The 71,623-nt window shown below is 42.4% G+C and overlaps 4 protein-coding genes across 5 annotated transcripts in view; 1 reads left to right on the top strand and 3 right to left on the bottom strand.

The window, feature by feature from the left end:
* Lrit3 (leucine rich repeat, Ig-like and transmembrane domains 3) overlaps positions 1 to 8,369 on the bottom strand; it is a 25,787-nt gene extending 17,418 nt beyond the window's left edge. The window contains exons 1-2 of the mRNA XM_021234554.2: positions 7,986 to 8,369; positions 3,193 to 3,665 (exon numbers count right to left, since the gene is read on the bottom strand). Coding sequence (XP_021090213.1) covers positions 3,193 to 3,665; positions 7,986 to 8,101 — 589 coding nt within the window. The 5' untranslated portion in view covers positions 8,102 to 8,369. The remainder of the gene's footprint in view (positions 1 to 3,192; positions 3,666 to 7,985) is intronic.
* Positions 8,370 to 13,072: 4,703 nt separating this feature from the next.
* Rrh (retinal pigment epithelium-derived rhodopsin homolog) lies at positions 13,073 to 24,450 on the bottom strand. Its single transcript, XM_005082830.4, has 7 exons — positions 22,112 to 24,450; positions 19,720 to 19,910; positions 18,199 to 18,298; positions 17,542 to 17,695; positions 16,572 to 16,740; positions 15,457 to 15,635; positions 13,073 to 13,963 (listed from the first exon to the last, which is right to left on the bottom strand). The coding sequence occupies exons 1-7, from the start codon at positions 22,218 to 22,220 to the stop codon at positions 13,858 to 13,860; spliced, it is 1,008 nt and encodes a 335-aa protein (XP_005082887.1). The 5' UTR covers positions 22,221 to 24,450; the 3' UTR covers positions 13,073 to 13,857.
* Positions 24,451 to 24,591: 141 nt separating this feature from the next.
* On the bottom strand, positions 24,592 to 35,822 carry Gar1 (GAR1 ribonucleoprotein). Its single transcript, XM_013122595.3, is given in 9 exon segments — positions 24,592 to 24,899; positions 25,258 to 25,326; positions 26,610 to 26,661; positions 26,663 to 26,761; positions 27,745 to 27,804; positions 28,402 to 28,556; positions 29,901 to 30,135; positions 30,350 to 30,841; positions 35,718 to 35,822. Coding segments are annotated over 7 exon segments (672 nt in total). The 5' UTR covers positions 30,124 to 30,135; positions 30,350 to 30,841; positions 35,718 to 35,822; the 3' UTR covers positions 24,592 to 24,885.
* A 336-nt stretch (positions 35,823 to 36,158) lies between these two features.
* Cfi (complement factor I) lies at positions 36,159 to 71,109 on the top strand. Of its 2 annotated transcripts, none has more exons than XM_013122607.3 (14): positions 36,159 to 36,517; positions 37,245 to 37,361; positions 44,196 to 44,475; positions 48,615 to 48,768; positions 52,003 to 52,184; positions 55,290 to 55,403; positions 55,678 to 55,788; positions 62,128 to 62,154; positions 64,890 to 64,937; positions 65,951 to 66,054; positions 66,222 to 66,325; positions 68,686 to 68,963; positions 70,274 to 70,378; positions 70,705 to 71,109. In XM_013122607.3, exons 2-14 carry the CDS (start codon positions 37,308 to 37,310, stop codon positions 70,920 to 70,922), a joined length of 1,779 nt encoding a protein of 592 aa, XP_012978061.1. In that variant the 5' UTR covers positions 36,159 to 36,517; positions 37,245 to 37,307; the 3' UTR covers positions 70,923 to 71,109. The 2 variants fall into 2 exon arrangements, with proteins under 2 accessions (XP_012978061.1, XP_040607729.1); XM_040751795.1 differs by having other exon boundaries at positions 37,230 to 37,361.
* The last annotated feature ends 514 nt before the right edge of the window (positions 71,110 to 71,623 follow it).

The raw sequence follows: 71,623 nt of genomic DNA, 5'->3' as shown, positions 1-71,623 counted from the left end.
CAAAATTAGCCATAGATGTTTGAGAGGACCCAGAACATATAGAGAGACACAGGAACTAGTAGGGAGGGGCTTAGAGAGAGGCTTGGTCCTTTTGGATCTAGGAAGGAGAGAGAGAGAGGTCACTTCTGCACTGCTTCTCTGATCAGTCAGGTTTTTTACCTCAACATCTGAAGCCTGAGTTTTTACTGATAAAAGAATAACTTAATAAATGCTTTGAGCCGGGCGTTGGTGGCACACGCCTTTTATCCCAGCACTTGGGAGGCAGAGGCTGGTGGATCTCTGTGAGTTCGAGACCATCCTAGTCTACAGAAGAGAGTTCCAGGACAGCCTCCAAAGCAATACAGAGTCTCAAAAAACCAAAAAAATAAAATAAAATAAATTCTCCATCTGGCACTCTTTTATTTTGACTCCTTAACACTTTTCTGAAGGTATAAATATTATCTCTAAACTATAAGATTAACATATATATAGCCGGGTGTTGGTGGCACACGCCTTTTATCCCAGCACACAGGAGGCAGAGGCAGGTGGATCTCTGTGAGTTCGAGGCCAGCCTGGTCTACAGAGCGAGTTCCAGGACAGCATCCAAAACAATACAGAGAAACTCTGTCTCAGAAAAAAAGATTAATATATGTATATATTAATAATTATATATACTAATAATAAACATATATGTATATATGTTAAACTTTCTGTCATGATATTAATGGTCATATAGAATATCAATTCCAGAAATAGGCTTCTTTTAGCTTCCTATATGTGATTTCCAGCTTGAGTCTGAAGCAGGTAATTAGGAAGCTTGTGTACCCCAGGTGTATTTAATAGATTGTGGTCCTTTAAACTCCCTGAGATCTGCTACATATGACACCTGAAATGTTTGTTTTCTACAGTGACCTGTGACCATTCCAGGCAGTGACCTTTGAGGACTCTAAGAAGATGATGGAGCCTACAACAATGAATGCACCTGGATTGTGGTAACACCACTAATCTGGCAAACCAAAGATCTAGTTTGGACTACAAACTGCTCAGGACAATTTCAAGGTCATTAGCTAAGATGGCCCAGCCTCATAGACTACTAGGTCAGGACTTCAGATAAGCCTTGCATTTTCCCATCAGACTGAGACTGGGTAACAGCTAGTTCTCCCAGGACTTAATCTTTACCTCAGTTTTCTCAGGGTCCCCTACAGATGCCGTCACTCTCAGACAACAGGAAGTAATTTTAAGAACACAATTCCCACATTCTCAAGGGGTGGGATGGGTGATTTTTGGTCATTCAATGGATTATGGATGCTTACCGTTGTTTTAGGGGGTTGGTTACAAGTTGTTGTTGGTTATGGTCAGGGAAAAAGCTGATAAAAAAGAGATTAGATTCAGGGGTCTCATTCGGAAAAGAATAAAAGGGGATATAGAAATGTTAGGATAAAAGAGTAGATTATAGAATCTACTTTCAAACTAAAAATCAACTACATGTCTTAAATATTTTACATTGGTATATTTTATATACTGATACAAATTTAAGGTTATTTTTGTTATACTGTATATATGTTTCTACTCTTGTTTAAGTTATTGTATCTACACAGCTCATTTAACAATATAATGTATTTTTATAGTCCTTGAAAGCTATTATTATAAACTATTTAAGATAATTAAGAAATGCATGTTAGTAGTTAGTATAAACTATTTAAGATAATTAAGAAATGCATGTTAGTAGTTAGTCACCTAACAAACAAATTTGTGGCATGTTATATATTTTCAAGGTCAGACAGATACATTTCAGATAGATAGGTGGTCTTCAAACACTTCAGAGAGCTACAGAATATGGCATTTAAGATGTTTTAATAGCATAAGGCTTTTCCTGACAGTGAGATACATTTGCTCCTGGCAGCACCCATCTGTTTCAAAAAAGATGATGGGAATTGAAGATCTTCCATATGGAGTTTGCTTTCGTGTGGCTAAGCTATCCATTTGAACAAGAAACATTCTTTTCCTCAACTGCTGACAGTATGCTGCCCAAATTGGACAGGCAGGACACAAATGAAGGAAACTGCTGACTTTGCTAAGACAAAATAGAACAGTTCTCCAAAATTCCTGCTTAAAAAAAGTCTGTCAAATATTCTAGGCCTGCAGGCCAAAGACAGATGCCCCAACATTGCAGAGGAATCTTGGGTGACTGTCCACATAGTCAGTTGTTTCTGTCATCTCTATAGTTTTGGAAGCTGCTTGCTCTGCACTTCCTGCTTACTCAGGTAATATTATATCCTTCCTAGGTCTCTGGTGAGGGCTGAAGACTAGATAGTTATACCGTTTTCTTTGTTACCAAATTAAAAAAAGAAACTTATAAAAGAGATATGGAGTTTATAAGGCTGAGAGACATAAAAGCTTATTTTGTTTATCTCAGAAGATATTTTAAGGCCTAAAACATATTTTTAGGATGGTAATACAAGTTATGGTGGAAAACAGTTTAGGTATAAAACTTTAGACTCACTAAGATAGGACAGATAATACAGTGCTTTCTCCGAAATTGCCAAATACATATGGATGGGGCATTGTGAATGTAATTCTTACCTGATAATAGTTTTTATTGTACATAGTTTTACTATCTTAAAGTTAAAGCCTTTCCTTTTTGTTTAGACAATACTTGATAACTGTTCTTATAATATATTGTTTTACTGTGTTAGAGTTAAATCCTTCCCTTTTTATTTAGACAAAAAGAGGGAAATGTGGAATGTTTGTGTGCACTGTAAAGATGTGTCTCTGTCAACGGCACCTTCTGGTTAGTAAGATAACTGAATGGCCAATACCTAGGTAGGAGAGGACAGGCAGGATTTCTGGGGAGAGAGAGGAAGAGAAAGGAAGAAGGAATCTAGGCATGGGGATTATGCCAGCCAGGCTCCCGTGAGACTCTCAAGAAGTTAGACATATGGAACAGAAGAGAGGTAACCGAGCCACATGGCAGGATGTAGATTAATAGAACCAGGTTAAATCGAGTTACCAGAGCTTGTTGGGGACAAGCCTAAGCTAAAGACCAAACTTTCATAATAATAATAATAATAATAATAATAATAATAATGCTGTTATTTGCAGGCTGGCAGTCTCAATGAGCAAGTAATGCTACAATTCTCAGTTTTACACACACACACACTACTAAAAGCATGCATAACAAGGTACCTACACATAAGATGCTTGTGAGCTTACCAAGAATAATTCTTCTCAGAGGAAGTTCCAGATTTCTAGAAGGTGTCACAGCTAAATGGGACCAGCTGTCCAGGAAATCTGGTGGCAGTGTGGCTAGTCTGTTGCTTGACAAATCCAAGTAAGTAAGGTTCTTCAGATACCTTACAACCTCATTTGGCACATGGGTTATCCTGTTATTATGCAGGTCCAGTATCCTCAGATGGGGCATGTCCAGCAGAGATGCCCAAGGAAAAGCAATCAGAGAATTGCCATCCAAACGCAGCTCGTGCAGCTGCTTTAGGTTATAAAAACTGCTGGGTTCTATGTTGGCCACTGAATTGTAAGTCAGCCAGAGATACTGCAGCTCCACCAGGTAGTAGAAGGCCTCTGCGGGGATCCGTTGGACCACAGTCTTCTCTATTCGAAGCTTCACAGTGTCCACAGGGAAGTTTGTAGGGACTTCGTTCATGTCCAGGTCGTTACACAAGACTGACCTAGAGTCATAAGAGCAATTCAAGATCTACTCTCCAAGACTCATTTTAAAATAAAGCCTTATCTAGAACATGTATCAGCTTTTTCATTCCCTACTAGCTTTTTACAAAACATTTGTTTACTCTCTCTCTCTCTCTCTCTCTCTCTCTCTCTCTCTCTCTCTCTCTCTCTCTCTCTCTCTCTCTCTCTCTCTCTCTCTCTCTCTCTCTCTCTCTCTCTCTCTCTCTCTCTCTCTCTCTCTCTCTCTCTCTCTCTCTCTCTCTCTCTCTCTCTCTCTCTCTCTCTCTCTCTCTCTCTCTCTCTCTCTCTCTCTCTCTCTCTCTCTCTCTCTCTCTCTCTCTCTCTCTGGTTTCTCTGTATTGCTTTGGAGACTATCCTGGAACTCGCTGTGTAGACCAGGCTGGCCTCGAACTCACAGAGATCTGCCTGCCTCTGCCTCCAACGCCCAGCCCATGTGTTTAGTCTTAAAAACCTATTTATCAATAATGCTATGTCATCATCATCTCTCTCATCACCATCATCATAACATGGCAACCATTAAATTGAACTATACAACATGGCCATTTTCACAGTGAAGTTGATCAAATATGAGCAATTTCATGGTATCAATGGATATTTATGGAGGGTCTTTCATTCTAGGCCTTTGAAACACAGATCCCACCCATTTCTTTATTAACCGTAACACATGTCCAAAGAGGCAGATAGAATAAAGCTGGGTTCTTCTGCCCTCTCTGTGGCCAGGGAATGCCACTTCACATTGTCATATTATGACGATTGATTTTAATGGATATAAAATCCATTCTATGTCTTCCTGGCATGTAAGTTCTCGGTCAGCATTTGCTGCTATTACCAACAACCTGTTAAACATCTAATAATTTGTACCCACCAATGATAGATATCTTCTTAATGTCATGCAGCCAGTAGGATACTACCCACTTCTGTCCAACTCCAAAGTGATTTGGCTTTAAGAAATAACTAATGTTAAAAGAATCCCCTCAAGGGCTAGAGAGATGGCTCGGAGGTTAAGAGCACTGGCTGCTCTTTCAGAGGTCCTGAGTTCAATTCCCAGCAACATGGTGGCTCACAACCATCTGTAATGAGCTCTGGTGCCCTCTTCTGACACACATAATAAATAAATAAACTTTAAAAAAAGATTTAAAAAAGAATTCCTCAAAACCATGAATTGGGGTGCATCTCAGTCATAAGTCGTTGGCCTAGCATGCACCAGTCTGAGTTAGAGCCCCAGCACACAATAAAGCAGGCATGGCACGCACATATAGTCACAGCAGTCAGGAGACAGAGGCAGGAGGATCAGACATTCAAGGTATCCTGAGGTATGGACACTTCCAAACTAGCCACGGATATATGTAAGCCTGTCTTTAAAAACACGTATCACAATTGATCCTTTTATGAGCGAACCATTTATGTGTGTGGGGGTAGGATCAAATATCTGCACATCACTTTCTGCCCAAGGATTAGACCAGAAACAAAATGTGTTCCTGTTGGCAGTGACTAACTGAAGCGTCCTTGAAGAAACCATGCTGTGAACTTGTTTGTTAGCATGAATAAAATAGGGTTTAAAAAAATTTGTCCTAAGTGTGGATTTAAATGGGAAGAATCTCAAATCTTAGATTTGTTCCAGTCTGAAGAACTAATTACTCATTCTCCACACCCATCTGAATTGCTCAAAGTGAGTAAGCAGTTTTAAAAAGAAAATAACATTCAAAATTGGGATACATGACAATAAAATGACCATCATGGAAACATCGCAGCAAGCCCGGGAATTTAAAAAGTAGCCGGTAACGTGAACAGGGAAAGCAGTGTAGAGACGCGAGGCCTTGGCGGCAGGCTCCTCCTTTTGATTGCTTTAGTAGCCCGCAGGGAACCGTGAACGGTCTCTGCGGTACTTCTTTCGTTCACCGCTTTATCACAAATTTCGGAGTCGCTTTGCACTAGATGGCAGCAGTTTCCAGCCCTTAAGTGTCTCAATGCACTATCATAGGAAGTCGCTTTGCACTAGATGGCAGCAGTTTCCAGCCCTTAAGTGTCTCAATGCACTATCATAGGAAGTCGCTTTGCACTAGATGGCAGCAGTTTCCAGCCCTTAAGTATTTCAATGCACTATCATAGGAAGTCGCTTTGCACTAGATAGCAGCAGTTTCCAGCCCTTAAGTATTTCAATGCACTATCATAGGAAGTCGCTTTGCACTAGATGGCAGCAGTTTCCAGCCCTTAAGTGTCTCAATGCACTATCATAGGAAGTCGCTTTGCACTAGATAGCAGCAGTTTCCAGCCCTTAAGTGTCTCAATGCACTATCACAGGAAGTCGCTTTGCACTAGATGGCAGCAGTTTCCAGCCCTTGAGTGTCTCAATGCACTATCATAGGAAGTCGCTTTGCACTAGATGGCAGCAGTTTCCAGCCCTTGAGTGTCTCAATGCACTATCATAGGAAGTCGCTTTGCACTAGATGGCAGCAGTTTCCAGCCCTTAAGTGTCTCAATGCACTATCATAGGAAGTCGCTTTGCACTAGATAGCAGCAGTTTCCAGCCCTTAAGTATTTCAATGCACTATCATAGGAAGTCGCTTTGCACTAGATGGCAGCAGTTTCCAGCCCTTAAGTGTCTCAATGCACTATCATAGGAAGTCGCTTTGCACTAGATGGCAGCAGTTTCCAGCCCTTAAGTGTCTCAATGCACTATCATAGGAAGTCGCTTTGCACTAGATGGCAGCAGTTTCCAGCCCTTAAGTGTCTCAATGCACTATCATAGGAAGTCGCTTTGCACTAGATGGCAGCAGTTTCCAGCCCTTGAGTGTCTCAATGCACTATCATAGGAAGTTGCTTTGCACTAGATGGCAGCAGTTTCCAGCCCTTGAGTGTCTCAATGCACTATCATAGGAAGTTGCTTTGCACTAGATGGCAGCAGTTTCCAGCCCTTGAGTGTCTCAATGCACTATCATAGGAAGAAGCTGCGTCATCAGCTGGAGCCACCACACCGTGGTCAGCTCAGTGACTGCGCCACCGGGTGTTGAGACCCTGGATGAATCAGTCATTTGTCCCTGTGCAGTTCTGTTTCCTGGCTTACACTTGGCAGGCATTGAACTTGAATCCTTGGAGGGGTCTCTTCAGGCATAACGTTCTGTGGCTTTTGTAAAAAAAACCCACCATAATGGGGCCACCATGGAGAACAAAACATTCTGACAATTTCCTAAGAAGTCCCCTGGCCTGATCATGGATTGCTGTAAGTCTTTGGGAAAACAGGCATTTTACCTCTCAGGGAATGTCTCAAAGGGTACCAAGGGTGGGCTAAATAAAACTATTCACAAATAAGTTTTATTGGTACTGACATTCTTATCGTCACCATCATCATCACTGTCACCATCATCATCACCATCATCATCACTGTCACCATCACTGTCACCATCACAATCATCAGCATCATCAGCATCATCATAAGCATTGCTGTGCTGGGAGACACACACATGTCCTTAGACATGCCAGGCAAGTGCTGTACCATCGAGCTATAATTATTATTAGATTTAAGTTGTTTTTGTTCTTCTATTAAACTTTGTTTCAGAAACTCATTGTTTATTTCAACTATCAAAGTCCCAATAATCCGTTTTTCTTAAAAAAACCAGAGTCTACTGTGCCTGGCTAACAAGAGTCTGTTTCCATTTACTTACATGTAAAAGGATTCATGTTTCTCATAAACAAATTATAATTCTTACTAGGTTAAAGCAATGCAAAAGCCTGATAACTTCTATGAGGTCCTACAATATCTGCAACAGGTGGTATTTTCCAAACATCTTTACTTTTGTAAATTCCATTCAAATAAAAAAACTAATTATTAACCTTACCAACTTCACTCTTGTCCTTCCTCCTGCCAAGTTGTTAGCATAAAATAGCCCCAGATGAACTGGGACACTCAGATAGCAGATAGCATGTATAAGCTTGCAGCTCCTACCCAGCCTCGATCTCGTCCTTTCTATAACAAGCCTGCCCCCCAACCCCATCCTACCCCCACACTGAGCATTGATCACCAAGGGGTGGTTTGTGCAAATGAGTGTAATAAATATTTTTTTGCAAGACAGAAAGTGCTTTTGGAATTTCAGAGAACCTTTTCAGGCTTCTGGGAGCCGAACTGTTTCTCACAATAAAAATAATAGGGCAGTGGGCAACCAGCTAATAAAAGCTGATCCAAATCTCATGGAAACTTCCCCTGATTTTTAATAAATGATTTGCTTTCATAAAATTAGGCTGACTGGTTTGGGTCCTTTTTACCAGGACAATCAGAACACTCAATGGCAAAGAGAGGGACATACCTTGATCCTGAGCCATCATTTCTGCCGTGGTGATCACAGGTACACTGAGAGGGACAGGTACAGCTCACTCCTCCCAGAAAGCCAAGCAGAAGGCACAGCCATGCAAAGGGCCGCATAGCTCCAGAGTGGCCAGCTGAGCAAAAGGTAAGTGGTCAATCAGGAGCATGTAGAAGCTGGTGCCCCGGGATGCCGGCCGACATTTAACAGCAGCAGCTTAGCCAGATTAGTGGAGATCCGCAGTTACTTAACCTTCAAGTGTCTTGCAGGGGATCAATCCACCCAGCCTTTGAATATGGTCTCAGCCAGGTAACACACTTGCTTCGAAAGTGGAAATCAAACCCAGCAAGACAATTTCTTTTCTTTTTTTTCTTTAAATTAGCAACAAGCTTGTTTCACCGTCAATCCCAGCTCCCTCTCCCTCCCCTCCTCCCCTGCTCCCCACCGGCCCGCCCTCCAGCCCCCCAGCCAATTCCCACTCCATTCCCCAGGGAGGGTGAGGCCCTCCATGGGGATATCCAGAGTCTGTCATTTCGTTCAGGACAGGGCCTAGGCCCTTCCCCGAGAGTCGAGGCTGAGAGAGCAATCCCTCATTATGGGAGGGGAACCCAAAGTCCATTTGTGTGCCAGGGATAAATACTGATCTACTGCCCAAGGCCCTATATTGGCCAGGCTTCCTCACTGACACCCACATTCAGGGGGTCTGGATCAGTCCCATGCTGCTCCCCACCCTCCAGCCATCAGTCGGAAGTTCAAGAGTTCCCCCTTGTTCAAGTTAGCAGTTTCTGTGGGTTTCACCAGCCTGGTCTTGACCCCTTTGCTCAATAGCTGCACATGTCTAGATTTGCAAGGAAGCCCTTATCAGGCACCTTTCCTATAGATGGATCTGTCACTATAGCTTAAAAACATATCCAGTGTTAAAAAAGACTCAGTATCTTGGCCTAAGCTAACATTTTCAGTAGTTTATATACACATTCATTGTCCCTTTCACTTTTTGGATCTTCATCAGCAAATGTGACTTTACTTCAAATACAGTTACCAGTCTTGCCCCGTTCTGCTCACCTCCCAGGGCCAAGAAAGCTAGACCCATGTCATTGTCACTATGGGGAGACTCTTTAATCCACTCCTGATGTGTCAGGGCTACGACTCAGTAAGAGTCCGTCCTGAGTCTCTCCAAGATCATCTCAGTATGCACATGATTTCCCCAAGCATGCTCATTTCTAATGAAGGCAATTATTTCTGTTCAAAGCAGAAATGTTATTATAAGTTTGGAGCACCAAAATCCTAGAAATGAGCTGAGCGCTGGGCATGCCTGTTATGAACAAACCGTTGTCTCCAGTCTCCAGCACCATATAAGACTGGGTAAGGGGCTGTGCCTAAAGTCTCAGCATTTGAGAGGTGAAGGTAGGAGGATCAGATGTTCAAAGTCACCCCCAGTACATAACAAATTGGATGCCTGTCTGATACATGAACACTGCCTCAAAAAGGATTACAGTACAGAAGGCCAGATAACATGTGTTTTAGCAATATTTAGCAACAAAATAATTTTTGAGATATTGTCTCACTATGTAGACCAGGCTGGCTTTGAACTCGTAGAGATCCATCTGACTCTTCTGGGATTAATAGCCTGCACTACCACACCCAGCTGCAGGGAATAAAATATTATTTTATTTTATTTTTCCTTCCTGCCCCCTAAATTTTTATCTTACTTAAAATCCACCTCCACATACAAAATAAGTGAAATTCATGACAATAATAAAAAGATTTAATCATCATAGTATGTGATTCTATCCATCATGTTTAAACATGAGAATAGAGGATTAATTCTGTAAAAACAAGAATATCACATGACATGTTATCAAATACTAATAGAATTCATATATAACTAATAGAGTCTGGAAAACACTCATTCTAAAAAAAAACCATATTGCAGCTGTTTAGAGACTACACAATTCACTTGTTCATCAAATATTTACTGAGTATTTGGCAACCTCCAAACCAGCTACTAAAAGTACAAAGATAAGCAACACACGGTCACTAAGCAATACATAAGGAACCTGAACGATAGAGATGCAGGTCACTAAGGAAGCAAGGGAACATCGTGTTCGGCCCGTGTAATCAGGCAAAGCTTTCCACGCATCAGAAAAGAGGGAAGCAAGCAGACAGAAACAGGAAAGAGTGTGCTGTATGTACAGAAGGCTTCAAGAGAGCCTCGGGGAAGCACAAGCATTTTCTGCTGCTCAGGGCTAAGTGTCTGAGGCTGAGGTTGCAGAGGAAGGGCCTTAGATGCCCTGTTAAAGAGCCACACTCAACCTCCAGGCAGCAAAAACATAAAGGTTAAGCTGTGAGTGGCTCATCAGATCAATGGATTACCTGGGATTTCCTGGTAACTGTGTGGAAGGGGTTAGAGCAAGGCTTCTCAACCTTCCTGATGCTGTGACCCTTTAGTACAGTTCCTCACGATGTGGTGACCCCCCAACCATAAAATTATTTTTGTTGCTACTTCATGACTATCATTTTGCTGCTGTTATGGATCTGGTATGCAGGATATCTGATATGAGACCCCTGTGAAAGGGTTGTTCGACACCCCATCCCCAAGGGCTTGAGAGCCACTGGTTTAGAACAGGCAAGAGGGGAGTTGGAGGCTTTAAATAGACACCACTGACTACGGTCCAAGTGAACAGCCTTGAGCTGAAACCTCAGTGTGTGGGTTAGAGTGTGGATAATGTGGTTTTGAGACACGTTGCTTGCTTAGGTGTGGGGCTGAAGAAGACTACTTTTACGAACAATCCCAGGGTGATGGGTGGTGACTCTGCGTTACCAAGATGGCCGCAAACTCTGCTCACTAAGTGACCAAATGGTCTTTGCACTGTCAGGTTTATGGATGTTCTGGCACAGAGAAGCAGGATGTGGCCAATTGGGTATAGAAAGGCTGTTCAGTGACAAAGCATCAAGCTAGTAAGCCCAATGCTATAGGGAACCATATTCACCACTCAGTCTTATTGTATAAACCAGTTAACTGACAGAGTTAAACACTAGTGCACCACTCACATCCTTTATAGCGATGTGAAGTTATTCTGTTGTTTGTTAGACATGAACCCAAAGCCTTGCAAACTAGAACCCACAGTCAGTTCTCTAGACAACATAGCAAATACTGCCTTGGCCATCTAATGCCCTGTGACTAATGTCTCTCCCATCTAACTGCTCTCATGACCCTTGCTTGCCGAGTTTTCTCTGCTAAGCAGCTTAACTGGGGGAACTGAAGGAGCCAACAGCTCCTGGTACAAAGCTCTCAGAGCCCTCCAGGAACACAACACATTTTAATGTTGCCACAGGAAAATTACCAAAAGCTGAGAAGTCTCTCAGGGCCATGCTGAGAGGAAGTCTCTCTAGGTCAGGCTGAGGAAGGAAGATTGTCTGGGGCCATGCTGAGAAGGCCTTGGCCTTGCAGCAAAGGGATCCAGTCTCCCTTCACTAACGTAATGGTAGACTTGACAGGATGTATAATCATCTTGGCTGGGTGTGAGGGACTTTCTAGATTGGGATAACTGGGGTGAAAAGTGCCACCCTAAGTGTGCGCATCACAACCCTATGAGCTGCAGTCCTGGACTGAAAAGGAGACAGTTAGTGAGCACCAGAATTGATGTCACTCTGCTTTCTGTCTGTGGGTACCATGTGACCAGCTGCCTCATCTGTCCCGCATGCTGAACTCAGTTCTCTCTGAGTAAACTCTGCCTCCCTTAAGTTGCTTTTGTCACAGGGACAAAAACTTTGTTAATACAACAGGCTGCTGAAAATTTGGTTTGAAAGATCTGAAGGACTGGAAATGCATTTGCATTTTTTAAAAGTTGGCTATGGAGTTAAAGTATGATTGCAGGAGGCGAAGGCAGAAGATGGAAAGCCAAACTAGGAAGTTGTTATAGAATTGGTCATTATCTACACAAAGTGGATGGTCTCAATAAAACTAGTTGGCAGGATTTAATATGCTGACAAAGGTGTTAAGGAGGCAATTTACAATGGTGGAGCAATAAATAAAGATACGTAGTCTAAAAAGCATTTAAAGAGATGGGAAATGAGATAAATTCATACTACAGGATAAAACAGTTCTGAAATATTATACAGCAGTATTTTAAGGGATATGAAGTGAAAGTGTATACACGGCCAGTGTGATGCAGAACTATCTCATGGAGAAAGCTAGTAACAATAAATTCTTTTATATTTCTATCCAATCACCATAGCCTGGATAAAGACTCAGGTAGAATAAACTGATACCACCCCTACAAAGATATATGCATTAACGTGTTCCTAATTTTGTATCTATGAGAGTAAAAACAACTGAGCCAGGCATGGTGGTACACATTTGTAATCCCAGACACTGAATTACTGATCACTGCCCATTTGAAGCCAGGCTGGGCTACAGGAGGAGACCTTGTCTCATAAGAAGTTAAGTAGAAAATTGAAACAGTTGAGGTGTCTACTTTTTAAATAGTGGTATATTGTACTGTTTCATACTCAGACATTAAAAGTGACAGACTGAGCTGAGTGGTGGTGGCACATGCCTTTAATCCCAGCACTTGGAAAGCAGAGGCAGGCAGATATCTGAGTCCAAGGCCATTTGGTCTACAAAGTGAGTTCTGTCTCGGAAAACCAAAACAAGCAAACAAACAAGCAAACTGTGAATGTACCTACTATGTGCCAGACTGAAAAAGCCCTACTCTGTTTGAACATAATTCTAGTGGCAAACACAGGACATTGTAATTTAGGGACTGGAGAGATAGCTCAGTGGTTAAAAACTCCTGATAGTCTTCCAGAGGACCTGAATTCAGTTCCCAGCACCCTCAGGTGACACAATTGCCTGTAATTTCAGTTCCAGGGTATCTGATGCCCTCTTCTGGCTCTGAAGGAAGGCAGGCACATATACGCAGACACAAGCATGCACAATATGAACACATGCATTGGTAAACACACAGACACACAAATTAAAACATTCTAAAAATAATACAAATTTAGAATATATAACAAAATATACAACCGGTGATGGTGGCACATGACTTTAATCCCAGCAGTTGGGAGGTAGAGGCAGGCGGATCTCTATGAATTCAAGGCCAGCTTGGTCTACAAAGTGAGTACCAGGACAGCCAGAGTGGTTATACTGAGAAGCCTTGTTTTGAAAAATAAAAAAACAAACATAATAACAACAAAATGCAGATGTTAATCTGCTATAACATGTATATGTGCAATAGACTTGCATGATAAAAAGCAGTTGTGTTTAATGTTTATATATTTTTGCTAAAATAAGATGAATTAATGATTGATTCTAAACTCAAATTTTTGAGATGTTAAAAATATTTTTTCATAGCTGGAAATATCAAACAACTCATTTCAGCAATTAGTTATTCGGGATTATAATTTTGATTAGTTTATTATTAACTTTCCCTAACATTAAAATATTCTAATATTCTAGTGGTCATCTCTTGTCTAATGGAAACCCAGTCAAGTTCAGGTCATCAGCGCACTGTAACGTGCTGTAACGTGTGCCTTCTAACGAGAAAGAAGAGAGACTGCAGTTCCGGGTGCCTGGATTCATCAAAGGGGATTTAACTATTCATTTACCCTTGAGGATACAGTGCAGGCTCTACAGCAACTACTGCACAGACGGGACTGTGCTGGCTGGGTGGGAGGGACCTGCAGTCCAATAAGGCAATAGTCTTTGTCTGCACTTGATCTAAATGGATTCATATTTAAAATAAAATTAATGTATTGCCCCAAAACCCCACAAAACAAATAAAAGGTTTGGTGGTATATTCTTTCTCGCATGAGATTCCTCCAGGAGTCAATGGGCTTTGAGGCATATCCAACTGGTACAGAACCTGTCTCAGGCATTGTTATGGCTTTGAGGCATATTCATTGGTACAGAACTTGTCTCAAGCACTGCTTGGTGAGGCTGGCATTTAAACATGGCAAACATGGCTTTCCGAAACCTGCCATAAGCAAAAGAAAAAATGTTATTCTATGATGACATGAAACTTTTAAGGCATTTTCTATTTGTCTAAAGAGCCACTACTGTTGATGGGCAGCTCTAAATAAGTCACTGCACCAACTGCAACATCTCCACTTGAAAACCTTTATAAATATATAGGACTGATGGTATTGTTCAAGACCAATTTTGCACCACTGAAGACAAACATGGAGGACATCTGATAAATTCATTAACCGTGTATGTTTAAAATGATACATCAACTGCCAAGTACAGTAAGTTATTTGTTTGAATTAAGGATTCATTTTTCACAGATCTGGTCCCCTGTGCAAAGGTCAGTTGGGTTTGAGGGGACTTGAGAATGGCTGGTCTTTCCCAGAGAACTTCCAGCAGATTCTGACCTCAAAATATGCCCTTTGGTGTCCTGTGTGCTCTACATCATCCTAAAGTCTGTGTGTTCTTTCACATATCTACAGCCCAAGCTGTTCTCTCAAATCTGTGCATCAGCATACACATTTAAGCAGACACAGCAATGGCATTTGTGACTTACCAGGGTTCAGTGCAACAAATTGCTTTATCATCCCACAGTAATAGAAAATGAAATACTTTAAACTTTACCCAGGAGCTTGCTGATGGGCCACTCCTGGTAAGTGTACAGCTACACCACCCACTGAGGGCCCACAGTCTTGTCTCGGCTTGCTGCCTGTCTACTCTTTCCTTTGGAAAACCCTATTCCATACACCTGGGTGGGGCAAGCACTCAAACCTAGCTGACCAGTGATCAGCTAGGAACTTTTCTGCGGTGTGGTCATTTGAGATGAAGGCTATCTTTGGATGCTGAGCTGGCAGAATTTGGTCCGGGGTTGCCCAAGGATATTTCTGCCACCATGGCGGAAGAATCTATCACAAGAGTAGAGCTCTAAATATGTAAGACCTTGGCTGTTTTCAACAGTTATTTATATAAGCCAAATAACCTTAAACTAGGTGGTTGTGCTGGCTGGTTTGATGGCAACTTGACATAGGCTAAAGTCATTTGGGAAAAGAGAAACGGGATTGAGAAAATGCCCCCATCAGATTGACCTGTGGACAAGCCTATGGTGCATTTTCTTGACTGATTACTGATATGGCCTTAGGGGGGGCAGCTCACTGTGGGCAGCGCCATCCCTGAGCAGGTGGTCCTGCATGCTGTAAGAAGACAGGCTGAGCAAACCTGTAAGCAGCACTACTGCACCGTCTCCGTATCAGCTCCTGCCTCCTGGTTTCTGCCCCGAGTCCCTTCCCTGACTTCCTTCAGTGATAGACTATGACGTAAGCTGAAAGAAACTCTTTCCTCCACAAGCTGCTTTTGACCATGGTGTTTTGTCATGGACTTAGAAACCCTAACTATGACAGCTGTCATAGGTTTCTGTCACCTCTGAAAGTATTAGAACACTAGTCACTGCCTTTGCGTTCTTTCTGTGCTATCGTTTTATTCAGAAACACTATAAATACTACTTACCTCTTATTAGCAGCAACATAAATACAGGGGTTGTAGAATGTAGAGGATTTGGCAAACAGTGGAGCTATGATGGCCATTGAAGGAGGAATCTTTTTTGGGTCTCCAAAGCAAGCCCATAAGCACACAATGGAATAAGGAGACCATGCCAGCAGAAACATCAATATCATTATCACAGACATCTGCAAAAAAGAAATAATCACCAAGACTAGCACCTAGAATGTTTACACGACTAATACATCTCCAGTAGCATGAGAATGTAGGTTAGAATTGTGTTGGTAACATAAAGGAGCTGGGGCTCTGCCTTCACTATTCTTTGTTTCAGCTCCTGAAGTCATCTACGACAACAATTGCAAATGGCTGTGTTAAGCAACATGTGTCATTGCTGCAAAGAGTGTTACGTACTGTAAAGAACATCCTTTCATTTCATGTGCTGGGGAGAGCACACAATGGCAGCTCCGAGCAAATGTGCATGCAAACCTCTCCAGCCCACTTGAGTTTTAGACAACTGCCCACCCCGTTATTATGGGCTAACCTCAACCAAACAAACTTTCCTAACTCAACCGGAAAACACAGTCCTATCTTAAGCTCAGTGAGTTCTATTAGTAGCCACTTGGCGGCATGTTTTATATACAGTAAATACAAATAATGTGTAGAGGAACCCTTTGCACCTTGCTTATATGATGAAGGGAAAGTCTCTGCTTACTGAACGGCTTGACCAGGGAAAATCAAGGCACTCAGGGTATAGGAAGGATCAGCTCTAAGGGGAAGACAATGTGAACCTTTGTGCCTGGGGTGTTTGAACATATCAAAGGAGGAGAATGCTTTTTAATCTAACCAAATACTGCTACCATACTTCAGGATGAAAGAGAAAGGGAGCAGGACCAGGCTGGACACAGGAATCCTCACAGTCTACAGGAGGAAGCCAGGGATCGTAGCACACAGAGACATCTGAGGAACAGATAGGCATAGATTCAACAACACAGGGACAAACACCAGCAGAAAGAGCAGGGTAGCAGAAATGGCAGTACAGGAAAGGAGCCTGGGGGGGGGGAGGCTTTCCAGCTATGTATATTTAAAGCTTTGTTACCAACATTTCAAGGATTTTGACTGCTTACCTTTGTTACGTCTGCCTGCTCGGCCCAGTCTCTGTGAAGGTTTGTAGTGCTGTTCTGGACAGCATGAAGTCTCATGGACTGAGTCACATGGTAATAACAGTAAAACATTACTGTCAAAGGCACAATGAAATTCACCACAATAACCATCATGGTGTAAGACACAAAAGATCTGGAAATAAGACAAAACTATCATGACAACGCGTTTAATTCTCTAAACCAGGGAAAGGGCAAGAGGAAATAACTGCTAGAAGTAATAGTAAGTCACTTTCTTGTCTAAAAGCTTAGGAAGCATGTTTGACTTACATTTCATAGTTCACTCAGACCATTAAGCTACGGCCTATGGGCTAGTTCCTGCCAGTCAACTGTCTTTGTAAAGTTTTATTAAAACACAACCATGTACATTCATTTACATACTGCTGATGGCTACTTTCACAGTATAATGGCCAAAATGAAGCATTGCCTGACGTTTTACTTTTTACAGAAAAATATCTTAGAAGATCTTGGTTTTGTTTTGTTTTTTAGTCATCTTTCATTTCCCTTAATGAACTAAATGACCCTCACTTCCATGGAAAACCTAGAGGAGTGTCATTAACTCGTGGCAAATCCTTGCAGGGACTCTTGAACCCCAGACCATCCGGAAAAGAGAACACAGGGGTGGCCTAGGTTTGAGTTAGAACTGCCCACTCTCTAGCTTCACTAACCCTCTTCCCCCTTGGGATCCCAACTCCGGGATGGGTAAAGAGGGGGAGGGGTCCCCATTGCTGCCTGAGCAGAGGACACGGGAAGGAAGAAAGGATCAAAGCAAGGGGACAAAGGGAGCCAGATGACTTTGGCCTGCAAGCAAGCATGAGCCGCTCTGCGTTTGTCTCCATGGGCGTCACGCCAAGCCAGGCTTTGCCACAGCCTCTGCAAGGGCACTCATGGGCGGAAGGGAGAGAGCACCTGACTAGAAGACGCAAACATCTCTTACACATCATTTTCCCGCCAGTTTATGGTACAGGTGGCCCCAGTAGGATCTGGGGCATAACTAGCCCACCCAATGATGGGCATCAAAGCCCAAAACAGGCCATTGATCCAGGCACCCAGGATCATGCTGACGTAAGTGCTGGTGGTCATTCTTCTTCCTGTCATGAAGCACAGGAGGCGTTAGTGTTGTTCACAAAGGCAGGGCTCACTTCGGTTCCACTGATGACTCAAAAGTACATTCTCCACAGAGTACCTCAGAGCACACAAAGTCACATTCTGACAAAAATGGCACTCCAAAATCTGAATGATAAAAGTGTAGAGGATAAACGGGAACGATAGTCTTACAGGCCAAGGAAAACAACACAAACAAAAGTCCCAAAGATGAAAGTGCCTGGCCAGTATCCAAAAGTGACAGTGACCCTGGAGGAAGCCAGAAAGGCAACCAGGGCCAATCCTGCAGGGCCTCGCAGGATGCCTAATGAAATCTGGACTATATTCTAAGTATTGTAGACAGCCATCAAAACTTCTGAACAAGGGTTTCTAGAGAACTAAACTGAACCTGGTTATAGACCATTATGTCTATACTTTAAAATGAATACATGTTGAGTGACTGTTACACAATGAATGATTTCATTGAGAAGGACAAGAAACACGTCATTACCCACATCAGGACAGCAGATAGTCAGGTACCGGTCTATAGCCACAACTGTGAGTAAGCCAATGCTCACCATTCCAAAAAAGATATTCAATGCAGCATAAATCTGAAAAAACAAACAGTTAACAGTCTGCCATTCCAACACCCTCGCATGTAACATTTACAGTATTCTTCATTAGCCTATATTATTTTAAGGTTTAGAATAGCAGAATATTAAAACTATTAAAATATGACCACAAATTGTATTTGCCTACTATCCCAATGTAAATTAATACCAATACATTTCCTTGTCAGAAGAAATAACAGTAAATACAGCTATTAACATTTCTCACAAAAGGCCTTCTACAGTAAAAGATTAACAGTGGTAACATGAATACATTTCTTAGTGAATATGACTGCCTCTAAATATTTTGTTTAAAATGAAAGGAGAGTATACATTTTAATATGCACACTTTATTGAAATATGCAGATTATTTTTTCTGTGGTTGAACACCAGTTGTTTGGCTCCTTGATTCCTTTTCTTGGGGTTCAGAGAATCTTAAATGATTAGTGACCTTATATTGATGATGAAATAACGCTAGCTGAAAAGGAGGTCTAAGATATTTACTAAGTTATAGAAGTGACTTACACAATAAGCAGGCAGATAGGAGCTCTGGGAACGTGGCTAGCTTCCAAGAGAGAGAGAAATTTGCTCTCCCTTTTCCTTTCATCCTCACCACGCCCAAAGGGAGTGGACAGTATTGTGGGCTCACCCCTGCATTATACCTCTCCTTAAAGAATGAATGCTGGGGCTGAGGAGATGGTTCAGCAGCTAAGAGCACTGGTTGCTCTTCCAGAGGACTGAAAGTTCAATTCCAAGCACCCACGCGGCATCTCACAACCGTCTGTAACTCAAGTTCTAGGGGATCTACCACCCTCTTCTGGCTTCCACCAGCATTGTACATATGTGGGTACAAGACACACATGCAGGCAAAACACTTTACTCATAAAATACAAAAAATAAAGTACTAAAAGACAAATGTATCCTCAATCATTGCTGAAGTTATTTTCCACAAAACCAATGAATCTATTACCCTATATCATCTTGGTTTAAATTACTGGATTTTTGTTGTTGTTTTGTACATGTGATGTGTATGTGCATAGGTGTGCACACCCACGTGTGAGCATTTGAAGGCCAGAGGTTGACATGGGTGTCTTCTCTATTGCTCTCCACTTTTTTGTTGTTTGCTTGTTTTGAGTAGGGTCTCCCCCTCAATAGAGTGTGTGGCTAAACTGGCTTGCCTTGAAGACCTTTGGATCCAGTCACCTGCCTCTGCTTCCCTCGAACTGGAATTCAAGGTGTGTGCTGCCACACTTGGCTTTTCCATAGGGGTTGGCGTCCTAACTCAGGTCACCTTGCTCCCCCAGCAGGCACTTCACCCGCTCACCCCCCTCCCCAGCCCCAGTTCTTGGGATCTTTAAAAAGACTTTTAAATTTGCATCGGTTTTCTTTACTTCATTTCTTTTCATTCCAAAGATCTCCAATACCTGGCAGCCTGAATATCCAAATTTCCAACTTCCATGCAGATCTGAAGCCGCAGACATGGGATAGCCAATGCTGCTGACGCCTATGTCAGTGAGAGCCAGGTTCACAATCACCGCATTCGTGGGTGTCCGTAGCTCCTTGTACTTGATGAAGATTCCCAGAACTATTATGTTGCTGAGAATGCTTATTATACCTAAGGACATACATAGGAGGATCATGTATGTTGTCCAACTTTCATGTTTATAATTGAATAAAAATTAAATATTTAAGTTACTTTAAAAAAGATAGCAATCCAGCTTAGTCCCTCTGTTTGAAGAGGTCCAGCTCTTCTTAAAACTAACATCTTCTTCTGGGGCTGGAAAGATGACCTGGAGGTTAAGAACACTGACTGCTCTACCAGAGGTCCTGAGTTCAATTCCCAGCAACTACATGGTGGCTCACAACAATCTATAATGAGATCTGATGCCCTCTTCTGGCCTTTGGGGATATATTCAGGCAGAGCACTATACAAAATAAATAAATGCATCTTAAGAACACTGTAAACATAATAAATAAATAAATTTAAACAACTAACATCTTCTCTAAAATGGAAATTAAATTAAAAGAATCTGTTTATTGCATAAGCCAGTACAGATGTCTGGCTCACATGTCACAACCATGAACCATCTGTCCCTAAATTCCCTCTGTGGCTTTCATGCCTCCAGTGTTGGTGTTTTTAGGATACAAAACTCAGAAGGCAGAAGCAGGAAGACCATGAGTTCAAGGCCAGCCTTGGCTACATAGATAGTTCTAGGCTAGTACAGACTATACAGCAGGCTCCTGGTTCAAAAAATGTAATTCAGTACATATATAAAATAAGTAGATTCTACAGTAAAAACATTTACATAGGTCTATGGTAAAAATAACAAATGGAATGATGCTTAAGGGCATGCACCCTTTTCCTCAGTTTTCATTCTTATTTGGGAGCTCAAGTAGTTTTCTGTTAAAGGTGGAAAATGAGGGGATGGGAAGAACAAGAGATATTTGATACACAGAACAAAAGCACAGAGGTAAGATGTGTTTCCTTCAGTTCCTCTACAAAAACATAGGCAAAGACCGCAAGCTGTGATGTTTCCTAATGAAACTGACCTGTGTAGTTACATAAGTGAGAGGGCTAACAAAAAGACCTCTCTGTTCAAAGCCAAGTAGCCAAAAATGTGTGCTGGAAATTTTCTTAAGCTCTTTACCTGTAAGAATTAGGGAGACAAAACTAAAAAGCAGCCACAAGATTTTCTTAGGAAATTTCCTTCACATACTAATGTTGTGAACATATTTTTCCCCCGTTTGAGACAGTCTCACTAATGTAGCCCATTGGACTCTGAAATCCTCAGCAATTCTGCTTCAGCCTCCAAAATACCAGATAAATTTTGGATTTTCCGTTACCTACAAATAGCTGAACCAAAACTTGTACATAGTGTTTCTATGGGATATTTAGAAGTATTTAAATGAATTAGTCACTATACCACTAAAATGAAAAGGAAATTGTTATTTGAAGGGCAAGTCAACTATGAGGTAAAAACTAGACAGTTGTCAAGTAGACACACAGAGATGGATCTCTCAGTCTGTTTTAAAAATGTGAATGAAATTTTTCATAAAAGCCAATCCAAAAGGCAACAAGCACAATATAACAGCTACTAAAACTCGACACTGCCTACAGTTTCAGACTGATTGCTGATTATAAAAGCCACACCACCAATAGAATTTGTTTCCCTCGCACTCTTTTCTACAAACAAGCCTTTATCTTAATCTTTGTATCAACAAGAGCATATTTACCCAATATCTGTCTTAGGTACCTTGACATCTAATATATACTCTTCATAACAATCACGACAGAGCCTTGATTGTCTTCATTTACAAATGAGAAGATGAAATATCTGGTACACACTTTCAAAGATATGAAAAGACCACCTCCTAGAGCCCCACTTCCCGACTGCCGGCTGGAGGAACTTCATATGCACCCCCTACTTTTTTTTCTCCAACTTCTCTTCCAGTACCTCTCAATCTGAGTTAGAGTCTGGCAAGAAGAAAACAATGCAAATTATGCACGAGGATGGTAACTGACATAAAGCATGCGTCTACCACGGTGCACACTCGCTCATGCTTATAGTCAACGTTAAGAACCAAATACATGGACAAATTTTATTCTAAAGCTTCCTCGTATAGGGCTTTTCCTGCCCCTTTGCTCTCATTTATTAAAATCCTCCATGTCAAGCAGCATCATTACATTGCTTTCATTCATTCTTCATTCTTTCCATTTTCTCTGATGGTTACAATTCCTGTTTACCAGCCAGCCCACACGGCACGCTTGTACCAAACACCTCTACGAGACGCAGGTAACTGAATAAACACCCATACCTGCCATAATCAGGTAAGCTGCAATGATGCTGTGTTCGGTCTTTGAAAAGACAGAACTGCCTGCATTCCTGGAGTTTGAAGTGTTTAAATCTAAAGTGTTGCTCAGCATTCTGGAGAGTCCAGACCACCTTCGGAACAGCCTTCGAACGGTGGTAATCAGCTTCAACAGACTGGCAGGCAAGTTTTCAGGACAAATTATTTCCACTTCTAGACCTCAAAGAAAGGCTTTTTCACGAGAGGCCCTCCAGTAATACACTTAATTGGGCTGAAGAGGAAAAGATTTTAATTACTAGAACAAGGAGAAAGCTTCTTAAAGCAAAATCCCAACCACCACACATCTTAAGTAGTTAAGGTTCCTGTCTTATATTTACAGCAGATTACCAGGCAAATCACCGTATTTAAACAAACAAAAACAAACAAACCCAACTCAGAAAAGCAGTCGGGAGCTGACTGAACTTGCTCCGAGCACTACCCTCATCTTCAGTGGCTATTCAGAAGGAAGGACTAAATGTTTGTACTAGATTTTGATTGCCTGGTGCGATCCTTATGCATTTACCTTTGTTTATATATCTAGTCATACAAAATTATATCCTCAGAATTAGAGGTTTGTCCAACTTCTTTCCTTTCAAACAAAAGAGATAGATGTACAGTGCATAACAGGTATCTTTATGTACCAGACACATGGTGGACTTTGCTTTCCATAAATATCATCCCATAAATCCCAGTCTAAGCATAATAAGCTCGTGTTCCAGAGTGGATTCATGTTCTATGCCACCTCAGTGAATTCTTACATTCATGTAAGTTCATACTATTTAGTCACCCATTATTCAGTTTACCAAGAACAGGATAACCCTAAGTCTATATTGTCACATAAAACCTAGTATGAATATGCATTGCTAGAGCAAAGGGGTATCTCCATTACTTTTTAACATTAAAATATATTTCATCAGTAGCACTTCAAGGCAAGGCTCAAACGTCACCAAACTTGAGTGCAGCACAACAGAACCACTAGGGGGCTGTACTTGCCCATCACCATTTCATTATGGGGATCTGTCTAGGGAACAGGCTGGGTTAGTGGCCCATTACTGAACTTTTTTAGATGTGTTTAAAAAGTGCTTATTTTTAATAACTGAATGGTGAGCCAGGACTGCGAATCCATCATGTAAATCTCCTCAGTATTTCAAAGTTCAAGAGGTGAGGTCCATTTGAATTTGATTTAAACTGAAATATTCCGACAAAAACCCAGAACATACATATAACAAGAGGGGTGAGATAAATGACTGTTTAACCACTAAATTGTATACATAAGGTAAAAACAGAAATTACACTGAGCATCGTAGTGCATTCTATAATCCCAGCCAGCACTCAAGGCCAGCCTTGGGTAAACAGAATTTGAGGTCAGTCTAGGATATGAATTATGTCTCAAATAAACTAGCTTTTAATCTCCAGGTTTGTCTACCAGTGTCTACAGTCCTTTGCCATTTAACAACTCTTGTTAATGTTGCACCCATCCCTTGGTGCTGATGCCCTTCACAAACTGAAGAAGTGGACGAGAATGGCTCCCTTAGGCTCATGACTGAAGTAGTGGAACTATTGGGGAAGGATAAGGAGGTGTGCCTTGATGGAGGGTGTGTCCTGGGGGGGGGCAGCTTCCAGGTTTCAAAGGTATATGTTCACTCCCAACTTCCAGATCAAGATGTGAGCCCTTACCTGCCCCTGGTACCCTTTTGCTTTGGTCTCTGTATTAACAGCACAGTGGTTCCATTAACAAAAAAGATGGAACTCAGACACAGGCACAATTGCATGCTACTGAAACAAGCACCCAAGAATAAGTAGCTATGCTCAAACAGACTTGAGAAGTAACCAATGAGCTGGCCAGTTCCATACTGAGCAGCCTTGCTTGCTGGTGTGCTTATTTTTTGGCAGCACACTAGCAATGGTGACCAAAGCCAATTTCATTTATAGCATCCCTACCCAGGAGTTGAACCATGTGATAGGTAGCCAATATCTACTTAAAATGAAGATAAATAACTCTTTCATGTAAAATTTTTTTCAGAAAACTTTTAGTAGCCTGTATTTAAATTTATTGAACCGTAGTTTTTACATGAACAGAGCTACTCAAATCCTAATAGACTCAAACTAACAATTTAAAAATACTTATAAACTGTGGTCCCTAAAACAGCTTTATTTTGTGTATTATAAAACACAAAAGTGAAATACAACAAACGTTGCAGTTCTGTCCCTATTCAAAAGGCATTCTGAATAAAGAGTTCATTTCTCAGTAAGTTTAAAGTACTATTCCAGCAGCCTGGTTTGTTGGGGATAGAGGGTTGTTCGTTTGAGTGTCTGGAACTTTTAGGATCATAGTATCTTTAAACAAATTTCACCCACCCCACCTTTTCTATCTGTAATCCAATGGATTTAAGCTTTGCTTGTTCCTCCAAGTTTCAAAAACTAGGTTTGGTTCAATAAACAGTAAGTTAAAGAAATAAAAAATTTTATTTTAAAAAAGCCAAGTATGCTTCGAATGAAAAGTCCCATTGTTCTTTAAGCACCCACAGAGTGCCAGGTATTGTACAAAGCAGGGTTGGTTCTTCATGCTCTTTCTGAGCAACACTGACTGTTCAGTCCCGCTTTTTCTACCCAGTGCTGACGATTCAGCTCCACTGACAGAGAAGCATCCTCCAGGTTGCTCCAGACACAGACTTCAATCACAGCAGAAGCTGATCACGCAGCGAAAACACAAGTGGTGAGGTCTGTCAAAACTGCCACATCTAATGTCCTCTTCCTGATCAAAGGAAAAAAAAAAAAAAATCAAGGCTTGTAACAGAACTAGTACCCAAATCTCAAGTTTAACATCAACAGGAGTTCCTATAACGTTTGATAAATTTACATTACCAAACACAATTGCTATTCGTAATATTCACTTTTTGTTTTTCAAAGTATTAATACAACAAAGTAATTTGGTGAAAAACTAAGAGAAATCAATGAAGAATGTTATAGAATAGAGCCATAAAGTAAGTTAAAGTAAAAAACACCCCAATATCTGCCAGACTTGCTGGGAGGGAAATAAAACATGAAAGAAATCAACAGACAGTATCAATCTACAAACCCAGTTATTTAAAGACGTCTTCCCTCTTACTCACCTCGGAATCCACCACCTCCTCTTCCTCCTCTGAAGCCCCCACCTCCACCTCTTCCACCTCTAAAGCCACCTTAGAAAAGAAATACGTGTTAAATAATGACAGCCTCTCATTTTCTGATAAGCTGTAAAAATTGTGTAATTCCTATAATCATAAAAACTAAATGCAAGTTCGTCTATTATATTTTACAGAAACTTTTTTTTTGGTTTTACGAGACAGGGTTTCTCTGTACTGTTTTGGAGGCTGTTGGTCCAGCCCGGCATCGAACTCACAGAGATCCGCCTGCCTCTGCCTCCAGAGTGCTGAGATTAAAGGCGTGCGCCACCACCTCCCGGCTTTACAGAAACTTTTAAAAGAAGATGAAGAAATAGGTTCCCAAGTGAAGCAGTAGGGTAAACTCAAGATCACTACCACACATGGAGGCCATTGGAAGAAATTCAAATATGCTTGGACATTAAGATATAAGACCAGTTCTTGGCATATAATCAAAATACTCGCTGATAACTAAGAAACCACAATTAAGCTGGGCAGTGGTGGTTCACGCCTTTAATCCCAGCACTCGGGAGGCGAGGCAGGCGGATCTCTATGAGTTCAAGACCAGCCTGGAATACAAGAGCTAGTTCCAGGACAGCCTCCAAAGCCACAGAGAAACCCTGTCTCTGAAAAACCAAAAAACAAAAAAAGTAAACCACAATTAAGTTAACAGGCATATAGTACATAATAACGTTTCATGCATCAGTTTCCAAAAATTATAATGGACCTGGGAAACTCTACTACCTCCCATTGTTGGAATACATAAGCCTAGGCATCTAAGAGTACAGCGCATATAGTCGTGTACAGCACCCGATGCCTGACAATAGTTAAAACAACTGCTTCTAGTTTGTGTCTTCACTTCCCTTCAGACTGTGACTCTAAAGTCAGTACAGCCCTTTCACAAGAAGCTGATCATAACCCAGCCTACCCCATCTCCCCAGCATCAGCCTCCACCTGACTACTCTCCATCACTAAGAAGCCATGCTGAGTGATCAAGCTCTACACGAGGATCTATGTCAGTGCACACGACAAAACTGCCCAATACTGCATTTCTCAGAATGCATCTGCCATTCAGCAATGGGTAGCTGCCTCTATTAAAATCTCCATTAAAACACAAATAACCCAAGGGTCTAAAATCCCGCAAAGGTAAAGTTAATTTTTTTTTCTCCTATTTAAGCTGTGGAAGCAAAGCACTTCTATAGATATGGGCAATACTTAAGAGAAATAAGGGTAAGGGAAGTGGGTTACATGCAAAAGAAAACTGCACTGTGTAAATCGTGTGTGGCGAAAAAACCTCATTAGAAACCTGCACGGTAACTTACCACCTCTTCCACCACCTCGGCCACCACCTCCTCTTCCTCCTCCTCGACCTCCCCCTGCCGCCGCCACCTCCGCCTCTGGGAGGTCCTTTCTCACCGGGAGGACGAGGCAGAAACCTCTGCAGTGGTAGCAGCTTAAATGGATCTATATAAAACTGCAAGTTAAACAGTAGCAGTTAGTGTGCTAACTTGAAGGGCAGTATGCTCAGTCCAAACTACTGAGGTTCAAATCCCACAACTACTGTTTATACCACACAGCTCTGGGCAAGAACTTTTCCCCTTCACTCTAATTACCTAGTTTTCTTATCTATAGAAATGTAGACAGAAGCACCTATCACACAGTTCCATGAATATCATAAGATATATAAATCAACACATTAGGTTGTATACATAAACAAAAAAATCAATTCAATGTCATTTTTTAGAAATGCATGTCTCCAAAAAGCTACATCTTCATCTAAAGAGAGCTGCCAAGAGAAAAATTATCAGAAATGTATTACTAAAATTCAAAATTCTGGCAATGTAGCTATTTTAAGAAAGGATTCCATTAGTATTTCTATAACATGGTTTTTTAAAATTAAACCCAGCCTATATTTAGGGTTAAATAGGACACTGTATAGGTATTGAAAGGAAGCATACAGTTTTCTAGATCTTCTATACAAAACACAAATGAGGAAGGGCTTCAAAACGGAAATAAGTATGTTACTAAAAAGTCATTTCTATCACTATCTACAGAACCGCGCGTTAGCTTTTCACGTTCTGTCAACTCAAAAGCACTGTGTGAACCTGCCTCTCTGCCTCCAAGTGCTGGGACTACCGGCTTACAACAGCATGCCTGGCCAAAACATTACTCTTCAAGACTAATAAGTTTAGACTGGGTGTGATAGCACAGACCTGTAATCCCAGCACTTAGGAAACAGAGGCAAGTTAGATGCCAACCTAGTCTCAATAAAGAGTTCTAAGCCAACCAGGGCTACAGCGGAGAGACACCTGGAGAAAGCAAACTCAATGCCTGTGTACTGTCATGGCCTTCAGAGCTTCACTGCAACACAGTGGAGGGCCGGAAGTGCCTCAAGTAAGACTAAGGCACGCACCATTCTCTTCTGTGTCAAGAACTTTCATTGTAATTGTGACTCACCTTCTGTAGCTTTTTAAAGGAAGATGCTTTCATGTTTTCTGACAACTTAACTGAAAAATACTATTACCTACATTAAGGAACAAGTGAGAAATAAAGATGCATTGTTTAAGCATTGTAAAAGAATGCCTGGCTATAAAAAGTCAAGATACACAACCAGTATCCCCCAATTCTACCAGGATATTCCAGTAGAACCATCACATGTAAACTGACAGCAGAGCCAATACAATCCTGTGGCACTTATACAAATGGCCACTATTCCCAGAACTTTTCAAAAGGACAATCATCTCCCCTTGGCTCATCACTTTTTTTTTTTTTTTTTTTGGTTTTTTTGAGACAGGGTTTCTCTGTATTGTTTTGGAGCCTGTCCTGGAACTCGCTTGGTAGACCAGGCTTGGTCTCGAACTCACAGAGATCCGCCTGCCTCGCCTCCCGAGTACTGGGATTAAAGGCGTGCGCCACCACCGCCCAGCTGGCTCATCACTTCTTAATGTGGAAGAATGCATTCTCTCCTGTAGATTCTCTTTATGGCCTGTCTGTAGCACTGTGATCTACTAAATGAAGCAATTAATTTGCTTTACCTGATATTTAAATGGCTAGGGAGAGGAGGGACAATAATTCCTCAATGAGATCACTGGCTCATCCCATTAGAAAGGATACAAAATCTCTCAGTTGTCCGAATATCTCATCCACTTTCCCGATCTGTTCTTTGTTTTCTAAATAGACAGGAGCATTGAAGTAAGGCACCTTGTTCTCCTCTGTGGTACATTTACAAACGATGTCGTCTTCACAGGGATGCATGAACTCTCCTAATACTGAAACAGCACAAGAAAATAGACATGGAATCATTTCAGATGCTGATCAACTGTGCTGGAAGCATTCTTCACCACTATCTGATCTCCAAGGTAAAGCTTAGTTATCAACACTGTGGTCCTAAGTTAGCATGGCATTACTGTGGAACCTAGAAGAGACACCCCTTCTCCCTATACCCTCGTACATGAGGCTTGTCACATCTCACTGCGGCCACATCTAATACATGAGCAACCAGACAAATGAAGTACTCAGAACAGTGCCTGGCACACAGAGATCGTCCAACACAATGCCAGTTACCCTGCCATGTTTTCACAGTTTCTTTAGACACTATGTTTCACTGGGGGTTCTTTTCCCCAGCCTATGAGCTTGAATCAGTCTGGTTTCTGATCATTTCCTCCACTACCACTTCTTCACCGATGACTATCCTTTTCAGGAAAGTCTGGAACTACAAAGTAAGTACCATTGTTTCTTTAACCTGGAATCAAATACTGTGTGTCGACAAAACTCACTCTTCATCCTTAACAACTAAAACCTTTTATTCTCAGTACTAGTTTACCTATTATTTTTCCTTTGAAATTTCTTTCCCATCCATATGTGCAATGCCTGGTCTGCAGGACAGCCATGAACAGCTATGAATGTGGCCCAACACTAAATGGTACACTTATTTAAAACAGAGTTTTTGCAAGGTGTGGGGGGAATGCTAATTAGGCTGTATGGATCTATAACGTGAACTTTGTAGATGACAATGTCACGCTGCAATGTCAAATGGTTGGATACAGCTTCTTTTCACTTTTTCGAACATGGCTGTCAATATCTCATGTGGCTTACTACAATAGCCCTTGACTTTGACCACTTTGTCCAGCAGAACAATCAAGTACACAGATCCAGTCCTCTCCTCTTCCCATGCCTTCCATCACATCTCTCCAATAGTTACGAAAGATTACTTTAGTTAGGCATTTTTCTTGCTGCCAATCTCTCCTCCTCCCCCGAATTCCCTTGCTTTTTGGTAACTGACAGCACAGACTATAGAGGCTAAAAATTTGGCTTTGTATTTCAACTGTATCACTAGGGATCACAGCAGCAATCTTACTACAGTAGCAATGAAACGTATTTCAGAACGGGCGAGGCACTCAATATTGCCTAATTCTCATCTCTCCAGTCCAAACTCAAGCTCACCTCCGCACTCCTGTCGCGATCATTTCCTTATGGCTACCATACGAGTCTAAGTCAGTGCGCCCTACAGACTTGCCTTCCCGAGACCTAACCATCAGGCTTGCCGGTAGCAGGCACCCACTACCCGCATCCTCTCCCACTGCCAAGGAGACTACGCTCCGAACACGACTTACAGACGACACGCTCTGGAGGTCCTTGGTCTTGGAACTTATTAAAGCCTCCACGTCCGCCCCCTCGTCCAAATCCTCCTCGGCCGCCGCCCCTGAAATTGCCGCCGCCGCCGCCGCCTCCCCCTCGGAAGTGGTTGTTGCTACCGCCGCCGCCGCCGCCACGGTTGAAGCCGCCGCCTCCGCCCCCGCGATTGAAGCCGCCGCGACCTCCGCCTCGGAAAGACATGTTCCCCGCGGCCTGGTGGAAAAGAAGGCCCGCTCCTCCTGCTCACCGCGGGCTCCGAGCATTTCCCGGTCCCCCTCGGCCTCACCCAGGCCCCCGAAGAGAGGACAGCCCTGCCCGCTCGCCACGCAGCCAGCGAGGGGCGCGGAGACACGGGGGTCAGCGCCCCAGCCCCGCCGCCACATCCCAGCCGGCTCCTTCCCACCCCCGCGCCCCCCAGAGCACTCACCGCGCCACGTGCGTCTCTAGCCCAGCTAGGAGCGAGCGCCGGCGAACACTTCCGGCGCGCTCAAACCTGCTCGGCCACCGTAGCGGCGCGATCTTCCCCGACTAGAAACGCCAAGGACTGGTCTGCGGGCAGAGCCTGTCCCTGGCGGACGCGGCGGTCCTAGCGCTTTCCCTGACACAGTGTTCAGCACCGGGAGAGAAACAATCACGGAACTCCCACCTCACCCTGCCCGGAGCCACAACGCCTGGAGGAGAGGAAGTGACGCAAAATAGAAGCGCCCTCCGTACGCGCCGTTTCCGGAAGTGTGGTCGCGCGTTGCCCTTGGAGACGGCGGGCGTCTGGAGTCTTCCGTTCTGAGAGCTGGTGAGGCGTTCCGACCGTGAGGCGTGCGGGCTTGGCTGTAGCTGGGGGCTCTGTCGCTTCGCGGGCTGTGAGGAGGTCTCGGCCTGGCTCAGCTCCACACAGGGTGGCCGCTTCTCAGGTTGAGCCGTGCTGCCGGGGCGGGTCCTACGCGTCAGAACCTGGCACCGCCAGCTGCGTGTCCTTCGCAGTTTCCCTTCTCCCCACCCCCCCAAATGTAACTATGTAACTATGTATGCTATATTTTGTTTTGTCCTGCTATTATTAAATAGGAAGAGGTGTGTGTGTGTGAGAGAGAGACAGAGAGAGAGAGAGAGACAGAGACAGAGACAGAGACAGACAGACAGAGAGAGACACAGAGAGATCTCATAGAAGGGAACCGTCTTTTGATATTTAGTCCCAGTTTAGTCATTCATCAAACACGTTTGGAACACCGACAGACTGTACCAGCACCTCACCTTCCGTCTTCTCGACCCTCTTATCTCGGATATCGGTTTCCCCACAACACTAAATCATACTAAAGGAAGCGAACTCTAATTATTAAATTGTCTGAGACATCTCTTCACAATACCACCTTTTCTGTGAAAGAAGGCAAAGATTGATCCCCACAGCAGAGGGTTGCTGTGAATAAAATTGTGAAAGATCTTTGTAAAAGATACAGAAACATTAGGAATTCGAGTATGTCACTTACCCTAAACTATAAGCTGCTTGGAGCACATACTAACCACACATATCAAAAGAATTTGGCAAGCGTATTTTAAATGCAGCTGCATATACGTACATACATACATGCACTCATGCATGTATATAGGTACATCATGGGACGGTAGAGTTCTTTGTATCTTTCGTTTTGACATTAAGTTCACTGTTTGTGTCCCCATTTGATGTCCCACTGTGGTCTCCAACTCAGTATGACAAAACCATGAAACCTGTACAAGACTTTCAGGAACACCTGGCAGCTGCATTTTATATACAAGTAAGGAACTGACAGGAGAGAAGAAACTTCCCTAGTGAGGGGAGAAACTAAAACCTCAAATTCTCACGAGGCCATTCTTTCCCTCCCCCCTTCTTTTTTCTTTCAAAAATTTTACTTTTGCTTTATGTGAATTGGTGCTTTGCCTGCATGTACGTCTGTGTGAGGGTGTCAGGTCCCCTAAAACTGGAGTTAGGGACAGTTGTGAGGCACCATGTGGCTGCTGGGAACTGAACCTAAGGGCTCTGGAGCTGCCTCTCTCCCTTCTTCCTCCCAAACTGGAGGTCTTTCCAATACCCCCATGTGTTCTCCCGGTGGCGCCAGACTCTTGGTTTTCAAGGCCTGAGCTCAGACCTTTAAGCACACTATGCTGTTCTCATCAGCACCGTCCCTGCCCTAGGCTCGTTGTCTCTTACCAAACGAGACGGGTTTCTTTTTTTCTTTTTTTCTTTTTTTTTTTTTTTTTTGGTTTTACGAGACAGGGTTTCTCTGTATTGTTTTGGAGGCTGTCGGTTCAGCCCGGCCTCGAACTCACAGAGATCGGCCTGCCTCTGCCTCCCGAGTGCTGGGATTAAAGGTGTGTGCCACCACCGCCCGGCATGAGACAGGTTTCTGTTGGTCCCTTGTGAAGTGACTTTGTACTGTCTTCAGCTTCAGAGTACAGGCCTTTTGAAACAGTCCCCATCCCAAATCACTTGATATAATCTATAAGAATTCAAATACCCAAACAAAACATCACAGCGGGCAACACCTCACATTCTGAGCATGCTTGTCACCCTAGACTAAATGATGACTTGTAGGCTTAACTTCATCTATGCTGCATTTGATGATACTGTGAACTTAGCAAGAGCTGTCTTGTAGTCTCATTCCCAGCCCCCTTCCCATAGCCCTGCAGTTTCTCTGAGTAGTATGTCTAAAGCCTGTCACAGAAGCCCTCTGTATGATTTCTTTGTTTTTTGTTGTTTTGTTTTGTTTTTCGAGACAGGGTTTCTCTGTGGCTTTGGAGGCTGTCCTGGAACTAGCTTTTGTAGACCAGGCTGGTCTCAAACTCACAGAGATCCACCTGCCTCTGCCTCCCAAGTGCTGGGATTAAAGGCGTGCGCCACCAACGCCCGGCTTTTTGTTTGCTTGTTTGTTTTTTTTTTTCTCTGTACGATTTCTAACTGGTATTTGCACACAGCATCCCTCTGACTCATCAGGTCAGAGTTACTGCCCTTGCCATTACCTGCCTTTGTCAAAACACTCCTCTTTCCTGAAGAAGCTCCGTTTTCAATCTTCTAGAACAATCATAGATTTTGACTATGGAAGAAAGCTCTGAATAATTCTACCATTTCCAGGGCCACTTTTTTTTTTTTAGAGACAGGGTTGGTCTGTATTGTTTTGGAGGCTGTCCTAGAACTCGCTTTGTAGACCAGGCTGGCCTCGAACTCGCAGAGATTCGCCTGCCTCTGCCTCCCAAGTGCTGGGATTAAAGGCGTGCGCCACCACCGCCCGGCTTCCAGGGCCACTTCATAAGTGACATGCACGGGATGGCACAATGAACGACTTATGACCCAATAATAGCCAATGTTTTTTTTTAACTGTGGCAAAATATACGTAACAAAAATGTCACCATTGTCACTGTTCTTAAACTGGCTGGTGTTTGATAAATATTACGTTTTCATTTTGAACTGTTCCATACAGGTTTGTGTATTGAATGCTTGAACACAGCTGATAGCACAGCTCTGGGAGGTGAAGCCTGAATGGAGGAGGAGAGGGGGTTGCTCGGTCCGTTCCTCCTCTCTTGCTTCCTGGTGACCATAAGATAAATTGTCATGCCGCGTCATACTCTGTCATGCACTCCCCAAATGAATAGAGTGACACCCTGAAACCAAGGTCTGTAAGCAGTCCTCCAACCCTTACATGCTTTCTGCTAGGTATTTGGTCACCGTGATGAGGCAGCCTCATGCTGTATTTCTAAGCGACATCCTCGGAGCACCATATAACAGTGTTCAAAAGTTACTGACATTAGCATTTCTTGGGCTGGGGGGCAGTGTGTTGTGAATTCACTAGGATGTGTCTTTCTGATATAGGAGTGGAACCACCTGGGAACTTCACCTTGACAGGCATCATGGGTACCACTTGTTCAGCGGAATTTCTTTTACAAATGAGAACCCTGATTCTAGTTTAGCGATATTTTTAAAGCATAGTAATGAAAAGTAAACTGCAAATATTTTTAGCAGCATTGCCTTGATCAAAACAGACAAACAAGTGATGGTTGCAGGTGATTTGAAAAGCTATGTGTGCTCCTAAGGACAAGAGAGGAAGCCTGGGCACAGCAGTAAAGTCACAGTGTCCTCTCTACAGTGAAAGATAAGATATTACACATTACACCCACACCCCAAAAGGCATGTCTCATAGCGTTTCTGGGATTCTTTAGACTCTTTTGATTGACAGAAAATCCCAAGATATTGTGAAGCAATGGAAAAAAACCAGTGTGTGGTATTTGAGAAGGACTCAATAAGAGAACAGTAATGAAGAATTGAGGTGACAGGGTAGGGCCAGTCCACCAAAAACAGAGAGCCATGCACATTTTGAGAAGCAACTTGTACTCTTCTGGTTCTGAAAAATGTGGAATAAACCAAGGATAACATGTTATCATATGTTTAGAAGTGTGTGTCATAAAGTGGGGTGGGGGTTGGGAGTGGGGGCTTATTTACAAAACTATCTCAGCCAGGAAACTAAAACATTAGTTCAAGCAAGCCTAGTGAAAATGTCACCTCCACAAACAGAGCCAAAGCTCACAAGCAAGGTAGGTGAGCAAGTACCTTTACCCAGTGCTCTGTCTCATCGTCTATGACTGGGAATGTGTTCTGAACAGCTGAAGGAGGAGAGATGTCTACAGATGGACTCGTGGATGGGGTATAACTTAGGGGTAGAGCATTTGACTGCAGATGGACTTGTGGGGTGTGTAAGTATGAATCAAAACCAGAGAGCATCTCATTACATTCAGCCGTAGGCGTGACTCTGAAAGATAGTGGTCAGGCCATGCTTGGGGATGTTACCGCTGATCCCAGCACTTCAGAGATGGAGGCATGAGGATTGTGGGCTTTGGACCCACCCATCCCGGGACTGTGAGATTTGCCTTAGAATAAAAACCATCCTAGGCCGGGCGGTGGTGGCGCACGCCTTTAATCCCAGCACTCGGGAGGCAGAGGCAGGCGGATCTCTGTGAGTTTGAGGCCAGGCTGGACCGACAGCCTCCGAAACAATACAGAGAAACCCTGTCTCGTAAAAACCAAAAAAAAAAAAAAAATCCCAGTAGACAGAGCCTCAGAAAGCACTCCAAGAGAAAAGACACTAGTATTCTTATGACAGTTTGATATTACCTATATCCGGCTGTCAGTCAGCCTAATGCTGGCATACTGAGCACCAGACAGATGCAGCCTTGGCAGAGATGCAGTTAACCATGAGGTATTTAGCCACTATTTATTTAGTCATTGCCATCAACAAATGCTCAATGCAGTCACCACAGACCTAGCACTGTGCCCCCAAGATGGCACACTTTATCAAGGAGACCAAGTGCCAAGTCAGTGACTGACTACATCTGGATCCCTTCAGTCCCAGAAACAAGAGTCATATATTATTACCACAGTAGATGTATTTGAGATATGGGTGTGCCTTTTGGGCCTGCAGGACTAGTTAGTACCATGAGCCAAAGAATCCAGAGTATTCACGTCTTCCAGCAAGAGAGCCCACATAACAATCTGCCCGACAAGGGTCCTCTCATGACAGCAGAAGAGCTACACAAGTTGGCCTATGTCCATGCATTTTACTGATCACATCACATACCACACCTGTAACAGACAGTATAGCACTGGAGGGTCTGCTGAGTGCAGATTGAGGTGCTAGTTAATGGCATGAGAGGACTGGTAATATCTTCTAGGAATCAATATGTGCATTTAACCACGGCCTCTTATAAACACTGAGTCTCTAATAGGAAGAATACACCGGTCTGGAGACATCCAAGGGATGTGGGCAGGAACCCACACTTACCATCACTCAGTGGTCGGCTGGATGTTCAATACTTCCTGTTCTTACAACTGTATACTCTGTGGAGTTTGATAGAGGTCTTGGTCCCCAAAAGTGCCACACTTCCACCAGGAGTACAGTCAGGATACTCTTGAACCAGGAGTGGTAGCATCCACCTTTAATCCTAGCATTCAAGACACAGAGTGAAGAGGACCCCTGTAAGTTTGAGGCCATCCTGGTCTGCACAGTAAGGGCCAGACCAGCCAAGGCTACACTGGAAGACCGACAGGCTACCTCAAAATAACAATATCAACAAACTCCTATTAAACAAATGAAAACTAAGGCTGTTTCCTGGTGCACACTGGGCTCTTTGTGTCTAGAGACCAGGAAGAAAGAAAGGGAGCCTCGGTCTTGATGGGATGATTGGCCTTAATGACTCAGGGGAAGCAGAGCTCAGGTTATTGCAGCAGGGGGCAGAGGGAGTGGAAGGAGTCTGTGTCACATGACGGATGGAGTGCCTGTTTTGAAAGTAAAGGAATAGAAACAGCAACTTTGATCTGAGAATGGAAGCCAGGACTTCAGCCCACGCCTGGAGGAGGCTGAGCCGCTGAAACCGCAGAGGTCAAGCTCAGAGGGAAAATCAGAGAAGCATTAGCTGTGGCCCCAACACCAACTGCCATGTCTGAGTCAGTGGAATTTTTCCAATAACTCCCTCTTGTGAGGTTTCTCTCGGGAGGAAGAGGCCCGTGGAATTTTCTAAGAACTGCTTTTGGAGTCTAATATGGAAGGAGCTCAAAGGGTATCAAAGCGACCAGAAGACACAGGTGAGTCCCCAGACATGTCCAGGGAAGGACTTGCCAGCTGTCTGTGAAGAGTAGCAAGAAACACACGACGACACGAACTTGTCAGATCCTTCAGGGTCTGCATCGGCTAAAGAGAACTGCTTCAACAAAGGGCAAGGCGTCCCTGAGTGGAGCCGGTGCCTGAACAAGGTGGGGTGTAATGGTTCAGTCTTTTTCTCTGAGGCAGGAAGCCGACCGATCCCAGCTCTCCAGAGCACCCCATAGGGCTTTGCTGAACCCATACAGTTGTCCCATTTCTCTCCCTGCTCTCCCTTGCTTGCCTCTTCCAATGGTACTAAAGCCTGATGGGAATCTCGCACCCACGACTGTTTTATAGCTGCCTCTAGAGATTGCAGACCCATAGCATTTCAACTGCCACAGATCTCCCCTCTGCAATCTTAAAGCAAAGAGTGTCATTTTATTTGCCAAATGACATAAAAGAAAAAAGTCCCTTCCATGGTACTTTCTGTGTTCCCTGGAAAATGGAATCAGGGCTTTGTCAGGGCCAAGATGGAGCAATCAGGCTCGCCTGGTCCAAACACTTCCTATTGGTCGCCTGCCTCAGATCCTTACTGAGAAGGCTGGGGTTTGTTTGTTTCGGTTCCGGTAAAACTCTGGATGTTAGCCAAATCCTCCAAGAGTTCAAAAGTGCAATGCTCTGTAGGAGGCTTCTCCTTTTTAAATATTTTTTCAGAGGTTAAAAATTAAGTTTCAGGGGAGTATCTGGAATGGACAAAAGTCTTCCGTGGAGACGGCCCCGCACACCTCCAGCATGAAGCTCACTCATCTTCTGTTAATTTTGTACCTCCACTGGAGTTCTGGCAAGGTGAGTGATGCAGTCATTATAGAAATTCTTTTAAGGAGACTTTAAAAATTATAAAAGTCCAGAAAAATCCTTCAAGGAATGTGACTTAGACTTAAGTATTGCTCTAGGTTTTTAAGAATGCAAGTGTACAGTAGCAGATCCTGATAAGAGGAGTTTAATTAAGAAAATAGTTTTTATATGCTTGAACATGCTTACTAACATTGAGCCACGCAAGAGCTTCACTGATTTACTGCTATAAGCTATTGTCCAAGTAAATCAATAAACATTCACTGTGCTTCTGCATGTATGGTATTGTGATAGGAAAGTAAGACTGATTCTTCTTTTAGTATCCTTTTAAGGAAATTGTAGAAAGATGATTAAATATGTCAAAGAGAAAATAATAAGCAAGACTTAAATTACATTTGAAAATGCAAACCAGGGGAATATTACAGGATCATAAAGATAATCTTTACTCAAAACACTGGATATCACATCCCAATGAACCCATCATATATTGTTAAGTGGGAAATGTATTGGATGTAATTGAACTTCACAGTGTAGCCTAATTTAATCATGCTCAGAGCATACTATCCTCAAGTTGGACAAAATCACCCAATAAAAGCCCATTTTATAAGCACTAATTATCTTATGCAGTTCTGATTACTGGACATTTTGTATATATATATCAGGGTGTCAAAACACAATATCTAAGTATACTGGCAAGATGATATTGCTCATCTGACGATCATGTGGCAGATGGTCAGTTGTGGCCTGGCCTTTCATCAGGATTTCACCACTACCGCTAGTCCAAGAAAGATCTAATTTTGTAGCATAGATTGCTCCTAAATATATATTGTTTTCATCCTATTGTAAAGAAAAGGGTTATAAAGTCTCTCTATACTCCTAATTGGCAAAATGGTAAAAATATCAGTTGGTAAATAACTTTAATGAGAGGACAAATCACCCAAAGCTCAGAGTCAGGAAGGGACTATGGGACAAGAGGGATTTATGCTGGACCACCTGTCTGTAACTCCAGCTCCGGGGGATCAGATGCCCTCTTCTGCCCTCTACAGGCATCTGAATTCATGTACATATATGTGATTAAAAAATAAAATCAAATAGTCTTCCAAGAGTTCTATGTAGTTGGGGCATCCCCTTTCTTATTCTTCAATAGTCCTGTGCTTGCTAAATGTGCACTGGATTAGTTCCACAGTAGGTTGCCCCACTCAGCTTGGGGATTAGACAAGGGTTTCCTACCTTAGGTCTAGTTATTCCTTATGACAAGTCACAGAATGGTCCTTAAATTTGTTGCTAATTTCATCTTTTGATGCTCCTTTCCTTCATAGACCTGGTCGTTGCTACTGAAAATGTGACAGGCAGTTTTGACCATTTGAGACACTGGCATCCCTAGGACTTCATCTACCTCTTGCTACTTATTTTATCTTTAAGGGGTACTCTGACAAATTCATGATAGTCCACCTTGGTTGCCAACATGACACTGGGAAGAGGAACCCCTTGTTGAAGAATTTCCTCCAACAAATTGGCCTGTGGACATGACTATGGAGCATGGCTTGGTTGTTGATCAGAGCATTGTTGGAGGTGCCATCCATTGGGCAGGTGGGGGGGGCTATAAAAGAAAGGTAACTGAGCAAGCCAGTAAGAAGTGTTTGCCATGGTCTCAACCTAGTCCGTTAAAACAAAAGAAACCTGAGCCCTCAGAATCCCTCCCTACTCTTTCCTGTGTCTATTTCTTCTAGATGCCCTCTGATGCTCTATGATTACTTTCTGTCGATGAGTTGCTCACTCATTTTTCTGACCCAAGGTTAATTTCGTTTAATTCCCACAAATGCATAGTCGTGGTTCACAGTGTGATACAACATCCCCAACACAAGACAGCCAGAACTACATAGTGAGATCCCGTCTCCATAAATAGATAAACAAACAAAGAAATACGCCATGACGAAGGCAATTTATAAAAGGAGGCGTATATTTGGGTTTACAGTTCCCAAAGAAAAGAAGTCCATGATGGCAGAGTAGAGGAATGGAAAAAGGAGTTCAGGCCGCAGGCATGGTGCCAGAAATAGAAATCTGAGAGGTTTTCACCCCTCGAGAAAAATTGAGTAATACCTTCCAGTGTTAAAGTTGTTTATTCTTTACATTCAGTCATTTCAATTCCAGGTAGGTGTCTGACATAAGTAGCACATGTGGGAGATGTGCATTAATAAGGAAATTCATTGTAGTATTTGCAGTAGTGAGACATGGGAACTGACTAAATTGTTTTTAGAGTCTAGCTATGGGGCCGTTAGACGCAAATTACAGTGGTCAGAAGGACGGGAGAGTAAGCTATGACCTCACATATGCATTACTGACCTCTGGAACCAATGATTTTTTTTATCCTTAAAGCAAAATAATAGAGTTGATGTCAAAACACTATTTCCAATGTTATTGGAGCAGTTAGAGGTAAGTCTTCAGGACCCACTCTTCTTGCCCATACTCTTCTTGCAGCCACCTTCCCACAAGTTCCAGTTACATTCTGATTCTGAGAAAGGAGGAATATTCACCTTACAAAATAATAAGAAAGCCAGGCGGTGGTGGCGCACGCCTTTAATCCCAGCAATTGGGAGGCAGAGGCAGGCGGATCTCTGTGAGTTCGAGGCCAGCCTGGTCTGCTGAGCAAGTTCTAGGACAGGCTCCAAAACAATACAGAGAAACCCTGTCTCAAAAAAAAAAAAACAAACAAAAAGGAGGAGGAGGAGGGAGAAGAAGAAGAAGAAGGAAGAGGAAGAAGAAGAAGAAGATCCCAACCAAAACAATAAAGACTATATTGAATTTCCTATGTAACTCAAATCAATTCAAAAAAAAAAAAAAGAAACATGTCAAATATGTTTTCCCCCAACTTTCATGTCAAAGCATCTCTTAAACCAAAAGCAATGCTAGCTCGGCCAAATATCAAGCCAGGTACACTCTGTCTTTACAAAGCTAAGAGGTGATTGAGGTGGACACACACTCAAGAACAATATCATCTTAACAAAGCACATTTACAGAGATAGGGTGATCTGCCTCTGATCCTGTCAGCACTGAATCAGAACAGCTCCTAGGGTCTGGAGGGACAGCTGTCATCCCCAGACAACAAACCTGAGAAGCACCAGTTCCCCAAGAATTTTAGGGGAAAATATCTGAGAAAAAAATGGGGTTTCCAGGAATGAACACATCTGTCCCATCTGTGGCTGACAAAGTGGCACTGAAAACATCCAAGAGTACCATCAACATTATGAGAGAGAAGAGAGCACACAGGCCGCATGGCTCCAGCAATATTCTGCACTGTCCCGAGGTCCTCGCCAAGTGAGACTGTCTCCACGGGCTTTGCCTTGTGGAGACCCGTTGGACAAGAACTCATATGCTGATCCAGTACTAAGTAGAGCTGTGTTGTAGCCAACAACAGCGTGAGAGTGGGGAATCCTTGAACTTCTCGAGAAGAAAGCCTGCCTAGCCCATGCTCACAGGTCATCCAGCCTCAGCAGGAGTTCTCCTGGGGCTAGGGACTTAGCCAGAGCTGATCTAAATTGGAAACAGCCAGGTTAGTCTTACCCGGACCTCTCTGCCCACCTATCTACCTATTTAATCATTATTAAGCTAGCTCCTGTCTTCCCTCATTTGATCCTTTGCGACTGAGAACATTATTTTTATTAAGCAAAAACAGAATGAGATGAGAAAAGCTACTTACCAAAGATCACATATCTAACCAGCAGTAGAAGAGAACTTATTGACAGTGTCCCCACAAAGGACAAAGTAAGCACTTGCAACCCCAGCTGCTTGAAAACTAAGGCAATGAGAATAGAAGTTCAAGGCCAGTCTGGGCCACACAGAGAGATTCTATTTCAAAAGAAAACAAAGATTGAGACTTGAGTAGTGGTCTTTGTCTTGATTTGTTCAGAGTTGATTATCACTTTTCCCCTTGTTTATAGACTAAAAATAAAAAGCAGACGAAAGGCAAAGTGACAAAGAGACCTGAGATAAGCCTGTGCCTCTGTGTGATACAGCCAAGAGGACATTGTTTTGTTTCTTGCTTGTTTGCTAATAACTATCTAAAAGGGTTCCTTACTTTTTAAAAAAATTTAAGTTAGAAACAAGCTTGCTTCACATGTCATCCCAGCTCCCTCTCCCTTCCCTCCTCTCCTGTCCCCACCAACTCCCCCACAACACTCCCATCCCCACTCCGCTCCCCAGGGAGGGTGAAGCCCTCCATGGGAGATCTCCAAAGTCTGTCATATCATCCCAGGCAGGGCCTAGCCCCCCTCCCATGTGCCCAGGCTGAGAGAGCACCCCTCCATGTGGAATGGGCTCCCAAAGTCCATTCGTATGCCAGGGATAAATACTGATCTACTACCCGAGGCCCCATAGATGATGGGCTCTCCTCACTGACACCCAGATTTAGGGGGTCTGGATAATTCCCATGCTGGCCTCTCAGCCATCAGTCTGGGAACCATGAGTTCCCTTTGTTCAGGTCAGCAGTTTCTGTGGCTTTCACCAGCCCATTCTTGACCCCTTTGCTCATCACTCCTCCCTTTCTGCAACTGGGTTCCAAGAATTCAGTTCAGTGTTTAGTTGTGGGTGTCTGCCTATGCTTCCGTCAGCCATCGGAGGAAGGCTCTAGGATGGCATACAAGGTAATTGTCAATCTCATTATCGGGGAAGGGCATTTAAGGTAGCCTCTCCACCATTGCTTAGATTGCCAGTTGGTGTCATCCTTGTAGATCTCTGGAAATCTCACTGGTGCCAGATCTCTCCTCAAACCTATAATGGCTATTATGGTATCTCTCATCCTGCTCTCAAGGGTTCCATACTTTAAAAAAAGACAAAGTTCACAAAATTGCTATATCATATAAATATTAAGAAAAGGATGAAGAAGGGAGAGAAAAACCACACAGGCAGAGAAGCAGCAGCAATTAATGGAGATGGAATGTTTTGGCTGACAAACTATTGTGTAGCAGTTTCTTCCAAGAGACAATCTCCCATCTTGGAAGGAAGTTCTTTAAAGTGTAGGTTGTCCTAAGGGGAAGTGTGGCACTCATCCTGTGCTGAAGCTCCTTAAACTTGGGAAGTAAGCAACTCAGAGGTTTCAGGAAGTCCCTGAAATTGATCAAATTCACTAGGCTTCTCCTTCACATGCATGTATAAGCAGTAAGGGCTGTAGAAACACACTCTCAGAACAGCTGAGCTGCCTGGCAAGGACACTCTCCACCCTGTCAAGCTGCCAGCAGGCTGTGCAATGTGTTCCAGCTCCCATGACTTGTCACCCATGTTGGGTGGGCTTCTTCTGATGCAACTCTCTTGGAGTCATCTCTTTTCCTGTAAGTGACTCCTCACCCATACTCCTGTAAATAACTTCCAGTAAAACCATTGGTTCACTGAATTGGACTTTGGTGCTATGCTAACTTTTGTCTGTTCTTGGTTTCCTGGCTGGGTGAGTAGATGCTTGTGCACATCTTCCCAGGAATAATGTCACACAGCACAAAGTTATACTAATAATTGCTTAAAATGTTTGAGACTGAGCTCCCAAGATACATGAATTTATTTATCCAAAGATAATAATAACACTGCTGTACAAATAAACACATCTTGGGTTAAAAATTTAAACATTTAAATGTTTTAATAATTCAAAAGTTAATCATTTAGTGATACCACTTATCACTTTTTGGAAATTATTTTATTTTGATGGCATATCAATAAAGATATACAAAAATATGGAGAATAAATTCATAGAGAGAGACTGGTCATTAATGGAATTAGATACATGTATTTTAAATGGTCCTTGGTAGTGCTGACTGGAGGTAAAGCATCCTTCATTCTCTCTCCATGAAACCCACCTTCCACTCCCACGTGGATTAAATTGTTGAATCCTGTTGTTTCACTCTGACCATTGCTTCTCTAAGCCATTACCATGCTGTACTCTGGCTGCCTGTTTCCCCAGGTTCATTACTAATGAATACCCATCTGCAACACTCAGTGATATACACTCCAGAGTCAGGTCTACTTGCTTTACCAAGTATATATTGTATAATATTCCTTCTCTAGCATAGCCCTAAGGCAGCTATGTTCATGCTTGCCTTGCTCAAGGGCTTCTATCTAGAAAGACATGTTCCAAGCCTGTTCTCCCAAACCACCATGCTGTATTTGTAATTCATGTATTTCACCCACCCTCTGCCTTCTGTCATGCTAGTCTGTGTGCCCTTATCGTCAAATAATCAAGCCCTTAAAAGAAAAAGACTGTCACACTCATTTTAGTATGATTTACATGTAGTTCATTAAATGGTTTTGCATTTAATAACAACCAATAAATGGCAATCTTCAAATTCATCCTAGGAGACTGTATTCAGCATCAAGTTTGTTACTCCCTACTATGGCACTGAGATTCCTTGATCTCTTCCAAGGCCCACTTTTATGTGGGCTTTCTAATAGTTCAATTAATTGTATTCCTGGAACTGACTACTGGAACCATTGCTGATATTGCTTCTAATCCTTCAAATGCAACTACTAAAAGTAAGAGATATTACCCTCACTGTAAGATGAGAACATCGCTTTTCATGAGGGTAACTTGCCCAAAGCACCCAAACCTGGGGCTGGGAGTTTGCGTGATTCATAAAACCAATCATCAGCCCACAGTCTCGTCTACACTGCCGGCTGGGCTGCTGGCTGGAGTTGTCCTGTGCCAGTCCATAGTCGTGTCTATGCTGCTGGCTGGGGCTGTCCTGTGCCAACCCACAGTTATTGGCTGGGTCTGTTGTTTGCTTTTCCTTCACTTCCTCACATTCCAAGACCACAAAAAAACTGTCATTTGTTATTCCCTGTTCACAGCGCATTCCAATATCAGCTTCCCCTCCCAAGGATCTGGTGGACCAGAAGTGCTTACTAAATAAATACACACACCGCTCCTGTGACAAAGTCTTCTGCCAGCCATGGCAGAAATGTGTCGATGGAAGCTGTGTCTGCAAACTCCCTTACCAGTGTCCAAAGACTGGCACCCCAGTGTGCGCCATTAATGGAAGGAAATACCCCACTTACTGTCACCAGAAGAGTTTCGAATGTCTGCAGCCAGAGACAAAGTTTTCAAATAGTGGAAATTGCACAGCTGAAGGTAGGAAAAATGTGTGTAACCAAGTTATTCTAATGAGAGGGCAATGCTGTGCCATCCTTTCTGTCATAAAATGCTTTTGCTGTGAACTATTGTAATGGCAAATTAAACTTTAAGCCAGGGTGGCAACTTTCTTCTTCTTCTTCTCCTCCTCCTCCTCCTCCTCCTCCTCCTCCTCCTCCTTCTCCTCTTCCTCCATCTCCTCCTCCTCCTCCTCCTCCATCTCCTCCTCCTCCTCCTCCATCTCCTCCTCCTCCACCTCCTCCTCCTCCTCCTCCTCCTCCTCCTCCTCCACCTCCTCCTCCTCCTCCTCCTCCTCCTCCTCCTCCTCCTCCTCCTCCTCCTCCTCCTCCTCCTCCTCCTCCTCCTCCTCCTCCTTCTCCTTCCTGAGACAGGTTTCTCTGTGTAGTCTGAAGACCATACTGGCCTCGAATTCACAGAGATCCACCTGTCTCAGCCTCCCAAGCACTGGGATTAAAGGCGTGCGCCACCCCCAGGCTAAACCAGAACTTTTTAAACCTTTTCCCATTCATGATTCCCTTTTCACTCAGGAAAATTTTAAGTGACTCTGAGTACATGCCTTATGAAATGGATGTACAAATCAAATATTGGCCAATGAGTATAAGGAGTTAATTTAAAAATAATTCTTTGATATGTGTATAATCTTATCATTTATTAAACATGAAGGCAAATTTGCATTCTGATGAGATAGATAAACGTATTTTTACATGTATTAATATTTGACATCACAGGACATAATCTTCACTATTTTTCAGAGTTGGTCAATATTTTGATTTTGGAGTCTCTCAATACTGAGAATCCTGCTTCACATATAGACATAGTACAAAGTAACAGAAGTATGTTTAGGACCATTTCAAAATTGTTGGAAATTCTGTACTGATCTCAAGCCAATATTCATTTAATAAACAAACAAACAAAACTATGATTGAAGTCAGTAATTTAAACAGCAGTTTTTAAAAATCAAACATTCTGATCCAATCCAATCCAAAGATACTCACTAATCTGAGGTGCATGCGCTGAGGAATGACGGTAGGAAGATATTAGAAGTCTTTGTTTTCTGTAGTTAAATCATTATATTTCTGTATGAGGAAAAAGCTTTGTATGTACAGTAAAAAATGTTCAAGTAGCCTTGGATCTGAGCCAACATTTTTCTGGAAGTGTTCCTCCACACTGCACAGCATGGTGCATGCCCGGTGAAAAGTGAATGTGTTGTGTGTTCAGAAACATGGCTGCAGTGAAGTCATGGGAAGCAACAGGGTCATGCGGTGCCAGGAACACCTCCGATCATTACACGTTTGATGATTTTCTCTCCTCTCCTCTCCTCTCCTCTCCTCTCCTCTCCTCTCCTCTCCTCTCCTCTCCTCTCCTCTCCTCTCCTCTCCTCTCCTCTCCTCTCCTCTCCTCCCCTTCCCTCCCCTTCCTCTCCTCCCCTCCCCTTCCCTCCCCTTCTCTCTCTTCTCTCCTCTCTTCTCCTTCCCTCTCCTCCCTTTCCCTCCCTCTCCCTCCCCTCCCCTCCCCATTCCTCCTTCTGGCTCTCTGTCTCTGAGTCAGGGTTTCTCTGTGTAGCCCTGCCTGTCCTGGTGTAGACCTGGTGTAGACCAGGTTGGCTTTGAATTCAGAGACCCACCTGTCTTTGCCTCCTCCTCCCAAGCATTGAGATTAAGAGTGTGCCATCTGTCAGCTACACATTTGATTTTTAATTCACTTTTGGTTGTGCTTTTAGGAACCTTTTATCACCCACAGTCAGTTAAGCAACTCCGTGTAGGGTCACGGCTCACCATTTATAAGTTGTTTTTAGGTAGTAATGGTTCAAGTGATATCTGGAAAAAGCCAGGAGTCACCAGCATGCCATCTTTCCTTGAGTCCCCATGGCTCTGAGGTGCTGCTCTGTGCTGCTCTGACCTTCAGAATTCCCCCACTCTCACTTCTACTTGGTTAAAGGGATTATTCACCGGACCATCAGTGAAAAGGTCTTGCCATGGGGGACTGGAGGGTTGGCTTGGTAGTTAAAAGAGCTTCAGCTTCGCCGGGTGGTGGTGGCGCACGCCTTTAATCCCAGCACTCGGGAGGCAGAGGCAGGTGGATCTCTATGAATTCAAGGCCGGGCTGGACCGACAGCCTCCGAAACAATACAGAGAAACCCTGTCTCGTAAAAACCAAAAAAAAAAAAGAGAGAGAGAGAGAGAGAGAGAGCTTCAGCTTCTTGTTTTCCAGAGCACCAGAAATCAGAACCCAGCGCCCTTGTCAAGTGCCTTACAGTTGACTGTAACTCCAGCTGCAGGAGATCCAAAGCCCTCTTCCGACTTCTGCTGGACTCCCTACACACACACACACACACACACACATTCACACACACATGCACATTCACACACACATGCACACACACATACATACACACATACACTCACATTCACACAGGCACACATACATATACATACATACATACACACATACACACATGCATACACATACTTGCATGCATACACACACTCACATGCATACACATACATACATACACACATACATACACATAAACACACATGCATACATACACATACACACATACACTCATATACATGCATACACACACATGCACACATATACACACATCCATACACTCACATGCATACATACACATACACACACTCACACATGCATACACACATTGCTAGCACATCCTACCCCTGATACACACTGCTGGTAACCTCACACACAATACTGCTATCATCCTCCCCACACACACACGCAGTGCTGGCACACACACACACACTTAGCATAGTCATACACATAAATAAACAATAAATCCTAAAAATATCTTAGTATGACATGGGTACTGATATACCCTGTTCTGCTTCAGTTCACCCATCAGAAATCAAACCTCAGTAATGTCTCCTAGTCTCTGTACCCTCAATGCTGTCCTCTCCCTTACCCAGGCCCTTCCCCATTGACCCTGATGATCCAAAGTTAGTTTGAGACACTGCTGACCTGGAATGAATGCAACACATCAGGCAGGAGCTTGTCTACACTCGGTCCATGGGTCTGATGGAACTAGGAAGCTAGGATCCTGGGCTCTGTCCTCGGATACAAAGTCATCACACGCACTGTGTGTTGGGACAGGAATGGTTAAGACATTCCTCTTAAAGGCACTGTGACACAGGTCTGCTCACGGTAGCTTAGTAACTATGAGGTGCTAGCAGAAGGTGGGGAAAGGGGTGAGTTACTGTGCAAAAGAGGAATGAGCCTCCCAGTTGGGTCCATCTCTACTACCTGCGGCAAGAAGGCAGCGGTTGACATGCTCAGCATCACCTTTCTTCTCCTGAATCTCCGAATTCTTCACATTTGTGAGACTGCAAAAACCCTTTGGAAACCCTTCATACGCTTTCTTTCACTGTTTGCCTTACTTCTAAGCATGTGGGTGGTGGAGTAAGGTTAGTGAAAAGTAGTGTCTTAGTAGCTTTTCTATTGCTGTAAAGATCCACCACGAACAAGGTAACTTATGAAAGAAAGCATTTAGTTGGAGACTCGCTTACAGTTTCAGAGGGTGAGTCCATGCTTGTCATGGCAGGGAGCATGGCAGCAGGCAGGCAGACACGGTGCTGGATCAATAGCTGAAAACTTGTATCTTATCTGCAAGTTGGAGGCAGAGAGACAGAGATACACAGAGACAGAGACACACACAGAGAGAAATACAAAGAGAGAGAAGACGGGGCTTGGCATGGGCTTTTGAACCCTCAACTCCCACCCAGTGGCACATTTCCTCCACCAAGGTCACACCATCTTCCCAAACAGTTCCACTGAGTAGGATTCATATATCTGAGCCTCTGGAGGCCGTTCTCATTCAAACCACCACAGTTTTAAAGCAAGTTCTAATCTTCAGCTTCATGGCTTCAATTGAAGATGAATACAACCTTATCTTTAAGGGTTAGTATGAGAATGTAGTGGCTTTGTCAATGAACAGTGTGGTCACTAACAGGATTAGGACTCCCAAAATAATAGCTTATCATTTGATAAGGCATTGTGATGCTCAAAGTTAATTTGAAAGTAGGTGTTTTAATAAAGACAAGTTAAAAAGGGAGAAAATAAATACTTGAACATTGTCTGTCCATCCTTTTTTATTTTAGGGAAATTTAATGTTTCCTTAATCTATGGAAATACACATGCAGAGGGAATTGTTCAAGTGCAACTTGTGGACCAAGATGAGAAAATGTTCTTATGTAAAAAAACCTGGAGCATGACAGAAGCCAATGTGGCCTGCTTTGACCTCGGATATCAACAGTGAGTTCTGTTCTCAAAGGATGTGGACACAATTGATTTCATTGTTCCAGCTGTTTTTTTGTTTTTTTCTGGCTGGTTAACCTCCCTATGCTTCGATGTCCTTATGTATAACCCAAGAATGTTAATGGCCCATCAAGAATGTTAATGAGCCACCTGTGGCCAGGACTGACTGTGTCTGAGTTTACCCAGCAGTTAAAGCCCTGTGAGCAGAGAGCCCCTGTCATTCCATGTTTCTGGACAGAATCTCTTGGAGACTTTTACACCCTCAAATACACTTCCTACTGTTCATTTAGAAGGATGTCCACTTTTTCAGATCTCATATTGTTTATTTATGGCCTTTCTCTTTTCTCCTCTATTGGCCTTGCAGAAATGTGTTTGACTGACCTTATTTTTGTACATCTAAATGCTCTTGTTTCTTTATTTCTGTATCCTCACTCTTTGCTGTTATATTTAACTAAGTCATTTCCCTATTTAATTTCCCTTTTTTATTATTGTATTTTTTATTAAAGAGGACAGTGCCAGGGATTGAGCCCAGGGCCCATGCCCATGAGTCAGTACAGTCCCAGCCCACCCTTCTGATTTGTTTTCTAACTCCTTGGGTTGAATGCTTAACTTTAACCATTTACAGTTGCTTTTTGTTTACAGACAGATGTACTGAAGATACAATTTCCCTCTGTGAATGCTTCGTCTATACTCTCTAAGTTTCCATAAGTGACATTTTATTTATTGTTATTCATAACATAAATAGCATTTATGTTTGTTTCCATAAATAATGTTCTATTTATGTTATTCATAATATATCTTAATTTTCCAGTATAATTTCTGATGCAGTTTTGAAGTTTCTTTTGTGCCTTCCAAATGAATACATCACTTTGCTTTTAACTAACTATTTATTATTGATTTCCTAGTTAACTGTAGTATCATAGGATGTCCCTCTATGGTTATTATTTTTAAGTTTTTTGTTGAAATTTGATTTAAAAAAATTTTTAAATACTTATAATCAGAGGTCTATAAATATTCAGTACCATAAACAAGCTGTTAATTGTTTTTCTCAAATCTTTCCCTTTCTTTTTTTCTGTCTTTATCTTTAAACATACTGTTTAATACACTTATTCTTTGATGATTTCATACTTGTGTACAATATATTTTGATCATATCCATCCATACTGTCCCTGTATCACCTGTCCCCTCCCTCGACATTTCCTTCTTCCCAATGCCATATATTTCTTTTTATTTCTCCCATTTTTTATAACACCCAAGTCCTTTTAATGCTGGCAGTGTGTGCATGGGTGGAGAGCCATTCACTACAGCATGAACAACTTACTAGTGGTCACACCCCCAAAGAAAAATGATTACCCCTCCCCCAGTAGTTATCAGTTGCAAAGCAAGTCCCTCCTGCATCCATTCTGGATTTCATCCTGGCTTGATCTTGTGTGGATCTTGAGCAGGTAACCACAACTGCTGCGAGTTCGTGCGTGGGACTTTATTGTTTAACAGCCATGGGATACTTCTGATTTTCCATAGTTGTTGCCTGCAATCTATCTTTTCTACCTAGTCTTTGCCATATGTTCAGGGACAGACTTCTCTGATTTCAGTCAGTGAAGATTGTTGGTATCTAATATATCTTCTTTGCTTTGTTTTTAAGGCAGGGTCTTATGTAGCCCAGGCTGGCCTCAAACTCACCAAGTATGACCTTCAACTTTTGTTCCTCATGCTTACACTTCCAAAATGCTAAGATTATAGGGCTGTGCCACCACACCTAGTTAATATAGTGTTGGAAATGAAATCCAAGTACATAACCAATTAAACTACACCCCAGGGCAGCTATTTACCATATTTTCTATAGTAACTTTAAATATGAGGGTTTTAATATTTACTTCTCAAACTTTTGCCCCCAATGGCTTTTTTTTTCACTATTCTCTATCTTCGTTATAGACTCAGAGAAACTAGGAATACTCTCTCTGTTTTCTTTTTGCCTTTAATTCTAGTTAATCTGTAACTTATATTGCAATTAGTACTTTATTTTTATTTCCATTTATGATGCATCTTTGCTCTGCTTTTAATTTTAATCTAGTTTTCTCTATAAAGAGAAGCAGGAAGCAACTAAATATCCTAGCATAACAGTTTACCATGAGTCATCATCTCTGGGCTGTTGAGTAACTGAGAAGGTTTCTTTTCACATATTTTGAACAAACTGAGAGGTCAAATAGTAGCATTGTATTAATTAGTTTTTGCATTGCATTGACCAAAAATGTGTAAGAGAAAAGCTAACAACAGAAATTATGTATTTTGGCTTTTGGTTTCAGATTATTCACTCTGTTATGACCAGGTCCATTGTTTCTAGATCTGCAGTGAGGCAGATTATCAGGGGGTAATGTATAGCAAAGATACTCGTGGTAGATAGGAAATAAGGAGTCAGAGACAAGATATGGCCCCTAAGCATATGCCCCTACTGACCTGCTTCCTCCAATGGGACTCTACCCTTTGGCCACCCAAAATAAGACTATCATAATATGAACACAGCAAGGGATTAAATCATTCATTAGGTCAGAACCTTCATGAATTAGTTCTCTCTGGAAGTGTTCCTTCTCATGGACACAGTCATCAGCGTGCTTTCCTAAAAAGGATGCTAAGATAAACAACCTAAATCCGTCTTTAAGGAGATGCCAGAATACCACCTCAATATTATCAAGGATCAAACAAAGAGGTAGTTAATTCTAAAAGCTAAACAAAACTGTTAGAGTTCAAGCAAGTTGACCTCCTGCATCTTAAGCCATAGTGAGATCAAACAGGTAAGGCTTCCAAAAATAGGGGGGCAGGGGCGGGGAGGTGTGAAGATTCCTCAAAAGAAAAGCTAGGAAGTCTGTGCTGACATTTTCTGGCATAACTTTCAGAATCCTCAGATCAAGGCAATTCACTCTCTTTTGTGAAGAAAAAATTACAGGATAAGGAGAAGTCAGGAATGACCCTCTGATGGAGAGGAAATGTCAAATGGAAAGGAAGCATTCCTCCTTAAAGAAAAACAGTACTTGCTGAATGTTTGCCATGTTTTCATCCCTGACTGGTTGGTTGAAATTGATTATTTTAGTTTCTTTTTACAAAACCCAAATTATGGCTCAAGTGAAGGTTTTAAGGTAAATGATCTGTAAATCATTTTGGGGGGAAATTGCTGTAGCACCTCACTTCCTCCTATAAGGACAAAGTTGAATTGCTCTTCCCTCATTCTGTTCACAGGGGTGCTCTTGTAGCACAAAGAAGGTTTAATATACCTGGAGATCTCCGTATAAACTCCACTGAATGTCTGCATGTACGTTGCCGGGGAATAGAGACCAGTTTGGCGGAGTGCACCTTTACCAAGAGAAGAACTAGCGGTTACCAGGGCTTAGCTGGTGTAGCATGTTACACACAGGATACAGGTTGGCAGAGTATTCCCATCAAGATTGCTTATTTCATAAATGCCTGTACTAAGTAAACAATGATGGATATGCAGTTGTCAGCCAAGGAGACAATGATACCTCTATTAAGTTTCGGGCTTAAGAACTGTCTTAGGGTTTCTGTTAGTGTGAAGAGACACCATGACCATAATAACGTTTTTTATTACTTTAATTTTAAATACCTTGCTTCACATGTCAATCCCAGTTTCCTCTCCCTTCCCTCCTCCCGTATCCACCCACCATCCTCCCCAGCCTCCCACCCTATCCCCACTTCCTTCCACATAGGGGATATCCAGAGTCTATCATTTCACTCAGGGCAGGGTCCAGGCACTCCCCTAAGAGTCCAGGTTGAGAGAGCATCCTTCTTTGTGTTATGGACACACAAAGTCCATTTGTATGCCAGGGATAAATAATTATCTACTGCCCAGGGCCCCATAGGTTGCCCAGGCCTCTTCACTGATTGTCACACTCAGGGGTTCTGGATCATTTCCATGCTGGCCTCCCAGCTGTTGGTCTGGGGTCCAAGAGCTCTCCCCTATTCAGATCAGCTGTCTCTGCTGGTTTCGCCAGCCCATTCTTTGCCCATTTGCTCATCACTCCTCTCTCTCTGTCACTGGGTCCCATGGGTTCAATTCAGTGTTTAGCTGTGGGTGTTTGCCTCTGCTTCCATCAGTCACTGGATGAAGGTTCTAGGATGGCCTATAGTGTAGATGTCAAGTTCATTATCAGGAATGAGCATTTAAGGTAGTCTCTGTACTATCTCTTAGCTTGCCAGTTGGTGTCATCCTTTTAGATCACTAGAGGTCTCACTGGTGCCAAATCTCTCTATGGCTCTATGACTCCCTCTATTATGGTATTTCTCATCCCGTTCTCCCCCCTATTCTACCCCCCACTCAACCTTCTTGGCCCTCCATGACCTACTCTCTCCTCCTCTTCTCCCCCTTTCTTCTTCCCAGCTCCCACTCCCCCCCATAACAAATTTTATAAAGAAAAAATTTAACTGAGTGGCTTACAGTTTCAGAGGTTTAGTCCATTATCATTGTAGCAGGACATGGTGGCATGCAGACAGACATGGTTCTGCCTTGGTCACCAGACAGACAGAGAACAGAGAGACAGAGTCACAGAGAGACAGACAGACAGACTGGGCCTGTCTTGGGCTTTTGAAACCTTAAAGCCCACACTCAGTGACATACTTCCTCCAACAAGGCCACACTTTCTAATCCTTCTAATCCTTTCAAACAGTTCTATTCCCTGGTGACCAATCATTCAAATATATGAGTCTCTGAGAACCATTCTTACTCAAACTGTTATAAGTAGTTTCTCCTCTAGGGCCTATGATTGCTCGAGTCACAGAGATTTCACTTGGCTTACAGTACCAGGCATGCAGTCCCTCCCACAAAGTAGGCCTCAATCCAGTCAGAAATTGGTTGACTATCCCTAAACAGTCAGGCTACTATTACACCAGTGGGCATATCTTGCCCAGAAGGTTGGTATTATAGCATGCAGGATCCCCGTCTCCTAAGACTGTTGGTAAGTTTTCTCTCCCAGAACTTTCTGGTACTGTGTAAGTTAACCATCAAAGAGGGAGCTCATAGCTTAGTTCTGACTTTATGTGTCGTGCAAAGTGTGTGGTGTCTCAGCAATAGGGCCTTAAAATCTAGTTATGATGAGCAGCGAAAAATAATGGCAGTTGTCTACTATTTTGGGAGTTCCTTGGGACCTCTCTGACCAAAAACTCATAGGGAGGTGTTCCACACCTAGTGCAGGGATTTTCATTTTAAAAATTTTGTACATCTGAGAACAGCATTATCCACCTATGTAGGATATCTTTGTTCCAACTTCTTTTAAAAATTATTATATTAGCTTATATAATATATATATATAATATATTATCTAGCTTATAAAGTGGGTTCCTATGTGGCTTTTCCCACAGTCCTTTGTTTTTTCAATCCTTCCCCATCCTCACATCTCCCCATCCTCCCATGCTCAAGTCTGTTCTAACTTGCTTGTTACCTTGTATCTCCTCCTCGCTTTCATGTCCCATTTATTTTACTGTGTTTTTCTCCTATTGTCTCCACTCAACTCATGGCTCCTTCCTTGATCCCTGATCCCCACTGACATGCACCAACCTTCACACAGGAATCTAGAAATTCGAAGCTAGAATCTACATTTGAGAGAAGATACAGCATTTGTCTCTCTGGGCCTAGATCACCTCATTTAGTATAAACATTTTCAGTTCCATTAATTTAATTCCATTGTCTATGTGTACCATATTATTCATCATCAGTTGATTCCATTTCCTAGCTATTGTGAATAGACCAGTAAAGAACATAAATGTGAGAGTATCTTTGTCATATGACATAGGGGCTTTTAGATATATGTGTGGGAGTATCTAGCTGAGTCACACAAAAATTCTAATGTTAGCTTTTTTAAAGGAACCTCCACAACATTGATTTCCATAGAGCCTGCACCAACTTGTATTCCCAGCATTTTCCCATATCCTCACCAACGTTTGTTGTCATCTGACTTTGTTCTAATAGCCATCTGCTGGGGGGAGATGGAATCTCAAAGCTGTTTTAGTTTGAATTTTTCTATGGCTAATGATTGTTTAACCCTCTCTAAGGTGATGATTAGACATTTGAACTTCCTCTTTTGAGAACTCTCTGTTCAATTCCATAGCCCATTTTCCGATCATGCTGCTTGTTTGCTTGATTTTCAAAACTTTCTTGTATATTCTATATATTAATCTTTTGTATTAATATTAATATAATCCTTTGTATTAAAATTAATCATATATATAACTGGAAAATATTTTTCCATTCTTCAGGCTACTTCTTCATTTTATTGATTCAGTTTTAATTAATGTATCAACTTATTTTTGTTTCATGGATGGGATCTTTCTATTTAGTTCAGGTTGACTTCAGGCTTGCAGTGATTCCTCTGTCTCAGCCTCCAAGGTGCTGGGATTAGAGAAATGTGCCATCATGCACATTTTTACCTTAGTCATCCCTGTATCCCATAATGTGTTTAGGATGCTATACCACAGATCCATGAATAAATTTCACAGAGACAATCCTGGCTTTACAGATTCTCCATCAAATCAGTCCTTCCAGTGTGTGAACGGGAAGCACATTCCCCAGGAGAGAGTCTGCAATGGAGTCAATGAATGTGGGGATCAAAGTGACGAGCTGTGTTGCAAAGGTAGGAGTCAATCCACCTTTTAAATCCCCATATTCATGATTCCAACTAAAAATGTCAAAACAGCTTCAATGATAAAGGTAAGATTTCATTTTATATACATGTTGTGCATATGTGTATACATACACACGTTTGCACACACGAGTGTGTGTGTGCTGGGAATTGAACCCAGAGCCTTTCACATGCTAACTAGGCATGCTACCACTGAGCTACCACCTCAGCCCCTACCTCTTTCAGTGGAAAATAGTGGAAATAACTTCTACTTGTGTTTACACAGACTGTCAAGGCAATGCTTTCTTCTGTAAGTCGGGTGTTTGCATCCCAAAGAAATATAAGTGCAATGGTGAAGTGGACTGCATTACAGGAGAAGATGAGAACAGATGTGCAGGTAATCCAAAGATTCTGTAGTCACTTTATTCCATTATTGAACCCTGAAGTGTGCAGCTTCTCTCTGGGTAAATCACAGCCTTAAGTGGCCATCGGTAAGAGCATCAGTAGGACTGTAGCTAAGGCATTTGAAGAACAGGTAAAAAACGATACACTGTTAGCATGAGCCCCTGGGAACCCTCTTCCCACTGTGACAGCTACTGATGTTTATTAGCCATGCTCATTCTATATGCCAGCTTGCTTGTTGCAATATTTAAAAAACTTCAGTTACCATGTCACTTAACATATACTTCTTTCATAAATGTGTGTGTGTGTGTGTGTGTGTGTGTGTGTGTGTATTTGGATTTTCTGAGACAGGGATAAATACTGATCTACTATCCAAGGCCCCATAGGTTGCCTAGGCCTCCTCACTGACACCCACATTCAGGGGGTATGGATCAGTCCCATGCTGGATTCTCAGCCATCAGTCTGGGGTTCAAGAGCTCCCCCTTGTTCAGGTCAGCTACTTCTGTGGGTTAAACAAGCCCAGTCTTGACCCCTATGCTCATTAGTCCTCCCTCTCTGTCACTGGGTTCCTTGAGTTCAGTTCAGTGTTTAGCTGTGAGTGTCTGCCTCTGCTTCCAACAGTATTGGTTGAAGGTCTGTTTCCCAGATTCTCTGTCAGTGGAATTGTAGGCTGGCACTCCCCTGATCCATGTCTAAAATCCATATATGAGTGGGTACATACCATGTTTGTCTTTGACTGGGTTACCTCACTCAGAATGGTTTCTTCTAGTGTCATCCATTTGCCTGCAAATGTCAAGATTCCATTGTTTTTTTCCCACTGAATAGTACTCCATTGTGTAAATGTACCACATTTTCTCTATCCACTCTTCAGTTGAGGGGCATCTAGATTGCTTCCAGGTTCTGGCTATTACAAATAATGCTGCTATGAATATAGTGGAACAGACATCCTTGTTGTATGAATATGCATCCTTAGGGTATATGCCTAAAAGTGGAATTGCTGGGTCTTGTGGTAGGCTGAACATTTATTAACTTTTAAAATGGCTTTTTTATTAAGCTATTCCCAACCTACTCACTCCATTTTTTTTATATCATTGAGATTTTGTTTTTGCTTTGATAACCTTCCTATATAATGCCTTATTCTAGATTCATAGACTTGGTTAGATGCATGGCTGAATATTTTAGGCTTGGTTTCTTGATGAGATGTTAGAGTGAAGTCTTTGTCACCTCATTTCTGCTAATGCTAATATTGGCCCAAGTGAGTTTGATGTCTGCATTGAAAAGCTCCACCAAAGTCATTCACCTATAACTTAGCAGACTTGAAACTATTGTCTACATCCATTATGTCAGCAAGAAGCTATAAAATGTTTGTTTCTAATTGTATCATTATTTCTGTACTTATGGACTGAAATTATCTAGGAGTAAACTTTCTTTCACTGTTTCATTTCATAGTAGAAATATATAATAATGTGTAATGCTTTCTTGTTATTCACCCAGTCCCAATGTATCAATGCTTTGAACAACTCCAAATGGTTAAAAAAGTAGTTATCATGTCTGTGCCACCTAGTCTGTGCCACACATACTGACTTTTGATTCTCATCTATGAGTTTTGAAGGAAAAATGTCAGTATTACATTCATTCTTTCCTAAGTGAATACTTGTTTTACATGCCTGGCCCTGATCTACATACCAAGGTCACAACAGTGCATACCGTTTACCAATCCCTACTCAACAAGACATGAAATCTCAGCACTCCAGAAGCAGAGACAGAGGAATGGCTGTAAATTTGAAGTCGTGTGGCCTACTTAGCAAGCTCCAAAGCATCCAGGGCTACACAGCAAAACTTTGTCTAAAAATAAATAAATAAATATGTCTACTATTTACGTATCTTTAGTTTCAGTGGAAGAAGAAAGACAGCAAATAAGAGAAACGGGGAAACATGAAGTGAAATCAAAAGTGCTATGAGGAGGTCATTGAGATAGCACAGTGGGTAAAGGTGTTAGCCACTCAGCGTGACGACCTGAGTTCAATGCCCAGGTTGTCCTCGCTGAACACACACTGTGGCATGTGTACCCACTGTCTTAGTTAATGTTCTGTTGCTGTGAAGATACAGAGACTATGGCAACTCTTGTAAAGGAAAGCATTTAATTGGGGCTGGCCTACAGTTCAGAGGTTTAGTCCATTGCCATCATGGCAGGAAGCATGGCAGCATGCAGGAAGATGTGGTGCTGGAGAAGGAGCTGAGAGTCTTACATCTGATTGGTAGGCAGCAGGAAGAGAGAGAAAGACACTGGGGCCTGGTTTGAGCATTTGAAACCCCAAAGCCCACTGCCAGAGACACACTTCCTCCAACAAGGCCACACCTCCCAATCCCTCTTTTGTAGCACCACTCCCCAATGACCAAGCATTGAAATATATGAGCCTACGAGAGCCATTCCTATTTTAAAACCACCATGCCTATATATTACACATGCATGCACACACACCCTAAATAAATATGACAATTTGTAAGTGTTGTGAAGAAAGATACAGCAAAGACAGGAAGTATAACTTTGAGTGGATAGGTGCCGACACTTTAGATAAGTTGACCCTGGAATTACTTCCAGATGATGAGATGTAGGAAATGGTAGAGGCCACCAAGCAGGTGTCCACAGAAGAGTGTCCCAGGCAACAGCCAGTGGAGTGTTCTTGATGCAGGAAAGTTCCAGTGTTTGAGGAACAAGCCACCTGGTGTGATGGGCAGAAGCTGTGAGGAAAGTGAGGAGCCACTACATGAGCGGATAAACATGATCTGATCGACATTTAAACTGAGATTACCTTTATGATTAGGTGGGGAGTGGGCTTTACAGAGGAAAGGGGAGACACAGGGACCCAGCACCGAAACATCACAGTAATGTAGGGAAGCGATCAAAGTACCTAGGACAATTTTCTAGGCATGGAAATGATGAGAAGCAATTGTCTCTATGTATGTATTTGGCTTGATTTAAAAATTACACCTATGGAACAGTGGGATTGCTCAGTGGGTAAAAAGTGCTTGCTGTCAAGCTTGCTGACCTGAGTTCAATACTTGAGACCCACGTGATGAAAGAGGAGAGCTCTTGTCTACTGACTCCCACATGTGCATCACACGTATGTCTTGTTTTGTTTTGCTTTTTTGTTTTTCGAGTCAGGGTTTCTCTGTATTGTTTTGGAGGCTGTCTAAAACTCGCTCAGTAGACCAGGCTGGCCTCGAACTCACAGAGATCCACCTGCCTCTACCTCCCTAGTGCTGGGATTAAAGGCGTGTGCCACCAACGCCCGACTTATGGGACTTTTCTAGCACCGCCTGTGAATGTTTACAACAGCTGTGGGGAGAAAGAAAACCTGATGTGTGGCTTTTGCCAGTTTTATGTTCACCACGGGGGATTCCAGGCTGTTGCCATGCTGTCATGGGCAGAAGCTAGGAAACTATGGGTGAAACAAACTCTCTAGAATGGAGCAGGCAGCTCCAGCACCCATTGAGGTATTTGTAACTGTTTCCTATAGCTGTTATACACATGTTTGTCAGGGTGTTCATCTTTTCAGTAGAGTCAACTTAACTATTTTCATATTCCAATGTCCCAGGACAAGTTTCTCAAATGTAAGGAGTAAATAAATGTTAACATATATGAATGGATTGATATTATGTTTGGATAGTATTTGATGTTCTAGTATTGGACTTACTGAACTTTTAATTTTCTATTAATATCAGTTTTGCTTGTCAACATGACACGGTCTAGAATCACCTGGGAAAAGAATCTCAATGAGGAATTGACTAAATGGGGCCAGTTTGTGGACATGTCTGTAGGGGGTTATCATGATCACAGTGAGAGGAGAAAACTTGTCCACCGTAGGTGGCAGCATTCCTTAGGCAGACAGTTCTGAACTGTGTAAGAGGGGACAGAGAGAGCTGAGTATAGGCAAGCATACACGGGTTCTTCTCTGTTCCAGATTATAGAAGTGATATGGCCAGTTCCTTCCCTTTTATGATGGATTGTAACCTGCACTTGTGAGCTAAAATAACCCTTTCAGCTCCAACCTGCTTGTCAGGGAAATCATGACAGCAACCTGGAAGGAAATTGAGACAACCAGTTCTTAAGCATATTCTCTTGTCTTCCTTCCCTGCCTCCCTCTCTGCCTCCCTCCCTCCCTCCATGTATGTGTGTGTGTGTGTGTGTGTGTGTGTGTGTGTGTGTGTTTATTCTGGTTTATTTTCCTGCTTTTTTTCTAAGAAAGACAGAGAGAAAATGGCATGGAGTTAGGTGAGAAGGATCTTGGAGAAGTTTGGGGAGGGGAGCCATGTTCAGAATATGTCAAATGAAAAAAAACTGGGGTTTTTTTTTTTTGAGGCACGGTTTCTCTGTGTAGCCCTGGCTGTCCTAAAACTCACTCTGTAGATCAGGCTGGCCTCAAACTCACAGAGATCCATCTGCCTCTGCCTCCTGAGTGCTGGGATTAAAGGCATGCACCACCACTCAGTTTGAAAAAAAAATTTTGATAAAGTATATTGTATATTTTAAAATCCTTTAAAGGGTATCGGATCAAACCATTTCTTTTTATTTTATTTATTTATATTTTATGTATGAGTGCTCTACATGTAAACCTGCATGCCAGATTGTATTATAGATGGTTGTGAGCCACCATATGGTTGTTGGGAATTGAACTCAGGACCTCTGGAAGAGCAGCCAGTGCTTTTAACCCCCGAGCATCTTTCCAGCCCTCTTAATCATTTCTGTTAAAGAACATCTGAGAAGTTGAAGTAAAGTACCTTTATTTTTATTCAATTTAGTTCAGTCCTTTAGCAAAGGAAGCAAGAAAGGAAAAGGTTACAAGCAGGTGAATGGTGAGCCATGTTGCAATTGAAGTCACACAGTTTCATTGTCAGTGGAATGTCTCAGCCTTTTCCCCATGTCTTCCTCTTGTTTCTTCTCGTCCTCTATTTAAAACAATGAGGATTAAGGTCAAGGAATACAATTTATTAGTTTTCATGGGAAAAAACTGCAACAGAGTAACTACATAAAACACAAAGCTTATTTTCCTACAAAAATTAAATATATATATTCTATACTTAGTAAAATATAATTGTTAGTTCAATTTCCCAACTCTGGAATGAGTACCACCTTTAACTTCCAGAAATGGTTCTAACTGTTTCCCTTGTAAAGAAAGTGAGAGCAGAGATGCCTAATTAATATGCTCACTGACTATTAAGTGGCCAGATCAAAATCACTAAATCAAAGCAATTTTGTGTCATCTCTGGATTTAGTTTACCTCTTGGAAGTTCCATGGGGTTTCTATTGCTGTAATAAAAGCACCATGATCAAAAACGATCTGGGAAGGAAAAGGTTACACCCCCACCCTAAAACTCTCAAGGCAGGAACCGAAGAAGCCCTGGAAGCACGCTGCTTGGTGGCTTGCTTCGAGGACTTGTTCTCCATGGCTCTCTCATGACTCAGGACTTGCCCAGGGTGGCACTGTGTCCAGTGGACTGGCCTTCCCTCGTCAACCATTAATCAAGAAAACACCCACAGACGTGTCTACCTACCGTAGGCCAGTCTCCCAGAGGCATTTTCTCTATTAGGATTCCCTCCTCCTATTAATCTGGTTTCTGTCAAGTTATCAAAAAACAAGCAGGATACCCCCATCTTTGTTAGTGCAAGTTAAAAATAACTATAACTTCATAGAATTGTAAACTAAGTTTCCTTTTGAGTATGTGTGCAGATGTATCTAAAATATTAATCTCTTTTTAAACTTAAAATAATTCTCTTGCTGGAGTGAACTTGTTATGTTTAAATGCAAAATAAAAACCTTATTAGAATTAACACTAAGATAAATGGCATGCTATTTGGCTTCATTTTTTCAACCTCTTGTTCCTATTAATTTTAAACTGTTACATTGTTTCTGAAACTTTAATGATTTGCATGTTTTTTTTCATTTTTTGGTTTTTCGAGACAAGGTTTCTCTGTATTGTTTTGGAGGCTGTCTTGGAACTTGCTCTGTAGACCAGGCTGGCTTCAAACTCACAGAGATCCACCTGCCTCTGCCTCCCAAGTGCTGGGATTAAATACCTGCACCCACCAATGCCCAGCCTTGCATGCTTTTTTTTTTTACTTAAACAAAAATAATCTCTTCATGCTAATGCTTTGCTTTTAGAAACCAGACATTCTCAAATTCATGATGGTAAGTCCATTTTTAATAGAAAATTTATAATTCTAGTTTGGAGTATATGAGTAATAACGTGATGTGAGGTTTATTTTTCCCCCAGTAAAAAAGTTATTCTTCACTGTGGTAAAACTCTGCCTTTGTGTTTTGTCTTTCTTCAGACCTTGCACGTTCAGATCAAGACCAAGGTAAGCATTTATTAAAATCTCGGGATAGTACAAAAGCAGGTGATATTTGACTTCCTATATTTTATAAGAGCTGAGTATGATATGAGCGTGTGCAAGCAAGACCCCAGTTTTCTCGGTAGTTTGGCGAGCAGAGGTCTTTGTCATCGTGATGAGCTTTCAGTCAGACCAATGGGAAACCCTCACACTGTGGGTGCTTCCCTGCACACTCCCCCTTTGCTCAATACCTTCCTTGTCTCTTTCCCTCTAAACCAAGCTCGTAAAGAGAGTGCACCAGAAGAAACAGAAAACATTTCATGTTTTGATACTTATTTTATAAGCCAGCTTTCCCCTTGAACTCTGTGGAGCCACTTTTTTAAAAAAGCATACAAAGTATTAGCTATCATTATGGCATTTTCAAACAAAGTGTGATTTAGATTCTCCAGCCTCTTCCCCCACCCCTACTTGCCCCAGCCACTCTTTGCTTAGTTATTCATATAAAATGACTCAAGTCCCCAACACACTTAATGCCAAAAGTTGATGGCTTTCCTCAGAATTTCTTAGGATTCCTAGGGATGAGCCATCTCAGAGTTGACCCTTGCCCCAAATGTCAATTCTCAGTGCATGCCTCGTGTCCCATCTCATTTGTCATTTCACCCCTCCCCTCTGAAGCTGCTGTTCACCCCTCATTCATTCCTCCTCTTCTCCCTTCTTTCCTTCCTCCTTCTCTATCTTCAGACACCAGTAACACAGGTGGGTGTGAATTAATGATACTTCTCAGGTCTTTTCATGTGGCCATGACTAGTTCTTTCTAGGCCCGTCTTGCTTATCTCTTACCCCTACTTCCCGTTTTCCTGCCAACCATTCTAGTGCGGTTGAATGTACGTATCATTTTGCTAGTGCGATTTCTTCTCCAATGCACACTGCAATCTGCTGATCACACATCTTCCATTGTGTTGGAGATCTTATGTTTCCTTTCCTTTCTTTTTCAAAGCACTGCATCTGCAGGCTGTCTATGTTGCCCTGTGTTTATCTACTCTGTTGCTTCTAGCTGCCACATAAAATGCATGCTCACTTTCCAATTTACTCAATCTTCTGAGCAATGGACTCTCAGCCCACCACTGCACTGTGATAAACATCTTCTTCAGAATGTATGAATTCCTTTGAGACATCTACCTGGCAAGGGCTTAAGTCTTGTGGTAAGCAACTCCTTAACTGACAAATAGCACATGAATGTTCTTTGCCAGAGCCGTTAAGTAACAGTTCTCATATCCAGCTACCCTGTCTGAACTTTCTCTCCACCCACCATCATATAACACTCTCCATCTTCACACTGAGCTAGCTGCCAACTGCCAAGCGATGCATTAATTATTTCCTTGGACTCTGGTAATAGCCAAGGGCTCAGGTCAAGTTCACACTGGTTTTCTGAGAATTTTCCTCCCAACTTTTCCTTTCCTTCACCATCACATCTTCTCATCTGCTCACATCCTTTGCTTAAGTTTACATTTCTTTCACTGCAGGCTTCTCTCTCACTGATTTGAAGGAGCCCCCTTTACAGTCTGGATAGTAACCCTTTGCTAGCTTTAGACACCACAGATATCATCTCATTCTGCCTCCCATGTTTATTAGCTTCATCCATGATGACATCTGTTGAAAAGAAATTCTTAGTTTTGGATCAGGAAGATGGACTAGTGGATAAAAACCAGTTGCCATCACACCTGACTACTTGAGTACAACCTCCAGGAACTTAGTGGAAGGAGAAATGACTCTTGCATTGTCCTGACTTCCACACATGTGCTACACACACACACACACACACACACACACACACACACACACACACAAATGTAAAAAACGAAACCCTTAGCTTTTATGTCACCAAAGGCATCAATCATTTCCCCATGGCTGTGCTTTTGCAGCTTCGTGCTATTCTGATGCCCAGAACTCTTCAGCTGCACTGACTTTCCTACTTGCCTTTGCTGATCACTTAATGTTGAGTCTTCTCTGATTCATACATGCACTCATATGAATATCTCTGAGAAGAACACTTCATGCCCTGGGGCACAACTCCTCTATGTCTGTTCCAAAAAGAACTTGGGAAACCCGGGAACAAAATCCAAGTCCAGTGTGTCTAAGTGAAATTGCTATAGTGTACTGTTCTGTCCCCAGCTTTATCCTCACCCCAACAGAGCAACATGCGGGTAGGTGTCCTGGGATGGCAGGGTGGAAAGACCTATATAAAAGCCTAAGGAATCAGGACACCCTTTTCTTTGATTTTTGCACTCCAGATCATAATGCTAGCTAGCCATTCCTACAGGAAAGTCATTAAGATATCTCTAGGTGCACGGCCCCTGAGGGAGGCACCTTGTGATGTGCAATGTAGGGCGGCCCATTTAATGCCCATGTGGACTCCCTAGTCAGGACCAATGGCTGTTCTCTTCCTCACATAAAGATTTGAGTGAGAGAGCAGAAAGGAAGTTCTCTTTCCTGATGGAGTATTTTGTCTTCAGAGCCTGAGTCTCGCCACTCAGTTGCACCAACAGACACCCCATCAGCAGCAGGGATTTCTATAGGGTTCACCTGCATCTTTCCAGTTGTCCAGCTATAGAAAGGAAACCAAATGATATGCTTGGGGAGTTTGTCTATAAAAAGAAGAGGGCAGTATTTAAAATTACAGAGTTAAGTTACTTTAAGAATGAATTTTCTCTAGATGTCTCTAGAGACATTAACTACTTCAATTTTCTGTTGTTCTATCACAGGAGGGGAAACTGAAGAAACAGAAATTTTGACTGCTGATATGGACATAGGTGAGTTAACTTTTTTTGATGGTTTCAGCTAGCACTTTAGTAGCAAGTATGTATATATCCTGTGTATAATATACACACATACTATATAATATGTATTCATATATTAAATGTACAATCAATTCAAACAAAAATTAACTTTGCTATAGGTTAAGAGGAAAAAAGTAACACTTTCTTTCTATTTCCCCATTTCTTTTAGGAAAAGCAGACTCATGTTATTCTTGAGAAATGATCTTAAAGCCAGTGTAGTTCACACGACCAACGTCAAATATTACTATAGTTCTACATAAAATTTTTCCTAACAGAGAAGAGCTTTGTCAGTTTAGTTTTTTCCAAATTAACTTGATTTCAAGCACGACATACAATCCATCTTCTGAAATGGAAGATAATCCACATTAGTAGAGAGAATCTGTCCTTTCCCCATGTTATAAATCATTGTGACAGGAAGCCTCTGACAGCCTGTACCCTGGGCAGCCATGCGCCAAGAGCCAAGCCAAATTAGATAGAAGTTCGTGAGATGGCAAGATGGACTTTCCATCCTGACTACATACATATGTAATATGTAAATATGTATTACATATGTAATCTATTCATGAGCAGGAGGACCTGAGTTCAGATCCCAGCACCCATGTAAAAGGCCTGGTGGTGGTGCATGTCTGTAATGGCAGTGCAGGGGTGAAGGAGGGGGGCACATCACTGGAGCTCACTGGCCAGCCAGCCCAGCCAATGAGTGAATCCCAGGTTTAGCGACTGACTGTCTCAGAAAATGAGGTGGAAAGTGACTGAGGAAGGCATCTGATGGTTGACCTCTGGTCTCAGATAGATATGTGTGGATGCACCCGTATAAACATATCACACACACACACACACACACACACACACACAGAGAGAGATGATAGATAGATAGATAGATAGATAGATAGATAGATAGAAAGAAGATGGATAGAACCAAGAAGTGTCTATTCACAAGATAATAGTTTCTAGAAAATAATGATACGATCTCTTCTTTCTTGAAGAAAGACAACGGATAAAGTCCTTGTTACCTAAACTATCCTGTGGAGTCAAAAGAAGCACACACACTCGAAGGAAAAGAGTGGTTGGAGGGAAGCCAGCAGAGGTGGTAAGCCTGCATGAAAATCACAAATCCCTCCAAGGATCGCCTGAGTCAGACAAAAGGAGGGCATGGTCTGCTCACAGGAGACTGAGACCATAGTGGACATGTCCTAGGGTTGCCTGTTTATGACACCATCCAGTAGAAGGGCAGTAACCACAAAATGTCTCTTACAGGGAGAATACCCATGGCAGGTGGCAATTAAGGATGGCGAAAGAATCACCTGTGGGGGAATTTATATTGGTGGCTGTTGGGTTCTGACTGCTGCACATTGTGTCAGGTAAAAATATCTTCAGTATGTTTTAGATTTCTTGAAGCATAAGAAATAAAACAATAGAGATGGTGACAGGTAATGGATACAAGCTTATATAAGAAAATGTGTTTTACTTTGTTATCAGAGTTTATTTTTCTGGTATTCATGACCTAGACTGTAGGGACCAGTCCCTCAGAATCTACTGTGTTCTGGAGAGAGTGGAGCTTAGATACTGTATGACCTTATTTGTCTCATTGAACTAGGACAAAACTGTCCGGAAGAGTTTATGACTGAGCATTTATGACAGAGTGATACTAACCTGTCATCCCCTCTGGTCTTTCCAGAACAAGGACATTAAAGAACTAGTTTTACTCCACAATCACAGACGACTTTTTCAAATCCACATACCCTGAAATGAATTTAACACGTTCTAGGTCATAAAGGACATATCCAAAGCTTAATGCTATTTATCTGATATACTGACCCATCATTGGCTGGCTCATTCTTTGAGTCTAGCTAAATTATTTACATGTGTCCATGACTTGAAGCTGCTTTGAAGGCAAGGCATTGTACCAGGTAGGGGTAGCACCTGTGTTGCTATTGGGAGGATTCTCAAAGTGCAGCAGGTTATTTCTGACAGACTTGCAATCACTAAGAGCAGCTGACAGGGAGTCAGAGAATGCTTACCTACTGAAGACCAGTCACACCTTTGACAGACTCAGGATTCCTACCTCAGTCTGGAATTTAGAGTGAATGCAGAGATTAATCTCTGGTCTGCACATGCACACATACACATGACCTGCAAATATATTTGCCCCCCCACGTGAACATAAGCATGTGTGTGCGCACACCCTCCCACACACAGAGACAGAGAGCACTGAATCCCACATGTCCAAGGCCTAGTTTATATGACACTTCTCTTAAAGATTGTCCTGTTCCTGTCTTAAGAAACACTATTTATATGGTTAATGCAGCTAGAAATCTAAGAACCATCATATTTCACAATCTCAACCTTCACAAGCATTCTTTTTTGAGACAGGGTTTCTCTGTGTAACATTGTAGATCAGACTAGCCTTGAACTCAGAGATCCACCTGCCTCTGCCTCCCAAGTGCTGGAACTAAAGGTGTGCACCACCACTGCCCTGCTGCACAGGCATTCTGAATGTTAATTTTTCTCTATTCACTCCCTCCTCCAGCTTTATCTCCTCCACTATCACCCTGCTTCTGCTTGTAATCTAGATGACATGACTTGCTTCCAATTGCCTTACCTACATGCACCTGCCTACCCACGGGCCCACCTGTCTGTTCTCTACTGTGTGACCATGTCAACTCAAGGGCTTTGCAGTTCTCTCCAAATAAGCATCTCAACAAACGTCAACACATATAAATCATCTAAGGCCTCATATGATTTGGCCTTCCTCTCTATCAGTCTCATCCAGTTGCATACACAGGACCACCCCTGCCCATTGATCCACTCTCTCTGGGCTTCAGATGTTGTTCCTTCTGTGAGGGGACCTTCATGTATTCTTTCCCTGCCTTGACCTCTGACTTAGTTAACAGGGCTCTTGACTCAGATCTCAAGTCAACCCTTTACCTCCTTATGGAATCTTCCCTGAAGGCTCTCAATCAAAGCCCTCCTAGTAAATTTTTAAAAGCCACTACTCTCACTTCTCACAGTCTATATCTTATCATTGTTGTGATCACCCATTTGGTGATGCGTATTTTCTAAATGCTTTCTGGTTTTGCTAACTTCTGCACCCCAGTGCCTGGTATAACGCCTTGTCTATGCAGTTGGTAAACACTATATATGTGCCCAGCAAGTCATATAAACAAAACTAACCTTCAAGAAATATTTATGATCCCTGAGACTATGATACGACCCAAATTAATGAGGGCGACAGCATTCTCGGAACACTTGTGCATAATAAAAACATCCAAACATCACAATGTCTCCTAGGACACTGCTGTTGAACTGTACTGTGATTGTCTGAGTCATTATAATAGGAAGACAAATTCTGTTCAGTTTATGCTATTTGATGAGAAAACAGAAGATTATAGATGACTTTCAAAAGATATACAGATGTAATTTAAGATGATGTAAATGGTGAAGTTTTTTGCTTATGGACAATTCATTTTGTGACATACTTCATTGTTTGGAGAGTTTAGATAATGAGGTCAGAGGAACAGCTGGGGAATCATCACTCTGTCCATTTACCACTCAGCTAATGCTGCCCCAACTAAATTTAATTTTATAGCTTCACATCAACAAGGATAAAAACATTCAGAAATTGAAAATTATCCTTTAAATGGAAGACTATAAGGATGAAGTGTCAAAATTCATAGCTTTTTCTTTGATATATTTCATTTCCCTTTGCTTTCTCTTACAGACCTAGTAGATACCGCAATTACCAAGTATGGACAGCATTATTAGACTGGCTAAATCCCAACTCTCAGTTGAAAGTTCAAACAGTGAGCAGAGTTATTGTTCATGAAAAATATGATGGAGCCACATACCAAAATGACATAGCTTTGATTGAAATGAAAAGGTCTGGAGGCAAGAAAGAATGTGAGCTCTCTAATTCTGTCCCGGCCTGTGTCCCATGGTCTCCATATCTATTCCAACCGAATGATAAATGCATCATCTCCGGATGGGGTCGAGAGAAAGGTATATGTTTTACCTCTGGGGTTGGGAAGTGGATTAGAAATGTATGGAAACCATTCTGGTACTCAGAGAAATACCATGTGCAGAAAAGTGAGTACCCATCCAGGAAGGGCTGCGTGCGTGGGCTCACACTCGGAGTAACTGCTCAGAACCCCAACAACAGAAGGACCACATGAAACTGGAGTTGTCACTTAATTCTAGAGCACGTCTCTAGCAGGTGCAAGTTTCTGGGTTTGATCCCCAGGGCTGAAAACAAAAAACCAAGTGTGTTCTTGTAATAGTGCACAACTATAACCCCAGAAGCAGAAGCAGGAGGATTAAGAGTTTAAGACCATCCTTGAGGCCAAAGAGATTTACTTCATTTTTGACTTTGAGAGGTGTGTCAAATGGACCTCCTGAGAGAGTTCCATATACTGTGTTGCTCAGCACCGTGCTAAGACGAAGGCAGGAGAGCAATGGGGCATCAGAAATGTGTAAGATGTCTGTAATTAAATTACTGCGAGTTTATGCAGTCACTAATTACATTAAGTATTTATTAAGCAACTACTTTGTGTAAGAAGATTCTGGATGTTGGTGAGGAATGAGGCAGGCCTAATCCCTGAGCTCTTGGATCTCTGGGTAGTCAGTAAGCCGACACTGAATGGAACACTGTGGAACAGAATTGCTGTGAGCTGGAAAACAGAAGAGGGGAGACGGGGCAAAGTCTCACTCCCCACCCCCTCCATCTGCCCTGTGTGCTTAGGCTTCTCTCTTTCCCTGTGGTCCACCATTCAGTAGCAAATGGCCCCTCTCTTTCCACAGGCCAAAGATGTTCCAGGCCACAGACTCTCACTTTAAGGTGACGAACTTCTGCCTCCTTGTTCATCACTTAAACAGGCACCTACTCAGGCACAAAACACGCACACTTTGACAACTTCTACTTCTAACTTCTTGAAGGCTGTAAGAAAAGACATCAAAGATGTGCACATGAGCTAGCCCCATCACTGACTTCTACACCATTCCCCTACCGAACCCAGGACTAGGACAGGGTTGCTCCTCAATCATAAGGGTCCGCTCTGTTCTGAATGGCTGTGATTTCAGGCCAAGTGTTCAATAACCTTCCTTCACTGTTCATTTAAACTTAGAAAGATAATTCTAGAAACTAGGGCTATGAAGAGGATATGAGGTAAATATGCTAAGGAAGTATCCTCAGTAATTAATATATATAATAATGTATATCAATTCATCTTCATAGTGGTTTACTAAGTTATGACCACCTTTATTTAGATTTCTCATTTGTGGCTTCTAAATGTCTGTTTTCTCACTTTGTGTAGATAACCAAAAAGTCTACTCACTTAGGTGGGGCGAAGTTACCCTGATAGGCAACTGCTCTCAGTTTTACCCAACTCGTTACTATGAGAAAGAAATGCAATGTGCAGGTAAGTGCCAAGTGGGAGACCTGGGATGCATTGCGTCAGTCTGCTTTTCACGCTTCCGGCTCATAGCTCTACCTCCTTACACAGTGCTGAAAAGTACAAGTGCTAAGCAGGAGGACCATGCTAACCTAGGGAAAAAGCACGAGGTTTACGGATTATTTCCTGTGCTGCATCTCAATCTGCAATCCCAAGAGGGAACTAGGGCAGTCTGTTATTTCTTGTCAGGAAAGTTTTTTTTAAAAGTACAAGTCTTTCATGCATCAGTGTCAGAGGGAGGAAACAGACGCTGTGGCCCTGACAAATGGAAGGAAACTGATTTTCTCTCTTAGGTACTGCTGATGGGTCCATCGATGCCTGCAAAGGAGACTCTGGAGGCCCCTTGGTCTGCATGGATGTCAACAATGTGACTTACGTTTGGGGCATTGTGAGCTGGGGTGAAAACTGTGGAAAACCAGAATATCCAGGTGTTTACACCAGAGTGGCTAATTATTTTGACTGGATTAGCTATCACGTGGGAAGACCCCTTATTTCTCAACACAATGTCTGAAGCTATGACCTCCTTCTTTCTACATTTATTAATCCAGGAGTCATGTTTTAATTAAAATGAAACTGTAATTAGTTCTCAGAGCTGGCAAGAGCAAGTCTTATTGGCCAGTTCTAAAGGTTTCTTCAAAGTCCATGCCATTTTATAATTCTGCTGTATAATTTCCAAATAAATATTCTGCTTAAGCATACAAGTTTTTTTATTTTTGTTTGTTCTTCAGTGTTAGCACCACTCAGATGAACCTTCGACCCACAAATATGATTTACAGAAAGTTTGACTAGATTAGCTCTTCAGGCAGGAATAATATTTTGACTACAGTAAAGGCTGAGATAGTTTTGTGACATTGGAAACTCACAAGACTGTTCAAGCTACAAATCTGTCATTTGTTTATTTTCTTTGTGTATTGTTTTCCTTCTTTTTTTTGTGTTTTTCCCTGGGGAGACATGAACAAGTATCTATTCATCCCAGATGGGACACCAACTGAAGACCAAAGAAATTATTCACTCAAAACTAACTTGGTGAACCAGTGAATATATTGGGATTCCTTAATGCATGGGTTATCAACTTAAGGCAGCTGGGTCACCAACAGGCTCAGCGAAACATGGGTGACAAGTCACAGAAGTTGCATCTCTGGGGCTCCCACACAATTTGTAGGCAATTCCATGAAAGACAGTCTCCTCTGGAAACCATTGTTTACTGCTAAC

Source organism: Mesocricetus auratus, unplaced genomic scaffold, assembly GCF_017639785.1.
Source record: "Mesocricetus auratus isolate SY011 unplaced genomic scaffold, BCM_Maur_2.0 Super-Scaffold_100009, whole genome shotgun sequence".
Taxonomy (NCBI): domain Eukaryota; kingdom Metazoa; phylum Chordata; class Mammalia; order Rodentia; family Cricetidae; genus Mesocricetus; species Mesocricetus auratus.
This window is presented reverse-complemented; position numbering and strand designations above follow the sequence as displayed.

Coding starts and splice junctions, on each gene's coding strand:
- Cfi (XM_013122607.3), top strand. CDS start 37,308: ATGAAGCTCACTCATCTTCTGTTAATTTTGTACCTCCACTGGAGTTCT. Junction 37,362..44,195: donor TCCACTGGAGTTCTGGCAAG/GTGAGTGATGCA, acceptor CCCTGTTCACAG/CGCATTCCAATATCAGCTTC. Junction 62,155..64,889: donor ACGTTCAGATCAAGACCAAG/GTAAGCATTTAT, acceptor GTTCTATCACAG/GAGGGGAAACTGAAGAAACA.
- Rrh (XM_005082830.4), bottom strand. CDS start 22,220: ATGCTGAGCAACACTTTAGATTTAAACACTTCAAACTCCAGGAATGCA. Junction 19,911..22,111: donor AGCTTACCTGATTATGGCAG/GTATGGGTGTTT, acceptor GTATGTCCTTAG/GTATAATAAGCATTCTCAGC. Junction 18,299..19,719: donor TTGGATATTCAGGCTGCCAG/GTATTGGAGATC, acceptor TTGTTTTTTCAG/ATTTATGCTGCATTGAATAT.